Source organism: Salvelinus alpinus, chromosome 39 (genome assembly GCF_045679555.1).
Source record: "Salvelinus alpinus chromosome 39, SLU_Salpinus.1, whole genome shotgun sequence".
Classification (NCBI taxonomy): domain Eukaryota; kingdom Metazoa; phylum Chordata; class Actinopteri; order Salmoniformes; family Salmonidae; genus Salvelinus; species Salvelinus alpinus.
In genome coordinates, this window is record NC_092124.1 from 6,754,486 (window position 1) to 6,826,574 (window position 72,089).

At 41.9% G+C, this 72,089-nt stretch overlaps 4 protein-coding genes across 6 annotated transcripts in view; 2 read left to right on the forward strand and 2 right to left on the reverse strand.

The window, feature by feature from the left end:
- The first annotated feature begins 20,462 nt into the window (after positions 1-20,462).
- LOC139566633 (N-acylneuraminate cytidylyltransferase-like) lies at positions 20,463-38,572 on the forward strand. Its single transcript, XM_071387870.1, has 8 exons — positions 20,463-20,845; positions 21,784-21,926; positions 22,887-23,042; positions 27,507-27,637; positions 28,019-28,113; positions 29,467-29,638; positions 32,300-32,462; positions 33,754-38,572. The coding sequence occupies exons 1-8, from the start codon at positions 20,625-20,627 to the stop codon at positions 33,966-33,968; spliced, it is 1,296 nt and encodes a 431-aa protein (XP_071243971.1). The 5' UTR covers positions 20,463-20,624; the 3' UTR covers positions 33,969-38,572.
- A 4,058-nt stretch (positions 38,573-42,630) lies between these two features.
- On the reverse strand, positions 42,631-47,502 carry LOC139566634 (sialic acid synthase-like). The gene is made up of 6 exons (XM_071387871.1): positions 47,184-47,502; positions 46,114-46,329; positions 44,440-44,539; positions 44,085-44,239; positions 43,613-43,879; positions 42,631-43,263 (listed from the first exon to the last, which is right to left on the reverse strand). The coding sequence occupies exons 1-6, from the start codon at positions 47,313-47,315 to the stop codon at positions 43,054-43,056; spliced, it is 1,080 nt and encodes a 359-aa protein (XP_071243972.1). The 5' UTR covers positions 47,316-47,502; the 3' UTR covers positions 42,631-43,053.
- A 5,404-nt stretch (positions 47,503-52,906) lies between these two features.
- Positions 52,907-54,965, reverse strand: LOC139566689 (sialic acid synthase-like). The gene is made up of 5 exons (XM_071387940.1): positions 54,752-54,965; positions 54,070-54,285; positions 53,853-53,952; positions 53,519-53,673; positions 52,907-53,182 (listed from the first exon to the last, which is right to left on the reverse strand). Exons 1-5 carry the CDS (start codon positions 54,881-54,883, stop codon positions 52,907-52,909), a joined length of 879 nt encoding a protein of 292 aa, XP_071244041.1. The 5' UTR covers positions 54,884-54,965.
- A 13,200-nt stretch (positions 54,966-68,165) lies between these two features.
- The window catches only part of LOC139566649 (clathrin light chain A-like), a 9,900-nt gene continuing 5,976 nt past the window's right edge, over positions 68,166-72,089 (forward strand). For all 3 annotated transcript variants that reach the window (XM_071387900.1, XM_071387901.1, XM_071387903.1), the window contains exons 1-3: positions 68,166-68,474; positions 71,530-71,567; positions 71,858-71,975. In XM_071387900.1, the coding sequence (XP_071244001.1) occupies positions 68,282-68,474; positions 71,530-71,567; positions 71,858-71,975 (349 nt within the window). In that variant the 5' untranslated portion in view covers positions 68,166-68,281. The remainder of the gene's footprint in view (positions 68,475-71,529; positions 71,568-71,857; positions 71,976-72,089) is intronic.

A 72,089-nucleotide genomic window follows, 5' to 3' on the forward strand; every position in this document is an offset into this window, starting at 1 on the left:
AAAAAAAGAAAAAAAATGAGCTACTATATTGACAACTAAAATAATGGATTATCTTTGTTAAAAGATTTTCCATGTATTACTGTAACCCCCTTCACTTTTTGTTAATTTCTCTAAGCCAATTTCATCATTGTCAATTTGTTTTCTCGTGCATGCAATGTTTATGCATACAAACAGTTTGTAAACTGTAATGTAAACTCAAAAACATGATAATTCCATCTTATGTTTATACCAATATCGCTTCCACTGATTTAGGGTTTAATGTTATTGATATGTATAGAACATGTTTAAATTACAGATAGCTTAATGACTTTAGACATCCACGTTGCATTAATAAAGAAAGCACTTTCATATACTGGGTCATTTCTTGATCTTTTTTCAATGGATGTTATGCGTGTATAACATTTAATGTATGGATGAGTAGGAAGGTAAAACGGTCAATATACAGAACTATATGGACGGTGTGGAAGTCTATCATAATAATACAGAACAAACAATGAATGGCAATGCTTTTATATTTCTGTTACATACCATATATTTAAGTATGAATCATGTATATGAATCATAATCATGTATACTTGAATCATGTCAAATATTGTAAAAATCATATCAGTCATTCTGTATAAAATGTCATATGATAATAAATAAAAATTTGTTTGAAATGTAGGTGTAAATTGCTTTGTTTCAGAATCAAATCACCCAAAACGAACCTATCAAAACTATCCAATAAATGTCCTCTACAATATAATATATAATATACAAATATTCATTATTGAGTGCAATGGTGCATACATTATTGATTTGGTTACCCAAGAATTGGGTGGTACTTTCGAATCCAAGATGGCGTAGCAGTCGGACGTGTGTTGTCTTGTCTTGTCTTGTCCCGTGTAAATAGTCTTCGTATTTTTCGTATACATTTCGTATATATTTTAATTTCACTTTCCATCTAGGAACTGAATATACATTCCTACATTCCGCCTCACCCAATGTGGTACGGACCTGCTATTTTTTTATACTTTAGAACCGTAACCCCAATCAGAAGCTAGCCAGATAACTAGCTACTAGTTAGTAGTCAGTTAGCCACTGCTGCGGTCTTCACCCTCAACTCGGACACAGCCAGCTTCAATACCGGGCCAATACCTGCCAGTTTGCAAGCGCGATATCAACCCAGAGCATATAGGACTGCTTTTTCTCTACCACATCACCGGATTCCTGACGCAAGCTCTGGACAATTACACCGTATCATCACAGCTAGCTAGCTGCAACCGAGTGGCTACTACTGGCTAACACCTCTGTCCCGAAGCAAGCACCAGTTAGCCTTGAGCTAGCCTCGAGCTAGGCCCATCTGCCGGCTAGCCGAAGAGGTCTACCAGCGAATTCTTGGGCTACAATACCTCTTTTGCCAATTGGACTGGACCTTTTTTTGCCGACACAGAGCCCTGCCAATCCATCACAACTGGTCTAAATCAGCTACAAGCGAATTTAGCCATTTTTTTTTGCCGCTGCTAGTAGCTTTACCTTCTGCACAGACTCCAGCCCTGTTATTAGCCTGGATATTACTCACCAATTTACCAGCATCGGACTGTCTCTCGACAACAACGCCGGATTCCTGCCGTAATCCCTGAGCCACTACTTCTGATCCTCACAGCTAGCTTGCAGCTAGCGCAGCTAGCGCCACTGCCACGAAGCTAGCACCAGTTAGCAAACACAATTCTACAATTCACAACCTCTCTTTCGCCATCCGGCTTGGATTCTCTGTCGACACGACCACGTCTGAGCAGACCACCCCCCGGGCTACTAACTTTAAACGCCGCGTGCTAGCTTAGTGGAGGCCTCCCTGCTCCATCTACGGCTGCCCCCTGGACACTATGATCACTTGGCTACTTAGCTGATGCATGCTTGACTGTCCATTAATTCACGGTACTCCATTCTGTTTATTTGTGTTTTATCTGTTGGCTCTGTGCTTTAACTCAGGATCTGTGTGTAGTTAATCCGACCCTCTCTGCCTAGTCGTCGCCATTTTTACCTGTTGTTGCTGTGTTAGACTAGCACCCTGTTATTGCTGCTGTTATCTTACCTGTTGTTTTAGCTAGCTCTCCCAATCAAGACCTGCAATCACTTTATGCCTTATTGTATGTCTCTCTCAAATATCAATATGCCTTGCATACTGTTGTTCAGGCTAGTCATCATTATCATTGTTTTGGTTTGCAATGGACCCTGTAGTTCCACTCTCCGTACCTCTGATACCTCCTTTGTCCCACCCCCCACACATGCGGTGACCTCACCCATTGAGACCAGCATGTCCAGAGATACAACCTCTCTTATCATCACCCAGTGCCTGGGCTTACCTCCGCTGTACCCGCGCCCCACCATACCCCTGTCTGCACATTATGCCCAGAATCTGTTCTACCACGCCCATAAATCTGCTCCTTTTATTCTTTGTCCCCAACGCTCTAGGCGACCAGTTTTGATAGCCTTTAGCCGCACCCTCATCCTACTACTCCTCTGTTCCTCGGGTGATGTGGAGGTAAACCCAGGCCCTGCATGTCCCCAGACACCCTCATTTGTTGACTTCTGTGATCGAAAAAGCCTTGGCCTCATGCATGTCAACATCAGAAGCCTCCTCCCTAAGTTTGCCTTACTCACCGCTTTAGCACACTCTGCCAACCCTGATGTCCTTGCCGTGTCCGAATCCTGGCTTAGGAAGGCCACCAAAAATTCTGAGATTTCCATACCCAACTATAACACTTTCCGTCAAGATAGAACTGCCAAAGGGGGAGGAGTTGCAATCTACTGCAGAGATAGCCTGCAAAGTTCTGTCATACTTTCCAGGTCTATGCCCAAACAGTTCGAACTTCTAATTTTAAAAATTAATCTCTCCAGAAATAAGTCTCTCACTGTTGCCGCCTGCTACCGACCCCCCTCAGCTCCCAGCTGTGCCCTGGACACCATCTGTGAATTGATCGCTCCCCATCTAGCTTCAGAGTTTGTTCTGTTAGGTGACCTAAACTGGGATATGCTTAACACCCCGGCAGTCCTACAATCCAAGCTTGATGCCCTCAATCTCACACAAATCATCAAGGAACCCACCAGGTACAACCCTAAATCCGTAAACATGGGCACCCTAATAGACATTATCCTGACCAACCTGCCCTCCAAATACACCTCTGCTGTCTTCAATCAAGATCTCAGCGATCACTGCCTCATTGCCTGTATCCGCCACGGGTCCGCGGTCAAACGACCACCCCTCATCACTGTCAAACGCTCCCTAAAACACTTCTGCGAGCAGGCCTTTCTAATCGACCTGGCCCGGGTACCCTGGAAGGATATTGACCCCATCCCGTCAGTTGAGGATGCCTGGTCATTCTTTAAATGTTACTTCCTCACCATATTAGACAAGCATGCTCCGTTCAAAAAATGCAGAACCAAGAACAGATATAGCCCTTGGTTCACTCCAGACCTGACTGCCCTCGACCAGCACAAAAACATCCTGTGGCGAACTGCAATAGCATCGAAGAGCCCCCGCGATATGCAACTGTTCAGGGAAGTCAGGAACCAATACACGCAGTCAGTCAGGAAAGCAAAGGCCAGCTTTTTCAAGCAGAAATTTGCATCCTGTAGCTCTAACTCCAAAAAGTTCTGGGATACTGTAAAGTCCATGGAGAACAAGAGCACCTCCTCCCAGCTGCCCACTGCACTGAGGCTAGGTAACACGGTCACCACCGATAAATCCGTGATAATCGAAGACTTCAACAAGCATTTCTCAATGGCTGGCCATGCCTTCCTCCTGGCGACTCCAACCTTGGCCAACAGCCCCGCACCCCCCCCCCCCGCTGCTACTCGCCCAAGCCTCCCCAGCTTCTCCTTTACCCAAATCCAGATAGCAGATGTTCTGAAAGAGCTGGAAAACCTGGACCCATACAAATCAGCTGGGCTTGACAATCTGGACCCCCTATTTCTGAAACTGTCCGCCGCCATTGTCGCACCCCCTATTACCAGCCTGTTCAACCTCTCCTTCGTATCATCTGAGATCCCCAAGGATTGGAAAGCTGCCGCGGTCATCCCCCTCTTCAAAGGGGGAGACACCCTGGACCCAAACTGTTACAGACCTATATCCATCCTGCCCTGCCTATCTAAGGTCTTCGAAAGCCAAGTCAACAAACAGATCACTGACCATCTCGAATCCCACCGTACCTTCTCCGCTGTGCAATCCGGTTTCCGAGCCGGTCACGGGTGCACCTCAGCCACGCTCAAGGTACTAAACGATATCATAACCGCCATCGATAAAAGACATTACTGTGCAGCCGTCTTCATCGACCTGGCCAAGGCTTTCGACTCTGTCAATCACCATATTCTTATCGGCAGACTCAGTAGCCTCGGTTTTTCTAATGACTGCCTTGCCTGGTTCACCAACTACTTTGCAGACAGAGTTCAGTGTGTCAAATCGGAGGGCATGTTGTCCGGTCCTCTGGCAGTCTCTATGGGGGTACCACAGGGTTCAATTCTCGGGCCGACTCTTTTCTCTGTATACATCAATGATGTTGCTCTTGCTGCGGGCGATTCCCTGATCCACCTCTACGCAGACGACACCATTCTATATACTTCCGGCCCTTCCTTGGACACTGTGCTATCTAACCTCCAAACGAGCTTCAATGCCATACAACACTCCTTCCGTGGCCTCCAACTGCTCTTAAACGCTAGTAAAACCAAATGCATGCTTTTCAACCGTTCGCTGCCTGCACCCGCACGCCCGACTAGCATCACCACCCTGGACGGTTCCGACCTAGAATATGTGGACATCTATAAGTACCTAGGTGTCTGGCTAGACTGCAAACTCTCCTTCCAGACTCATATCAAACATCTCCAATCCAAAATCAAATCAAGAATCGGCTTTCTATTCCGCAACAAAGCCTCCTTCACTCACGCCGCCAAACTTACCCTAGTAAAACTGACTATCCTACCGATCCTCGACTTCGGCGATGTCATCTACAAAATAGCTTCCAATACTCTACTCAGCAAACTGGATGCAGTTTATCACAGTGCCATTCGTTTTGTTACTAAAGCACCTTATACGACCCACCACTGCGACCTGTATGCCCTAGTCGGCTGGCCCTCGCTACATGTTCGTCGTCAGACCCACTGGCTCCAGGTCATCTACAAGGCTATGCTAGGTAAAGTGCCGCCTTATCTCAGTTCACTGGTCACGATGGCTACACCCACCCGCAGCACGCGCTCCAGCAGGTGTATCTCACTGATCATCCCTAAAGCCAAAACCTCATTTGGACGCCTTTCCTTCCAGTTCTCTGCTGCCTGCGACTGGAACGAATTGCAAAAATCTCTGAAGTTGGAGACTTTTATCTCCCTCAACAACTTTAAAAATCTGCTATCCGAGCAGCTAACCGATCGCTGCAGCTGTACATAGTCCATCTGTAAACTACCCACCCAATTTACCTACCTCACCCCCCATACTGCTTTTATTTATTTACTTTTCTGCTCTTTTGCACACCAGTATCTCTTCTTGCACATGATCATCTGATGATTTATCACTCCAGTGTTAATCTGCTAAATTGTAATTATTCGATTTATTGCCTACCTCATGCCTTTTGCACACATTGTATATAGATTCTCTTTTTTTCTACCATGTTATTGACTTGTTTATTGTTTACTCCATGTGTAACTCTGTGTTGTCTGTTCACACTGCTATGCTTTATCTTGGCCAGGTCGCAGTTGCAAATGAGAACTTGTTCTCAACTAGCCTACCTGGTTAAATAAAGGTGAAAAAAAAAAAAAAAAAAAAAAAAGAATACAAATTTGATATGCACAAGTACATAAGCCAGTAGCTCCACCTAGTGGTTAAAAAGAAACACTGCAACCCGGGCCACATTCAGATGGAAAATATTGAAATAGAAATGGCATGAATAGTGCTGTTAGGATTCCTTTTTCTACTTGTCAGAGGCATCTTTGTTCTTCATAAAATATTTATATCTGAACGTTCCACAAAGTTTCTCCCTGCTGAACGCACCCCTGATTGTTGGTGGTAGTGGTGGTATTTGTAACATAATTTCGAAAGGGTTTTCTAATGATCAAATAACCTTTTAAAATTCTAAACTTGGATTAGCTAACAAAACGTGCCATTGGAACACAGGAGTGACGGTTGCTGATAATGGGCCTATGTAGATATTCCATAAAGAATCTGCCGTTTCCAGCTGCAATAGTCATTTACAACATTAACAATGTTTACACTGTATTTCTGATCAATTTGATGTTATTTAATGGACAAAAAAAAATGTTTTTCTTAAAAAACAAGGACATTTCTAAGTGACCCCAAACTTTTGAACGGTAGTGAATATAACACAGTGTTAACTGGATTCACTGACTTTTTTTTGCAGTCAGTTCCAGACAGGGGAAATTGTTGGCATCGCATGAGGCAACTTTGAAAAAGGGCACATCAAGCTCATCCAGGAACTCCACAGCCATCTAACAAGCGATGCAAAGCAGTTGGGATAGTCATGCATGTTTTGCTTGAAATCCAGAATATAAACACAGTCACAGCAGACGAATTCAGTCAAAATTTAAGAATGTCTCTTCATTCAGCTTCCATGACCTTGGCCATCTTGATCATTTTCTTTGTGATATCAATATCTCCCTGATGGTTCTGTCCAATTTCTGCAATAATGAAACAGGGGTTAGTGTAACGATCGTTGTTGGAAGGATGGTCGGACCAAGATGCAGCGTGGGGTAGGTTAATCATTTTTTATTTATGATAACCGGCACGAAACAAGAAAGCGTAACAAACGAAACGTACAGCTAAAAAGCAACAGTACAAAATCAAGATCCCACACACAACAGGTGGGAAAAGGCTGCCTAAATATGATCCCCAATCAGAGACAACGATAAACAGCTGCCTCTGATTGGGAACCACACCAGGCCAAACACATAGAAAAACAACAACCTAGAAAAAAGAACATAGACTGCCCACCCTAACTCACGCCCTGACCAAACTAAAATAGAGACACAAAAAAGGAACTAAGGTCAGGACGTGACAATATGCATGTGGTCATTTGGAGCTTTGAGGATGAAATGCTCAAAGCTTTTGTCTTATGATATTTATCTCAACATAATGCTAGAGTGTAAAATAATCATATTTAAGAAAAGTCAGGGACAGGTGGGTTCAATGTTTTTATTGAAATTAAATGATTGAAATGACAAAATGTGAAACTGATCAGATTGACTTGGCGGTTCTGGTGTTAAATCAGGAATAGGCTAATTCTACTTAAATTAATCCAGATGAATGGCTTTCTGAGATGTTTCTTAATTTCAGATTAATTAGTTCTAGACTAGGGAGTCCCCGACTAAGGTAAGTAAGGACTAAGCAGTTCATCTTTGAAGTCAAATTAGATTAATGAAGTGCACTTGGTGCTGACCAGAGGATGCATCAAAAACCAGGGATGGGATGCTAATGCTAATACGTAAGCATTGTGTGAAATTGGAGCAAGTCACCTAAACCAAACAGTGGATGGAGGTAAAAAAAAAAACATTCAAAGAATTTAGTGGGGGAAAAAATATGTTGAAGCGAATTGTGTCAAACCACCCAATTATCAAGAGCAAATGGCTGACTCATCAACAGAAAAATATTATTGGATACCATTTGTAGTCAAATTTGAAGTCAAAGTAAACAAAAGGACGCTACAACTTCAGGTCAAATACTATAGTTATTGTTGGTCCAGTTTTACAAATCAGTCACTTTGAAATGTTAGTTATCTTGTATAACACAACACAGTGGGGCCTAAATGTATTTGTGTGACAAATGTAACACAATACCATTTCTATATTGTCTTGTCTTTCTAAGGTCCTGTGGAAAAGCATAAGTCAACTTAAAGAAGACAAATGCTGTTGCTCGTAGCGAGCGTTTCAAGACTGGTGGCGGGCCCCCAGTAAGACCAGAGACAGGTGAGTTGGGGGACTTGCTGCCCTGGATCATTGATAGCCAGCAACCCCTGGAAGGTAGCCCCGATGATGACCATTTGGACAGTTCAGATGGAGGACCGTTCAATCCTCATTTGGTAGGACACATTCATTCAACATGTGCCATCCCCAGACTCCAGGGAATATGTCATGTTGTCAGTCATCTCTTGCACTTCCATAATAACAATTATGTAATGAACTCAACTAGTGAAGAAATAATCTTATCTAATGCAGTAATGTAATCATTATCTCGAGGCAGATGATCCCCATAGCTTGGAGGGGATAAGACAGGATGAAGGTCAGCTCACTACTTCTGCAAGAGGGAAGATTGTTTCACTAACCCGTAGCCGGAGGACAAAGACAAAGAGGCAGAGCACGCATGAGAAACTGGCCATGGAATTTCATGAGCACAAACTAGTGAATTTAAAAGAAGAGCCTGATATGAAGACGCAAATCCTTCATGTTGAGTTGGATATAAAGGAGGAGGAGAGAAACATGAAGCAGCAACAGTACCATTGTTCTTCTCAAACCAGCACCAGTTCGGGGTCCTGATATTTCCATTTGTGAATTAAAACCCTTTGTGTTACCAGTCCATGGCTATTGTTTGCTTCCTTGAGTCTATTCTGCACACAGTCGGTTCACTTACACCACACAAATCTCCTGTTTCACAATGGAAGGTTCCAGATGCCAAACACCTCAAGGTGATCAGTACTTCCCCTAAGAGAGTCAGATGAATGCCTTGGCGCTCAAGCAAACAAATTGTCAGCACCATTTTCTTTGTACATATGGAAACGGTCACAGAAATGGATTTAAACTAAATCATTCAGTGGGTTTCTCCTGTCTATAACTGCCCTTCTGTCTGGACTTGGTGGTTGCTCTTTTATCATCAATGAAATAGTCCAGTTAATCAATTTTCCTCCATTGCCAAGGTCAACCTGGGGGCCAACATCCATTCATCTGAAGTTAAACCTGCCTCTGGGCAAGTTTAATTTAATGCTTCATTTAGATCTAGATTAACTCTAATCGTCCTTCTGGAAATCAGACTTTTAAAATCTAGATTAGGGCAAGTCTGAGACTATTTTAAACCATGTCTGAGAAATGCAATTTCAGTTAGTCTAGTTTAAAAGTGCAATTTAGACTAAGACTAGGCTTAATCTGTGTCCACGAAACCGCCCCATTGGTATAACATTTATTATTGCAATGTGCTTTTATAGTATCTGATCGAAACAATGACTTGAAAGTGATTGGTTTACTTATTGGACATTAAAAAGTACAGAAGGTCATAAAAGTGTGCTCAACGCTCATGACAATGCAATAACAATGCGATAACAATGCAATAAGCAGTCATTGATTTCAAAACTGTTTGCTAAGAGATATAGGTTAGAAGGTGACAACAAGGGGTTAGAAACATTTAAGCCTAAAATGCCAGACAGTAATTCAGAAGTCATGGTCACCTCACTAAAGGGTAACAACAAGTAAGGATATGCCCACTCAATATCCATTCTCTGACAGCTATAAGCTTCACTCTGCCCTAAACCAAAAACACTTTTTTTTTGCCCTCAGCTGTACCTTAACCACCACAGATACAATTTTCTCCATCTTCCTCAAAGTGAGTCCAGAAATAATCTGAGTCAGCAAATGGTGTCAGCAAAGACAGCGAACAGACCTGACCTTAGTTACACAAACATCGCCCGGAGAGAGGGAGAGACGGAGAGTAGTGGATACCATGTGGCTCAGTTGGTAGAGCACGGTGCTTGCAATGCCAGGGATGTGGGTTCGGTTCCTATGAAGGATTAGTTTGAAAAAGTACCAAAATGTAGTCACTCCCTACAGTAAATTGGTCTGAATAAGAGTGTCTGCTAAATTACTAAAATGTAGTAAAGAGCATAGTGACAATCCTGCAAGGCTTTGACATCAGTTATTAAGGGATAAAAAATATAACATGAAATTCCTGTTCATTTGGTGAAAGCCTATGTTCTATCAATGGATAAAATAAATAGTTTCCCAATGAATTAACTTCTAAGTGGTCTGTATCTGGAAATTGATTCTCGTCACTGGAGATAGGGCATGATGGTAACCACAGTTTGGTGAGCTAGTCACTCCCGAAAAAACTGAAATATCACAAGTTCACAATTCAGACCATATACTCAATACTTTGTTGAAGCACCTTTGGCAGAGATTACAGCCTCGACACTTCTTGGAAACGACGCTACAAACTTGGCACACCTGAATTTGGGGAGTTTCTCCCATTCTTCTCTGCAGATCCTCTCAAGCTGTCCGGTTGGATGGTGAGCGTCTTTTCAGTTCTCTCCAGAGATGTTCGATCTGGTTCAAGTCTGGGCTCTGGCTGGGCCACTCAAGGACATTCAGAGACTTGTTCAAAGCCACGTTCAAAGCCACACACTGTCTTGGCTGTGTGCTTAGGGTCGTTGTCCTGTTGGAAAGTGAACCTTCGCCCCAGTCTGAGGTCCTGAGTGCTCCGGAGCAGGTTTTCATCAAGATCTCTCTGTACTTTGCTCTGTTCATCTTTCCCTCAATCCTGACTAGTCTCCCAGTTCCTGCCACTGAAAAACATCACCACAGCATGATGCTGCCACCATGCTTCACCTTAGGGATAGTGCCAGGTTTCTTCCAGACATGACGCTTGGCATTCAAGCCAAATAGTTCATTCTTGGTTTCATCAGACCAGAGAATATTGTTTCTCATGGTCTGGGAATCCTTTAGGTGCCTTTTGGCAAACTCCAAGCGGGCTGTCATGTGCCTTTTGCTGAGGATTGGCTTCCGTCTGGCCACCATCGGGTTCTTGGTCACCTCCCTGACCAAGGCCCTTCTCCCCCGATTGCTCAGTTTGGCCAGTGGCCAGCTCTAGGAAGAGTCTTGGTGGTTCCAAACCTCTTCCATTTAAGAATGATGGAGGCCACAGTGTTCTTGGGGACCTTCAAAGCTGCATCATTTTTTTTGGTACCCTTCCCTAGATCTGTGCATCGACACAATCCTGTCTCAGAGCACTACGGACAATTCCTTCGACCTCATGGCTTGGTTTTTACTCTGACATGCACTGTCAACTGTGGGACCTTATATAGACAGTTGTGTGTCTTTCCAAATCAGGTCTAGTCAATTGAATATACCACAGGGGGACTCAAGTTGTAGAACATCTCAAGGATGATCAATGGAAACAGGGTGCCCCTGAGCTCAATTTCGAGTCTCATAGCAAAGGGTCTGAATACTTATGTAAATAAGGTATTTCTGTTTTGTTTTTTTATAAATTAGCAAAAGAATCTATAAACCGGTTTTCGATTTGTCGTTATGGGGTATTGTGTTTCGATTGATGATTCCTTTTTTTAATATAATCCATTTCAGAATAAGGCTGTATCGTAACAAAATGTGGGAAAAGGGAAGGGGTCTGAGTACTGTATATACTTCCATTCATTTTTTAAACTGAAACTGGGGACCTTAAAACAAGTCTTGTGAGTCTTGTGGGCACCCTAGAGCAAACTGAAGAACACTAGTGTGTTCGTGAGTCTCAGCTTTCCAACTTTTTCAGCTTTCCCTTCGGACGCTACAGAAGTTTTCATGAGAAGACCGATTTTCGGGATGTCTCATGGTCTGACAAACTCTGCCACCTTTCACCGCAGATGCGGAAGGGCGATATCGGCGGATGCTGTGGATTGAGACGCAGGTCATGCAAAAATATATATCTCGAACTTCAGGGGCGCAACTTTGGTTTTAGGGGTGAGGGGGTCGTAATATTCTTCTTCTTTTTTTTCTTTTTTTATCCAGTCGGATAAACACTCCAAACAGCCTACCCGACCGCTCGGAGGCGTCCGCATGGTCCTAAAGCACACCATTGCCCCGTTTTGTATCACATTCCAATGATAAAACTTGGGGGTGCAAAAATGCAATTTAAGAAAGGTTAGGGTTAGGCATGTCCCCCTGTCCCCAGTGAAAGTTGTGCCCCTGTAATAAGAGGTAGAGTGACGTGTTTGACAGATGCAATTATGCTATACATAGATTTGTCGGTATAGCCCAATCCTCCAATGCTGTCACCATGCACTCCTTAAATAGCTCTGTGTCTGGGAAGTGCTTGGTGTGTTTGGTTAAAACCAGGGCTCAAATTGAAGGAGGTATGCCATACCCTTTGTTAAAGAAAATGGCAAAAAGGATAGGCTACCTATTGTTAGGTTTATATTTTTAAATAAATTAAAATGAAATATCCAGATAATATAAAGCGTTCTGTAACAATGCTTAAGATGCCATGTGCTAGAAAAACAAGCTTTAAAATACCCACAAAAGACACGACTCTGATGCATATGGGGATATATCGTGCGGCAGGTAGCCTAGGGGTTAGAGCGTTGGGCCAGTAACCGAAAGGTTGCTGGACCGAATCCCAGAGCTGACAAGGTAAAAATCTGTCATTCTGCCCCTGAACAAGGCAGTTAACCCACTTTTCCCCAGTAGGCTGTCATGTAAATAAGAATTTGTTCTTAACTGACTTGCCTAGTTAAATAAATATATTGATTCCTCACTATGACATTCTGAAGATGAGCCTTCAATATTGGGTGAGTCAAAAAATGTACTTTGCTAACCCTATTAACTGAGCTTTCACTTTCTGAAAAGATGTTTAAACCCAGCAGTGGTGACCCTTCATTCATTTTTTGGGGGGGTTGCTTATTTTGCATGTTATTTTGACATTAATAGGTGTCACATTTCAATTTGCAAACAATGTAAAACAAATAAAAAATTAATGTTGTGTTAATAAAGCTGCATACCAACTTGGTTTCTTTTTTGCTTTCTTGAGTAAGGCATCTCCAAAATGCAGGTGTTTCGGCCTAGCTCAGTGCTTCTGTGGTGGTGGGGCAGCCAGTGGAAAATACGGAGCGTAGGGGTTCGTAATGTTCTCTAGTTGCGCCATGATTGGCTCAGTGTTCTGTCACTCATTGGGAAACTACGTCACCGCCAAATCTAAGGGTAGAGCTAAAAAATTCAAGCCCCTTGGGTGCTGTTATACACGATAAAATGACGTCAAATCACGGTAGCTTTGATCATGTCAACGTCATACTTTCAAAACCTTAGCTAGCAAGATAGCAGTCATCATCATGAATCAAGTTGACAATCTACTGGCAAATGCTTTTTAATCCTTGTCATATGAAGATAAATAATTAAGATAAATTATAGATTAAACGTATCTGTGCTCATCAACCATTGGAAATAAACATTACACAACAAGTTGGAAATCGCAAATTTAACAATGAGTTATTTGGAAGGAATCAGTGGCCTGATATTCAGTGGAGTGGGTGTGTGGGCCCAAGTCTGGGTTTAAGGGTCTCTTTTCCAAGCTTAAAATGATAAACATTCAACGTTGGCCATGCTGTCAATCCAGCAGGACTTCTGCTGCGCTCAAAACAATTGGAAACTCAGAACTGGGAAATATGACTTCAGTGAGTTCAAGACAACTGGAAAATTAGCTCCGACTGGGAAAATAAGTTTTGAACAGTCGTTCAACACGGATTTGCAAGTCGGGAACTCGGGTCTCTTTCTAGAGCTCCGATATAAAAATCACTGACGTCATCATGATTTAATTTTTTTTTTCTTCGAGTTCCCAGTTGTCTTGAAAGCACCTTCTATGCCACCTTCCTGTTCAAGTGAGCACAGCACAACAAGGTGTCCAAAAATATCTTGTATGCTGCTGCATAAATTATGTAATATGCCAGGGAGATATGTATACTGTACAGTAGCTAAGAAAGTAAAACTAAGTACATGTTGTGTAGTAAGCTTTTAGTAGCCCATGTGCCTTATCCTAATAATTTGGTCCCTTTTCCCCTCATAATTGTGCCTACTGTTCTGACTTGGTGGTGCACATGTAGCCTGTAGTCTGTTTTAGAGAAATGTCATCATCAAATATTGTAAGAGCTTTCATTATCTGCTTATATGCCCCCTTTATTTATCCTACGGTTCTGACTTGGTGTACAGGGAGAATACTGTAAGAACGGCCCATGTTCTGAATTCTGTCACTCTACATTTCAAAAGTGCTGAACAAATAGTTATCTTGACTACGTCCGTCCTAGCTCGCTCATTAATATCTTAATCGAAATCATGGATTGCCTCTTATCTGTTAATCGTCCCCTTATGCCATAGTTTGTACATCTCAATTGTCAGTAGAAACCACATTTGTTTAAGCAAGTCAGCCATATCAGCTATGCTTTTTTAAAAGGCAATAAATGAGGCTGAAGGAACTGTTTCGCTGCCATACAAGGCTCCCCTGATAGCCAGATGTAGCAGTGGTAAGGTGTTGGGACTACTGTTGGGACAGCTTTATGTAGGTCCTAACAGTTTGTGGGCACTGTTTGTCACCATTATAGTGCAATTCATGTATTGTTTAGTGTTGTGTTGTGTAGTGACTTTGCTGGGCATGCACCCCAAACATTTTTGGGGAATTTGCCCCACCAGGATGTAAATGCTAAAATCGCCACTGGCACGGAGAACACCAGCACCCGGCACACCTGAAAGTAACAAGTGCTCTAAACAGCTGACTGACAAAAGCAAACAATAATAAATCTAATGCATTGGAATCAATGCTAATTTGATCAAGGACGCATGGCATAGAAATGGTGAAAATGAGGAAGTAGACCTACAAAGGAAAGTCTATGCATAAAGGAGCTCAGCTGAGGCCGAAATTCAGCACTACTGGATGGACAGTCACACCACAGAAATGAATGGTTAAACCATGAGAGAGAGGTGGGGGTCTTCGTTTCATTGGAAGATCTTCATATTTACTACTGTAAAACATATTTACCACTGTGTAACAGTATAACTTTAAACCATCCCCTCGCCCCGACACGGGCGCGAACCAGGGACCCTCTGCACACATCAACAACAGTCACCCACGAAGCGTCGTTACCCATCGCTCCACAAAAGCCGCGGCCCTTGCAGAGCAAGGAGCAACACTACTTCTAGGTTTCAGAGCAAGTGATGTAACTGATTGAAACGCTACTAGCGCGTACCCGCTAACTAGCTAGCCATTTCACATCCGTTACACTCACCCCCCTTTCAACCTCCTCCTTTTCCGCAGCAACCAGTGATCCGGGTCAACAGCATCAATGTAACAGTATAACTTCAAACCGTCCCCTCACCCCGACACGGGCGCGAACCAGGGACCCTCTGCACACATCAACAACGGTCACCCACGAAGCGTCGTTACCCATCGCTCCACAAAAGCCGCGGCCCTTGCAGAGCAAGGAGCAACACTACTTCTAGGTTTCAGAGCAAGTGATGTAACTGATTGAAACGCTACTAGCGCGTACCCGCTAACTAGCTAGCCATTTCACATCCGTTACAACTGCATTTTAAAGAAATACAAGAAGGGTTAAATTAGCATTATTTACATCTCATTCAGGGGAGCTTGTACCTGTACACTTACCATCACCATGAAGAAAAACAATGCACAATACAGTAATTTAGTATATTGAGACATCAAGTGGTTTGTGATGATATGATGTGGCTCGGGTTGGTAGAGCATGGCACTTGCAATAATAGTGTTGTGGGTTTGATTCCCACGTTGGACCAGTATAAAAATGTATGCACTCACTACTGTAAATTATAAGAGCGTCTACTGAGAAGGAAGGAATAGATAATTTCAGTTGTCACAGAAATACACTACATGACCAAAAGTATATGGACACCTGCTTGTCGAACATCTCATTCCAAAATCATGGGCATTAATATGCAGTTGGTCCCCCCTTTTCTGATATAACAGCCTCCACTCTTCTGGGTAGGCTTTCCACTAGATGTTGGAACATTGATGCGGGGACTTGCTTCCATTCAGCCACAAGAGCATTGGTGATGTTGGCCGATTAGGCCTGGCTCACAGTCAGCGTTCCAATTCATCCCAAAGGTGTTCAGTGGTGTTGAGGTCAGGGCTCTGTGCAGGCCAATCAAGTTCTTCCACACCAATCTCAACAAACTTTACCTGTAAGGGCCTCGCTTTGTGCACGGGAGCATTGTCATGCTGAAACCGGAAAGGGCCTTCCCCAAACTGTTGCCACAAAGTTGGAAGCACAGTCTAGAATGCAATTGTATGCTGTAGTGTTAAGATTTCCCTTCAATGGAACTAAAGGGCCTAGCCCGAACTATGAAAAATAGCCCCAGACCATTATTCCACCACCACCAAACTTTACAGTTGGCACTATGCATTGGGGAAGACATACCCCAAACCCAAATTTGTCCATCAGGACTGCCAGATGGTGAATTGTGATTCATCACTCCAAAGAATGCGTTTCCACTACTCCATAGTCTAACGGCGGCGAGCTTTACACCACTCTAGCCGACGCTTGGCATTGCGCATTGTGATCTTAGGCTTGTTTGTGGCTGTTCGGCAATGGAAACCCATTTCATGAAGCTCCTGACGAACAGTTATTGTGCTGAAGTTGATTCCAGAGGTAGTTTGGAAGTCGGTAGTGAGTGTTGCAACTGAGGACAGACGATTTTTACGTGCTACGAGCTTCAGCACTCGGCGGTCCCATTCTATCATTTAGCGGCAGAGCTGTTGTTGCTCCTAGATGTTTCCACTTCACAATAACAGCACTTACAGGGGCAGCTCTAGCAGGGCAGACATTTGACAAACTGACTAGTTGGAAAGGCGGCATCATCCGACTGTGCCACATTGAAAGTCACTGAGCTCTCCAGTAAGGCCATTCTACTGACAATGTTTGTCTATGGAGATTGCATGGCTGTGTGCTCGATTTTATACACCTGTCAGCAACGGGTGTGACTGAAATAACTTAATACACTAATTTGAAAGGGTGTCCACATACTTTTATATATATATAGTGTAAGTTGCATTTGCAAAAGTTTGGACACACCTACTCATTCAAGGGTTTTTCTTTATTTTTTACTATTTTCTACATTGTAGAATAATAGTGAAGACATCAAAACTATGAAATAACACATATGGAATCATGTAGTAACCAATTTTTTTCAACAAATCTAAATATATTTGAGATTTTTCAAAGTAACCACCCTTTGCGCCTTGATGACAGCTTTGCACACTCTTGGCATTCTCTCAACCAGATTCATGAGGTAGTCACCTGGAATGCATTTCAATGAATAGGTGTGCCTTGTTAAAAGTTCATTTGTGGAATTTCTTTCCTTCTTAATGCGTTTTAACCAATCAGTTGTGTTGTGACAATGCAGGGGGGTATACAGAAGATAGCCCTATTTGGTAAAAGACCAAGTCCATATTATGGCAAGAACAGCTCAAATAAGCAAAAAGAAATGACAGTCCATCATTACTTTAAGACATGAAGGTCAGTCAAATAGGAACATTTCAAGAACTTTGAAAGTTTCTTAATTTGCAGTCGCAAAAACCATCAAGCGCTGTGATGAAACTGGCTCTCATGAGGACCGCCACAGGAAAGGAAGACTCAGAGTTACCTCTGCTGCAGAAGATAAGTTCATTAGTTACCAGCCTCAGAAATTGCAGCCCAAATAAATGCTTCACAGAATTCAAGTAACAGACACATCTCAACATCAACTGTTCAGAGGAGACTGCGTGAATCAGGCCTTCATGGTCAAATTGCTGCAAAGAAACCAATACTAAAGGATACCATAAGAAGAGACTTGCTTGGGCCAAGAAACATGAGCAATGGACATTAGACCGGTGCAAATCTGTTCTTCGTTCTAATGAGCTCAAATTTGAGATTTTTGGTTCCAACAGCCGTGTCTTTGTGAGACGCGGATGATCTCTGCATGTGTGGTTCCCATCATGAAGCATGGGGGAGGAGGTGTGGGGGTGCTTTGCTGGTGACCCTGTCTGTGATTTATTTAGAATTCAAGACAGACTTAACCAGCATGGCTACCCACAGCATTCTGCAGCAATAACGCCATCCCATCTGGTTTGAGCTTAGTGGGTCTATCATTTGTTTTTCAACAGAACAATGATCCAACACACCTCAAGGATGTGTAAGGGCTATTTGAACAAGGAGGAGAGTGATGGAGTGCTGCATCAGAAGACCTGGCCTACACAATCACCCGACCACAACCCAATTGAGATGGTTTGGGATGAGTTGGACCGCAGAGTAAAGGAAAATCAGCCAGCAAGTGCTGAGCATATGTGGGAACTCCTTCAAGGCTGTTGGAAAATCATTCTAGGTGAAGCTGGTTGAGAGACTGGCAAGAGTGTGCGAAGCTGTCATCAAGGCAAAGGGTGGTTACTTTAAAGAATCTAAAATCTAAAATCTATTTAGATTTGTTTAACACTTTTTTGGTTACTACATGATTCCATATGTGTTATTTCATAGTTTTGATGTCTTCACTATTATTCTACAATGTAGAAAATAGCAGTGTCGGGTAGGTTACTTTCTCATTTTAATCCGTTACAGTTACAAGTTACCTGTCCAAAATTTAATCAGTAACGTAACTTTTGGTTTACTGATTACATTCCGTTACCTTTAGATGACTTTCCCCTTAAGAGGCATTAGAAGAAGACAAACATGTATGTTACCAATTGAACGACATCTATTGCAGGATAAATCATTGTTAAAGTTTACATAGCTGGCCATATATGGATGTTACATTTTACTTTATGGGTTGGTCATGTAGGCTTCTTCTAACCCATCGCTTTCTACTACATATAAAAATACGAGTAAATGATGTCTTTACTTTAAAAACCGAAGTTTATCAGAATTCCAGTCATTCCAACAAATGTTATAGCCCTTGGAAATATGGAAGTATAGATTAGCCAATTTGTTTTTCCTGAGCATGACCCCCAAAACTAAGGACTTATTAGCCAGCCCTATTCTGTTGTTTGATTTTGTTGTCATGGAGGACTGATTGGGTTCATTGATTCGAGTTGAAAAAAAAATTATACGCTCATGGAATGGCATGCTTTGCCAAGAGTGTGCAAAGCTGTCATCAAGGCAAAGGGTGGCTACTTTGAAGAATCTAAAATCTAAAATATATTTGTATTTGTTTAACACTTTTTTGGTTACTACATGATTCCTTATGTGTTATTTCATAGTTTTGAGGGCTCCTGTAAGACTCTGCATCTCAGTGCTAGAGGCGTCACTACAGACCCTGGTTCGATTCGAGACTGTATCACAAGGCCGTGATTGGGAGTCCCATACGGCGGTGCACAATTGGCCCAGCCTCGTTTGGGCTTGGCCGGGGTAGGCCGTCGTTGTAAATAAGAATTTGTTCTTAACTGACTTGCGTGTGCAAACTTTTGACTGGTAATGTATATATAATTTATAAATCCAAAAATAGATGTAGCAACTACAGATTTCCGCTTTAAGTCTATCAAAAGTGTGCAAGTTTTTTTTTGTCAGCATGAATTAAATTGAGCAATAAAAGCTCCACTTTTATTCCATAGGCTTGGATCCGCACTAAACAGCTTTTACAAGAGTGCATTTTTCTCTGGCTGTCCACTGGTTTCAAAAACAATGATTGATAGGCAGCTTAAACTTATAGAATTGAACCATTATTGGGTTCAAATACACATTTAGATTTGTGAACAGCCATCCTGTAACGACTCCTACCGAAGGTGGCTCCCCTTCCTGTTCGGGTGGCGCTCGGCGGTCGTCGTCACCGGCCTACTAGCTGCTACTGACTTTTCCTCCTCCTCCTTTTTTGTTTAGTGGTTACACCTGTTTGTGGTTAGGGTGATTAATGGGGCTTTATTGCTGGGTGTGCGGGATTGTTTTGTGTACAGGTTGTACATGCTTGTGTGTCACGGTTCGTGTACGTTGTCTCTTGGTATTTCGTGTTCTCGTTTATGTGGTGGAGCATTACACTTAGAGTGGCGTCGTGTTCACCTGTTTGTGGAATTAAATTAGAACGCTACTCTGAACTCTCTGTCTCCTGCGTCTGACTCCTTCCTCCACTACACCCCGGGCATTACACATCAACAACAACCACAATCCGTAAACGCAAATAGCTTAATGACCGTAAACGCAAATAGTTTAATGAGAGAGCAGCAGTGTGATTCACATCAATGCGCTATGTAGATATCAATAATATGTGATATCCGTATCGCCGTAGACTACACCACTACTGTCATCTATATTGGATTGTAGCCTACAAAAACCTATTCCTGCTATTTTCCCGCGATCCATCATATTTGGTGTGTCATCATAGTGGTCTCTGATTTTTGGTCAGACTCACTCAGGTGGAACAAATTTAAATGTGCGCCTTTTTTCAATGCTGATTTGAAAGTCATTGAGAAAACAGATGTGTCAAATATTTTTTTCCGCAAACCTTTCTGAATTTAAAACTAATCATCGAAGTAATCATCTAGTTTTTCAAAAGTATCGGTAATCTGATTACAATACTTTTGCTGGTAATGTAACAGATTACAGTTACCGTTTTTGGTAATCCCTTCCACGTAATCCGTTACTCCCCAACCCTGCAAAATAGTAAAATAAAGAAAAACCCTTGAATGAGTAGGCGTGTCCAAACTTTTGACTGGTACTGTATATCAAGCAAGTATTTTTATATTCCACAGAGTATTATCAGATGAACAGTTCTGTACAAATAATGATCAGACTCACGTTACAAATGCTGGTTAACAATCCAATACATTTAGTTTAAATTGTTTCACAAAAGTAGTGCGCTAGTCTTTTACTAGTCCTGTATTAGCAGACCAATATAGACTTCATCAACACAGGCAAATGGCTGCTGCAAGAAAACGTACGCTATCTGGATTTGAAGATGTGATAGACGGGAAAACAAAGATTTTCAAAGACAGCGGCGAGAAGATACACATTGCAGCTCTGATCCTAGCTAGGGGAGGCAGTAAGGGGATCCCCCTGAAGAATATAAAAGTTCTGGCCGGTGTCCCACTCATCGGATGGGTTCTGAGAGCTGCCGTGGATTCCAAACAGTTTGACAGGTGATTCAGTTCAATCTACAAATTACTTTCCAATGTAGCTACAGTATATGGATTTGCTCTGAGGCTGTTAATAATAATTAGCTGCACCAAATGCATGTGACATTCTTGTTTTGCGTGCACGGATAATATTGTTCATCCTAGTGATAAAGTCTATGTTGTCTATGATGATTGATGCGTCTAGTCATATCGGTACATTATTAATTGTTTGTGTGTGAATATAAACCCATGTCAAATTCGTATTGAAATAGTTTGTCAAGAGGATGTTTGAACATTTGTTGTCTCTGTCTTGGCTACGCAAGACTGGATTGCATTGATGTAGACTACTTGCAGTGGTGTACTTAAGTAAAAATAGTTTGCAGTACTACTTACGTCGTTTTTTGTGGTATCTGTACTTTACTTGACTATTTATATGTTTGAGTACTTTTACTGCACTACATTCCAAAGGAAAATAATTTACTTTTTACTCCATCAATTTTCTCTGACACCCAAAAGTACTCGTTACACGTTGAATGCTTACAAGGACATGCAAATGGTCCAATTCACACACTTATAAAGAGAGCATCCTTGGTCATCCCAACTGCCTCTGATCTGGCAGACTCACTAAACACAAATGCTTAATTTCTAAGTCATGTCTGTGTTGGAGTGTGCCCCTGTCTATCCATAACATTTAAAAAAAATGTTTTAAATCATGCCATCTGGTTTGCTTAATACAAGGAATTTGAAATTATTTATACTTTTGATACTTAAGTATATTTAAAACCAAATACTTCTTAGTCTTTTACTCAAGTGGTATTTTATTTGGTCACTTTTACTTGAGTCATTTTCTATAAAGGCATCTTTACTTTTACTCAAGGATGACAATTTGGGTACTTTTTCCACCACTGCCTACTTGTTGCAAAGCCTGAGGAATCAACTTCTTCAGTTCTTTCTCCCACCAGTGTGTGGGTATCAACTGATCATGATGACATTGAGAAGGTGGCCAAGGCATGGGGAGCTCAGGTTCACCGCAGGAGCCCAGAGGTGTCCAAAGACTCTTCCAGCTCTCTCGACACTATCCAGGAATTTGCCCGATTAAACCCAGGTAAGGGGTGAATCTCAATTGTAATTTCCTTGATTCCTCATGTCCTCACTCCTTGCCTCCTCGAAATGCATTAGAGGAGGAGATTTGAGTGGAGGAACTACCAAATTTTCTGCTCCAATGTGCTGTGAAAAGGAGACAAGGAGGGAAGTGTGAGGAATCAAGATAATACAATTGTGATTTACTCAATGGCATAGCAACAGGGAAGTATCAACGTTTGTTATGATTTATTGTGACAAAACCACACCCTCTTTGATGCTTCACTGTCTTTGTTAGGACTCGTAGGCAGCGCTTTGTTATAGATGCTAGCCATTAATGGAAAATATGCAGAAGAACATATTAGCTAGACTACGGCTCTGGGGAGATATGTATCAAGCATCTCAGAGCAAGAATACTGATCTAGGATCAGGCCCTCCCTGCCCATGTAGTCTTATGCATTGTGTTCTTTGAGGCAAAACTGATTGTAAATCTGTAGTCCTCCTCTGAGACACTTGATTACATACGACCTCCAGGGCCGTAGTGTCTGCTGCAGGTTTTCATTCCTGCCTTTTAATCAGAGCCTGAGAACCACTTGCTGGGAAACCAGATGTACTGTCTGACTCTTCACTCTCCAGCCAATCAGTGACCGTTCTTGTCTAGCTAGGTAGAAACAAAACCAGCACGACTGTCATCAATGAAAATGTGTTGTATTTTAGTTCAATTTCGAATCTAAACATAATCCCAATCCCAGTAAATTGTTGCATATCAAGTATAAACAGAGTTTCAGTTGATAGCTTATTGATAGTGTGAGAGTGACTATAGACAACCCATGAATAGGAGTTTATCCAAATAATGTGGGACTCACTCCGTAGCTACAATTGTCAACAGTGACCATATAGGTTTATTCATATCTCATATGATATGACTATCTGATGAAATAATGGATAAATCCAATATCTGCTGTGTTGTGTTGACTTCCTCCAGAGGTGAATGTGATCTGTCACATCCAGGCTACGTCTCCCTGCTTGCACCCCTTCCACCTGAAGGAGGCCCTGGAGTTGATCACCAATCAGGGCTTCACGTCTGTCTTCGCCGTGGCCCGACAACACCACTTCCGCTGGCAGGAGGTCAAGAAAGGAGGTATGGGATAGCCATGTGTTATGTTTAGGGCTTTCCGGGATAGACTTGTGCTATGTTTAGGGACTTCCAGGATAGCCTTGTGCTATGTTTCGGGACTTCCGGGATAGACTTGTGCTATGTTTAGGGACTTCCAGGATAGCCTTGTGTTATGTTTCGGGACTTCCGGGATAGACTTATGCTATGTTTAGGGACTTCCGGGATAGCCTTGTGCTATGTTTCGGGACTTCCAGGATAGCCTTGTGTTATGTTTAGGGCCTTATACGTAGGTATGTTTTCCCGGACACAGATTAACCCTAGTCCTGGATTTTAAAAAAGGTAAATGGAGACTCTCCATTAAATTCTTTGTAGTCTAAGATTAGGCGTAATCTGTGCCTGAGGAAAAACTGTCCCTTACTTAATAAATTGTGTCAGAAGTTTGCCCTGGCCACATCAACATAGCCAGGAAAAACTTGAGTGACCTAGATATGTTGTATTTGAAAATACCTACCCAATATAGCTTGTTGTAAGATGCTAATTCTCAATGATAATGAATTGTTTATATAGTGCCTTTCACAAGCACAATACATGCACAATACATCATCCCATCCACCACCAATCACTGTGTATCACAATAGAGAGATGAGGGGTGATTAGACAAGTATGTTTTTTTTCTCTGGACCAGGAAATTCTAATCAAATCAAATGTTATTGGTCACACACATATTTAGTTAGTAGACGTTAAACCTTTTAGGGCTAGGCGTCCCGCTAGCGGGACAACTTCCGGTGAAACTGGGGGGCGCGCAATTCAAATAAATAATTATAACAATTATGGATATTAAACTTCTTATGGCTGCAGGGGCAGTATTGAGTAGCTTGGATGAAAAGGTGCCCAGAGGTGCCCAGAGTAAACTGCCTGCTCCTCAGTCCCAGTTGCTAATATATGCATATTATTAGTCTATTTGGATAGAGAACACTCTGAAGTTTCTTAAACTGTTTGAATGATGTCTGTGAGTATAACAGAACTCATATGGCAGGAAGAAACCTGAGAAAAAATCCAACCAGGAAGTGGGAAATCTGAGGTTTGTAGGTTTTCAACTCATCGCCTATCGAATACACAGTGGGATATGGGTCATTTTGCACTTCCTAAGGTTTCCACTAGATGTCAACAGTCTTTAGAACCTTGTCTGATGCTTCTACTGTGAAGTGGGGCCGAATGAGAGGGGATTGAGTAAGGTCTACCATGACCTGAACGTGTGCTGACCATGCGCGTTCATGTGAGAGCGAGCTCTGTTCTATCGCATTTCTGAAGTCAAAGGAATTCTCCGGTTGGAACATTATTGAAGATTTATGTTAAAAACATCCTAAAGATTGATTCAATACATCGTTTGACATGTTTCTACTGACTGTTACGGAACTTTTTGACATTTCGTCTGCTTTTAGTGAACGCGCTTCGTGACTTTGGATTTGTTTACCAAACGTGCTAACAAAAGCAGCTATTTGGACATAAATGATGGACATTACCGAACAAATCAAACATTTATTGTGGAACTGGGATTCCTGGGAATGCATTCTGATGAAGATCATCAAAGGTAAGTGAATATTTATAATGTTATTTCTGACTTCTGTTGACTGCACAATATGGCGGGTACCTGTATGGCTTGATTGGGCTCTGAGCGCCGACCTCAGATTATTGCATGGTTTGCTTTTTCCGTAAAGCTTTTTTGAAATCTGACACAGCGGTTGCATTAAGGAGAAGTGGATCTAAAATTCCATGTATAACACTTGATCTTTGATCAATGTTTATAATGAGTATTTCTGTAAATTGATGTGGCTCTCTGCAAAATCATCGGATGTTTTTAGAACTACTGAACATAACGCGCCAAAGTATACTGAGATTTTTTTATATAAATATGAACTTTACCGAACAAAACATACATGTATTGTGTAACATGATGTCCTATGATTGTCATCTGATGAAGATCATCAGAGGTTAGTGATTAATTTTATCTCTATTTCTGCTTTTTGTGACTCCTCTCTTTGGCTGGAAAAATTGCTGTTTTTTTCTGTGATTTGGCGGTGACCTAACATAATCGTTTGTGGTGCTTTCGCTGTAAAGCCTTTTTGAAATCGGACACTGTGGTGGAATTAACAACAAGATTACCTTTAAAATGGTATAAGATACTTGTATGTTTTAGGAATTCTAATTATGAGAATTCTGTTGTTTGAATTTGGAGCCCTGCACTTTCACTGGCTGTTGTTATATCGATCCCATTAACGGGATTGCAGCCCTAAGAAGTTAAATATTTAGGTACATATAAGTGTCCTATATTGGTAGAAAGCTTCAATTATTGTTAATCTAACTGCACTGTCCAATTTACAGTAGCTATTACAGCGAAAACATGCCATGCGATTGTTTGAGGACGTCGCCCCAAATCAAAATATTTTTTCCACAGGCACAGGTTTCATAAATTCACAAATAGCGATTAAATATTCACTTACTTTTTGAAAATCTTCCTCTAATTTGTCATCCAAAGGGTCCCAGCTATAACATGTAGTGTCATTTTGTTAGATAAAATCCTTCTTTATATCCCAAAAAGTCAGATTAGTTGGCGCCATCGATTTGAGTAATCCACTCGTTCAACATGTAGAGAAAGGAATCCGAAAATCTACCCCTAAACTTTGTTTCAACAAGTCAAAATACGTTTATATTTTCTCCTCAGATACCCTAAAATGTAATCAAACTATAATATTTCTTACGGAAAGAAGTATGTTCAATAGGAAACTGATTTTAGCAGGTGCGTCCTGTCTTCATGGCATGCGCAAACACGAATTTCCAAGACTGTGTCCCTGTACTAAAACTGATATTTCTTAATCATTTTTTAAGTTACTAGCCTGAAACCTTGAACATAGATTGCTGACACCCTGTGGAAGCCATAGGAATGATGACCTAATATTGCCATTCTAAGGGTTAGGGATAGCGTTAGGGTTAGATTCTGGTTGTTTTTTGTTTTTCTCCTACCATATCTATTGTGTTATATTATCCTACATTATTTTAACATTTATACAAACTTCTAAGTGTTTTCTTTACAATGGTACCAGTTATATGCATATCCTGGCTTCAGGGCCTGAGCAACAGGCAGTTTACTTTGGGCACGTCATTCAGGCAGAAATTGCGAAAAAAAAGGGTCCTAGTCCCAAAATGCAGATGTAGCAAGCAAAATGCATGTGTTCCAAACTCCAAAAGTGAAGTAGTATCTAACAATTCACAACAATACACACAAATCTAAAAGTAAAAGAATGGAATTCAGAAATATATAAATATTAGGGCGAGCAATGGCTGAGTGGTATTCACTAAAATACAGTAGAGTACAGTATATACATATGAAATGAGTAAAACAGTATGTAAACATTATTAAAGTAACTAGTGTTCCATTTAAAGTGACCAGTGATTCCATGTCTATGTACATAGGGCAGCAGCCTCTAAGGTGCAGGGTTGAGTAACTGGGTGGTAGCCGGCTAGTGATGGCTATTTAACAGTCTGATGGCCTTGAGTTAAAAGCTGTTTTTCAGTCTCTCGGTCCCAACTTTGATGCACCTGTACTGACCTCGCCTTCTTGGATGATAGTGGGGTGAACAGGCAGTGGCTCGGGTGGTTGTTCTTCTTGATGATCTTTTTGGCCTTCCTGTGACATCGGGTGCTGTAGTGGTCCTGGAGGGCAGGCAGTGTGCCCCCGGTAATGCGTTGGGCAGACCGCACCACCCTCTGGAGAGCCCTGCGGTTGTGGGCAGTGCAGTTGCCTTACCAGGCTGTGATACAGCCCGACAGGATGCTCTCAATTATACATCTGTAAACGTTTGTGAGGGTCTTAAGGGCCAAGCCGAATTTCTTCAGCCTCCTGAGGTCGAAGAGGCGCTGTTGCGCCTTCTTCACCACACTGTCTGTGTTGGTGGACCATTTCAGATTGTCAGTGATGTGTACGCCGAGAAACTTGAAGCTTTTCACCTTCTCCACTGCTGTCCCGTCGATGTGAATAGGGGTGTGCTCTCTTTGTTGTCTCCTGAAGTCCACGATCAGCTTCTTCGTTTTGTTGACATTGAGTGAGAAGTTATTTTCCCGGCACCACTCCGCCAGGGCCCTCACCTCCTCCCTGTAGGCTGTCTCGTCATTGTTGGTAATCAGGCCTACTACTGTTGTGTCGTCTGCAAACGTGATGATTGAGTTAGAGGCGTGTATGGCCACGCAGTAATGGGTGAACAGGAGTAAAGGAGGGGGATAATTACGCACCCCTGTGGGGCCCCTGTGTTGAGGATCAGCGAAGTGGAGGTGTTGTTTCCTACCTTCACCACCTGGGGACGGCCAGTCAGGAAGTCCAGGACCCAGTTGCACAGGGCAGGATTCAGACCCAGGGCCTCGAGCTTAATGATAGTATTAACCCTAGTTAGAACCTATTGACTAATATTGATTATTTTGCTCTCTCCTCTTCAGGTAGTGTAGCCACCAAGCCACTGAACCTTGACCCGTCTAACAGGCCCCGGAGACAGGACTGGGATGGAGAGCTGTGTGAGAACGGATCTTTCTACATTCATACCAGAGCGACAATAGAGGAAGGCCTGCAGGTAACTGGCACTATACCCCATCGGGGCTCATACTCACAAAGTGTTTCAGGATAGGAGTGTTGGTCTAGGATCAGTTTTTCCTTTTCTATCATTATTAATAAGATTGTATGGGCAGGGAGGACCTGATTCTAGATCAGCACTCCTATCCTGAGACACTTTATGAACACTGGCCCTGATGTGTATGTCTGCTGCTGGAGGTGAACCCTATTTTCCTCAGGTGATCAATAATGTTTAGTCATTCAGTGGATGTGAGCTTGACCAGAGACAAAAGACACACTGAGAAATCGACTTACTGATCTATAATTCTAGATATTCTATTGTCAACTGCCGTTGTTTCAAATGATAATTGAAATCACCTTTCTCTTGCATTGTCTTTCTCAGGGGGGAAAGTGGGCTTACTATGAGATGCTGCCAGAGTACAGTGTGGATATTGATGTGGATATCGATTGGCCCGTGGCAGAACAGAGAGTACTGAGGTAGTCTGAAGTCACTGACTCAGAGCTTCACGTTCTCTCTCTCTCTCTCTCTCTCTCTCTCTCTCTCTCTCTCTCTCTCTCACTCTCTGTGTTTACTTGAACAAACTTAATCGGTGTCCCTTCCACGGGATGGTTGAGCTAACGTAGGCTAATGCGATTAACATAAGGTTGTAAGTAACAAGAAAATTTCCCAGGACATAGACATATCTGATATTGGCAGAAAGCTTAAATTCTTGTTAATCCAACTGCACTGTCCAATTTAATGTAGCTATTACAGTGAAATAATACCATGTTATTGTTTGAGGAGAGTGCACAATTTTGAACATGAAAAGTTATTAATAAACAAATTAGGCACATTTGGGCAGTCATGATACAACATTTTGAACAGAAACACAATGGTTCATTTGATCAGTTTAAATTTTTGCACATACACTGCTGCCATCTAATGGCCAAAACATAAATTGCACCTGGGCTGGAATAATACATTATGGCCTTTCTCTTGCATTTCAAGATTATGTTTTTTTTTACCAGATCTATTGTGTTATATTGTCCTACATTCCTTTAAAATGGTACCAAGAATATGCATATCCTTGTTTCAGGGCCTGAGCTACAGGCAGTTAGATTTGGGTATGTCATTTTAGGCGAAAATTGGAAAAAAAGAGTGGATCCTCAAGAGGCAACACAATACACATTGATGTAACACAGAGGAGTCGTTATACAAATGTATTTCCCTGTGTGTTCTGGTATGACAACTGCTTGGCATTCGACCGCAAGGCGCTACGAAGGGTAGTGCGTATGACCCAGTACATCACTAGGTCCGAGCTCCCTGCCATTAAGGACCTTTATACCAGTCGGGGTCAGAAGAAGGCCCTAAAAATTGTCAAAGACTCCAGCCCTAAATCATAGACTGTTCTCTCTGCTACCGCACTGCAAGCGGTACCGATGCACCAAGTCTGGAAACAACAGGACCCCCAAGCTGTAAGACTGCTAAATAGTTAGTTAAATAGTAAACCAATAGCTACTTGGAATATCTGCGATGACTGTTTTTGCCCTAATGTCTTTTGACTCATCACATACGCTGCTGTTACTGTTTATCTATCCCGTTGCCTAGTCACTTTATCCCTACCTATATGTACATATCTACCTCAACTACCTCGTATCCCTGCACAATGACTCGGTACTGGTACTCATTGTGTATGTATTACTTGAGTTAATTTGTACTTTTTTCTCTCTCTCTGCATTGTTGGGATTGGCCCGTAAGTAAGCGTTTCACCTTTAGTCTACACCAGTTGTTTTACGAAGCATGTGACAAATAAGATTTGATACAATTGTATTTGATCTGTTCCTCTCCAGGTTCGGTTACTTTGGCCTGGACAAGCCTGAGGTGGTGCGTCTGCTGCTGTGTAACATCTCAGGCTGTCTGACGGACGGCCGCGTCCTCATCTCTGTCTCTGGAGAGGAGATGATCTCTGTCAACACCAGAGATACCATGGGTATCCGCATGCTGCAGAGAGAGGGGGTGGAGGTACGTAGACTGTAGATATAGAACATATAGAACATACACCAGAGAGGGAAAAGAGATACAGTACAAAGATAAATGCGACGAATACTGATGATTGAAGATTGACGTAGATTCATTGGAATTTAAAAGATCACATATGGTAACAGCAAATAGTGACAGACAGGCTTTACTTTATTTTTTACAGTTGAAAGAGAATCCCAATCATGTGATTACTGCTTCCACAAATACATGTGTTGTCTATGTTGTAATAGGAATTTCCAGGTGAACAAAAAGGACAGCGTTGGTAAAGTCAATCAAAAATATATCGGTTTTATTACAAGTTGCAAAAGGGAGACACCATGCAGCCCAGAAGCAGAGAACATGTCTAACTGACCTCTTGGAGACGGGGCCTTTCTATCCTAATCAGACAGCACCAAATGTTCTGTAAACACCAGCCCGAGAGGCTTGTAGGAAGACAAAACAAAAAGGCAGCAACTGTCAGCTGCTACAGAATCACAGTGTTCACAGGTTGTCATCAATACAATGCAACAGTGAATAATCAGTGTGTCCTTGTACTTCCAGTCTGGCGTCAACTACTATCAACAGATAGGAGAATAATCCATAACATTCAGTATCAAGTCTAGTGACCATCAACCTGCACCTTGAGTATCACAAACACTGGAAATCATGTGTATTACAGGAACTCAAAATATGCTAAACATTGTGTTGATCACTCTAAACTAAAGATGAACTTTAGTCATCTTAAATTTCCCAATTACATATGAAGAAGAGGAGGCAATTCATTGTTTTGATAGTGAAGTTACAGGTCATCCATACTCAACAGGGGCGGCAGGTAGCCTAGTGGTTAACCGAAAGGTTGCTGGATCGAATCCCCGAGCTGACAAGGTACAAATGTGGTGTTCTGTCCCTGAACAAGGCAGTTAACCCACTGTTCCGCGGTCATCATTGTAAATTAGAATTTGTTCTTAACTGACTTGCCTAGTTAAATACAAAAATAGACGGACTGTGATCTGGACCCAGAACGGGGTCAGTACGGATTGCGGGTTCTGACCGAGTTTTTAAAATAATAATTATATGAATATAAATACAATTTGGGGGGAGGGGGACATTCTGTTAGGATTTGACTCATGGTATGATCTGAACACACATAAGACATGGAAAATGTGTAGAATTGCGGGAAAAGAGTTTCAAAACTGCACATATTTCTCTCTGCCAACAAGAGGGGTGCGAACAGTTTGGGGTTGCGAGGTAGAGGTTTGTTAATATGCTGATAAATGACAATATCCATCCGAACCTTTGCCATCTAGGAAATTTCTGTGACCGGACCTTCTGAAATAGTATTAGAATATAATTACTTTATTTTTCCAGAAGACACTTTAGTTGTGGCAAGTCAGATAAGATAAAGATATATAGTAAACATAAAAAACGGCAACATTCACACGACAGATACAAATTCTTACAAGGTATATATACACTTAGTGTACAAAACATTAAGAATACCTGCTCTTTCCATGACAAACTCACCGGGTGAAATATGATCCCTTATTGATGTCACTTGTTAAATGCACTTCATTCAGTGTAGATGAAGGGGAGGAGACAGGTTAAAGAAGGATTTTTAAGCCTTGAGACAATTGAGACATGGATTGTGTGTGTGTGTGCCATTCAGTGGGTGAATGGGCAAGACAAAAGATTGAAGTGGCTTTGAACGGGGTAGTCAGGCACACCGGTTTATGTCAAGAACTGCAACGCTGCTAGGTTTTTCACTCTCAACAGTTTCCTGTGTGTATCAAGAATTGTCCACCACCCAAAGGACATCCAGCCAACTTGACACAACTGTGGGAGTCAACATGGGCCAGCATCCCTGTGGAACGCATTCGACACCTTATAGGGTCCATGCCCAATGAATTGATATTAGCAACTCAATATTAGGAAGTCTGTTCTTAACGTTTTGTGCACTGTGTATATATTAGATAAATATAAGTCACAAACATCTGATTTCATTTAAAAGCCATGCTATAAAAAAAATAAACCTCTGTTAGATACCTGAATCCAGCACAATAGCCAAGTTACTGTCTGCCCCTGGTACATCTAGATAAGCCACAGCTCATCACTGAAACCACCACCCATTAAACACACACAGGCTACTATTTACTCCAGCTGTCATGTGTATCACGTTTCAGGAGAAGACCCAGATGCAGATAGTGTCGAAGTAACAAAAGTGTATTACTAGAACAGGGGGCAGGCAAAACGCAGTCTTGGGTCAGGCAGAGGTCAATAATAAAACAATTCAGTTTTACAGCAAATTTCCTTCAATTCTACACATTTTGCAATAGGGTGGAGGTAAATGTTTGCTGTTTTTTAATGATAACTGATGATCCATCGGCCCACCTCGGTCGGTAGTTCGTCCATGCTTAACACAAGTTTAGAAAGCTGGCTGCTAGACTAACTTAACAATCTTTTTTTATTTACTGACTTGGGCTAATTGAGTGGCTGCTGAGGCACAACCAAATTTTGAAATTGTACCTTGTGTATTCTATTATTCTAACTCTGAACAGGAAGTTGAGACCCCAAATGAGTCCCCCCCCCCCCCCAAAAAAAGCACAAATCAGAGCTTGCATAGAGAACTTAGACAATAAATCAAGTGTTTTATGCTGTCTCCTCCAGGTGATCCTGATCTCGTCCAGTGAGGACCTGACCAAGGCCTTGGCTGACAAGCTGTCTCAGAGAACAGGCTGCGAGGTCAGACAGCTGGGCAAGGACATCCAGGGTGAGGCCAAAGCCACGATGGACGACAGGGATCTGGACTGGAAGGAAGTCGCCTATATGGGTAAACTCACTATTCTTTTCTCTTAACTGACTACTACTACTTACTACTCACTACTAATAATAATATTACTACTACATTTACTTGTTTAGTGATCATTTGTAAAGTGGCTCTCTATTTGCCTTCTGCATGTAAGTTAGGCTACCACTGCAGAAAACTACTGGTATTGTTCTGAGTTCATGTCACTGTCAGTCAATTAATATTTATGGGCAATGTGAGGAGGGTGATGTCAGCTGTCAAGTCCTGGAGAAATTGAGATTCAATTTAAAATGAATCAATTTCTATACTGAACAGAAATATGAACGCAACATGTAAAGTGTTGGTCCCATGACACATGAGCTGAAATAAAAGATCCCAGATATTTTCCATACGTACAAAATGTTTATTTCTCTAAAATGTTTTTTGTTTTGTTTACATCCCTGTTAGTGAGCATTTCTCCTTTGCCAATATAGTCCATCCACCTGACATGTGTGGCATATCAAGAACCTGATTTAAACAGCATGATCGTTACACAGGTGCACCTTGTCCTGGGGATAATAAAAGGCCACTCTATGTGCCGTTTTGTAACAAGTTTTCTCAAGTTGAGGGAGCGTGCAATTGGCATGCTGACTGCAGGAATGTCCACCAGAGCTGTTGCCAGAGAATTGAATGTTAATTTCTCTACCATAAGCCGCCTCATCTAGCACATCCAACCGTCCTCACAACTGCAGACCACGTGTAACCACGCCAGCCCAAGACCTCCACATCCAGCTTCTTCACCTTCGGGATCATCTAAGAACAGCCTCCCGGACAGCTGATGAAACTGTGGGTTTGCACAACCAAATAATTTTTGCACAAACTGTCAGGAACCGTCTCATGGAAGCTTATCTGCTTGCTCGTCGTCCTCCCCAGGGTCTTTACCTGACTGCGGTTTGGCGTCGTAACCGACTTCAGTGGGCAAATGCTCACCTTCAATGTCCACTGGAACGCTGGAGAAGCGTGCCCTTCACGGACGAATCTCTGTCTTTATTTCAATTGACTGATTGCCTTATATGAACTGTAGCCTCAATTGCTGCATGTTGCGTTTATTTTTTGTTCAGTGTATGATTTCAGCAATTCATTTTTAAGATAAACCCAAAATTGTAAACTATTCATTAAAAAAAATATATTTCTATGATTTCCTTAAATCATGTGTTTTAGCAAAAAAAAATCATGTGTTTTTGCAACATACTAATCATCCTATGAATACTTCCAGAACCACCTTATGGACACTTTAATAGATAAACAAACTCAACTCATTCCATCCCTCCTACAGGTAACGATGCACCAGATGTTGACTGTCTGAACCTGGCTGGGCTGAGTGCAGTACCCCGGGATGCCCCAGTGGTAGCAATCAATGCTGCTAAATACTCCTGCCACAATGTTGCAGGCCTCGGGGCTGTGAGGGAGTTTTCTGAACACATCCTGCTGCTCAAGAAGAAGGCCAAGTCTCAGATGGAACAGGACCGCATCCACAGACATGCATTCTAAACTCTAGAATGTATTCTAAACTCTAGAATCTGCTCTAAAGTCACAGACATGCATTCTAAACTCTAGAATGTGCTCTAACTCTAATCTGGCTCAGATATGTTCTAAACAAAGAGTTGCATTCTTGAAGCCTGAGTGCCAGTCTGTTTTTGCTCGCTTGCCAGCTCCTTGTCACTCCAAACATATTTGGCATTACAATTCCAAAAAGAGTTAACTAGAGAGCAGAAACAGACTGGCACTCAGGCTATTTTATTCTAGACTATCAGACAAACCCAAACTCATGCCTGTGCTAAAGATTAGGCTAAATGACCTTGAAGCTTATTGACAATTCTCAATACTTTCTCTGGAGTATTTACTCACTTTCAGGCACTTAGCTCAGGCTGAGGTGTTTTTTTACAGGTTGTCAGATCGAGGTAGTTTTGGTTTTACAACTCCAAACCATATAAACTTGAATGCTTATTGGATTTAATCATATTTGTGTAGGAGGATGTGGCAAAAGTGAATAACACCTTATAAACTCAGCAAAAAAAAGGAACGTCCTCTCACTGTCAACTGCGTTTATTTTCAGCAAACTTAACATGTGTAAATATTTGTATGAACATAACAAGATTCAACAACGGAGACAAACTGAACATGTTCCACAGACATGTGACTAACAGAAATTGAATAATGTGTCCCTGTACAAACACTCAGTATCAGGGGTGGCCACCAGCTGCATTAAGTACTGCAGTGCATCTCCTCCTCATGGACTGCACCAGATTTGCCAGTTCTTGTTGTGAGATGTTACCCCACTCTTCCACCAAGGCACCTGCAAGTTCCTGGACATTTCTGGGGGTAATGGCCCTAGCCCTCACCCTCCGATCCAACAGGTCCCAGATGTGCTCAATGGGATTGGGATCAGGGCTCTTCGCTGGCCATGGCAGAACACTGACATTCCTGTCTTGCAGGAAATCATGCACAGAAGAGCAGTATGGCTGGTGGCATTGTCATGCTGGAGGGTCATGTCAGGATGAGCCTGCAGTAAGGGTACCACATGAGGGAGGAGGATGTCTTCCCTGTAACGCACAGCATTGAGATTGCCTGCAATGACAACAAGCTCAGTCCGATGATGCTGTGACACACCGCCCCAGACCATGACGGACCCTCCACCTCGATCCCGCTCCAGAGTACAGGCCTCGGTGTAACGCTCATTCCTTTGACGAAAAACGCGAATCCGACCATCACCCCTGGTGAGACAAAACCGCGACTCTTCAGTGAAGAGCACTTTTTGCCAGTCCTGTCTGGTCCAACGACGGTGGGTTTGTGTCCATAGGCGATGTTGTTGCCGGTGATGTCTGGTGAGGACCTGCCATACAACAGGTCTACAAGCCCTCAATCCAGCCCCTCTCAGCCTATTGCAGACAGTCTGAGCACTGATGGAGGGATTGTGGGTTCCTGGTGTAACTCAGGCAGTTGTTGTTGCCATCCTGTACCTGTCCCGCAGGTGTGATGTTCGGATGTACCGATCCTGTGGAAGTGTTATTACAAGTGGTCTGCCACTGCGAGGATGATCAGCTGTCCGTCCTGTCTCCCTGTAGCGCTGTCTTAGGCGTCTCACAGTACGGACATTGCAATTTATTGCCCTGGCCACATCTGCAGTCCTCGTGCCTCCTTGCAGCATGCCTAAGGCACCCTTTACAATGAAGATATGTGAAGTCATTTGGATTGTTACGAATTATCTTTGAAAGACAGGGTCCTGAAAAAGGGACATTTCTTTTTTTGCTGAGTTTATCAAGCGTCAAGTTTATCAATCGTCAAGCTAACAGAAACCCATTCTCCTCCAGTGCCACCATATTCCAGAACTGCAACCTACCTGGAGTGTCCAGAAGTACAAGGTGCTCAGCGACATGGCCAAGGTCAAGAAGGCTGTAACACGACCACCACTGAATAAGATTCACAAGTTGAAGCGTCAAGATTGGGCAAAGGAATACCTGAAGACAGATTTTATGGACAGATGAAATTAGTGACTGTTGATGGACCAGATGGATGGGCACGTGGCTGGATCAGTAATGGACACAGGGCACCACTTCGAGTCAGGCACCAGCAAGGTGGAGGGGTACTGGTATGGGCTGTTATCATTAAGGATGAGGTAGTTGGACCTTTTTGGGTTGAAGATGGACTGAAACTCAACTCCCAAACCTACTGCCGGTTTCTGGAAGATTCTTTCTTCAAGCAGTGGTACAGGAAGAAGTCCTCAGCATTCAAGAAGCCCGTGATCTTTATGCAGGACAATGCTCCATCACCTGCATCCAAGTACCCCACTGCTTGCCTAGCCAGCAAGGGCCTCAAAGATGCCCGAATAATGACCTGGCCCCCTTCCTCACCGGACTTAAATCCGATTGAGAACTTGTGGGCCCTTCTCAAATGTGAGATTTACAGTGAGGGAAAACAATACCTCTTTGAACAGCATTTGGGAGGCTGTGGTTGCTGCTTCAGTGAAAGTTGACCGTGAACAGATCAAGAAACTGACAGACTCCATGGATGGAACGCTCATGACAGTTATTGAAAAGGAGGCTGGCTATATTGGTCACAGAATATTTTTGAAAGGCCAAAAATTGTATTTGTCATTTTGTGTTACTTATGTTACACTTACTCTAAAAACAGAGAATAAACAAGTTGGGAGAAATTATTTTTGTAATTTAGTTGCCTAATAATTCTGCACACATATATTCCCCTGAGAAAGACAACTCACTTTTCCTTTGTTAAACATTCAGGTTTCAGGTTCAATAACATTTGATTGACTGCGAGCATTGTGTTTGTTCAACAATAAAATGAATCCTGAGGAAAACAATTTGTCTAATAATTGTGCACGCAATATACACTGCTCAAAAAAAAAAAGGGAACACTTAAACAACACAATGTAACTCCAAGTCAATCACACTTCTGTGAAATCAAACTGTCCACTTAGGAAGCAACACTGATTGACAATAAATTTCACATGCAAATGGAATAGACAACAGGTGGAAATTATAGGCAATTAGCAAGACACCCCCAATAAAGGAGTGGTTCTGCAGGTGGTGACCACAGACCACTTCTCAGTTCCTATGCTTCCTGGCTGACGTTTTGGTCACTTTTGAATGCTGGCGGTGCTTTCACTCTAGTGGTAGCATGAGACGGAGTCTACAACCCACACAAGTGGCTCAGGTAGTGCAGCTCATCCAGGATGGCACATCAATGCGAGCTGTGGCAAGAAGGTTTGCTGTGTCTGTCAGCGTAGTGTCCAGAGCATGGAGGCGCTACCAGGAGACAGGCCAGTACATCAGGAGACGTGGAGGAGGCCGTAGGAGGGCAACAACCCAGCAGCAGGACCGCTACCTCCGCCTTTGTGCAAGGAGGAGCACTGCCAGAGCCCTGCAAAATGACCTCCAGCAGGCCACAAATGTGCATGTGTCTGCTCAAACGGTCAGAAACAGACTCCATGAGGGTGGTATGAGGGCCCGACGTCCACAGGTGGGGGTTGTGCTTACAGCCCAACACCGTGCAGGACGTTTGGCATTTGCCAGAGAACACCAAGATTGGCAAATTCGCCACTGGCGCTCTGTGCTCTTCACAGAGGAAAGCAGGTTCACACTGAGCACATGTGACAGACGTGACAGAGTCTGGAGACGCCGTGGAGAACCTTCTGCTGCCTGCAACATCCTCCAGCATGACCGGTTTGGCGGTGGGTCAGTCATGGTGTGGGGTGGCATTTCTTTGGGGGGCCGCACAGCCCTCCATGTGCTCGCCAGAGGTAGCCTGACTGCCATTAGGTACCGAGATGAGATCCTCAGACCCCTTGTGAGACCATATGCTGGTGCGGTTGGCCCTGGGTTCCTCCTAATGCAAGACAATGCTAGACCTCATGTGTCAGCAGTTCCTGCAAGAGGAAGGCATTGATGCTATGGACTGGCCCACCCGTTCCCCAGACCTGAATCCAATTGAGCACATCTGGGACATCATGTCTCGCTCCATCCACCAACGCCACGTTGCACCACAGACTGTCCAGGAGTTGGCGGATGCTTTAGTCCAGGTCTGGGAGGAGATCCCTCAGGAGACCATCCGCCACCTCATCAGGAGCATGCCCAGGCGTTGTAGGGAGGTCATACTGGCACGTGGAGGCCACACACACTACTGAGCCTCATTTTGACTTGTTTTAAGGACATTACATCAAAGTTGAATCAGCCTGTAGTGTGGTTTTCCACTTTAATTTTGAGTGTGACTCCAAATCCAGACCTCCATGGGTTGATAAATTTGATTTCCATTGATAATTTGTGTGATTTTGTTGTCAGCACATTCAACTATGTAAAGAAAAAAGTATTTAATAAGAATATTTCATTCATTCAGATCTAGGATGTGTTATTTTAGTGTTCCCTTAATTTTTTTGAGCAGTGTATATATGACATTCATTTGTAGGCGATTTTGATTGTTTTTCTCACCACTTTTTAATTTTGTCTTCATGTTTTTTTTTTATGTAGTAGGACATTGATTTGAGATTCTTGTTGGCTTGGTTGTTTACTTCCATACTGTATTTTGCTTGCAATTTGTTTGTGAAATGCTGTATGATGTACTCATAAATGAAAACAAAATAATTGTCATGTGGCATGGCATCATATGCATACATTTTTATAAAGCTGCACCATTTTCTCTCCACCCCATTGCAAAATGTATAGAATTGCAGGAAATGTACATTCTCTCTCACCCGTCAAGAGGGGGGACTACTAAAATGTTTTGCCACGAGGTGGGGGGCCACCAACAAAATCTCATTTAGGACCCCCAAAAGGCTAGAGCCGGCCCCGCATGGATTAGTGAGTGGTAAACCAGAGACTGGTACACAGATTATATTGAGATTTTAGGTCAGTGGCCTACAAACAATACACCATAATGTCAAAGTGTAATTATGTTTTAAGAAATATTTACAAATTCATTACAAACGAAAAGCTAGAGTGTTTTGGGTGGGCAATTAACATTATGTGCTAAATACAAAGCGCTATGTTCAGCCAAATCCAAAACACTGAGTACCACTCTTCATATTTCCAAGCATGATGGTGACTGCATCATGTTATGGGTATGCTCGTCATCGGCATGGACTAGGGAGTTTTTGGGGGGATAAAATGAAAACAGAATATAGCTAAGCACAGGCAAAATCCTAGAGGAAAACCTGGTTCTCTACTTTCCGGGAGACAAATTCAACTTTCAGCAGAAGAATAACCTAAAACACAAGGCCAAATATACACTGGAGTTGATTACCAAGATGACATTGAATGTTCCTGAGTAGCCTAGTTAAAGCTAACTTAAATTATCTAGAAAATCTATGGCAAGACATGAAAATGGCTATCTAGCAATGATCAACAATCAAGTTGAGAGCATGAACATTTAAAAAAAAGATTAAAGTACAAATATTGTACAATTCAGATCTGCAAAGCTCTTAAGAGACTTACTTAGAAAGATTCACAGAATCTTCACAAAATACAACATTCACAAAATACAACATGTATTATTGACTCAGGGGGCTGAATACTTATGCAATCAAGATAGTGTTTTCATAAAACACTATTTTACAAAAAAATGTCCACTTTAACATAACTGATTATTTTATGTAATTCGTTGACAAAAAATGACAATCAATTTTAATCACACCTTGTAACACAACAAAATGTGGAAAAAGTCAAGCGGTGTGAATATTTTCTGAAGGCAGTATATATTGTATTACATCCTCCAGGGCCTCACCCGTCTCTCCTTCAAGTCTAACTCCTGGCCTCTCTCTCTGTTTCTGTCTTTCTAAGCAGACTTCACTTACACACCATATAGTCTACTCTAGACAGTGCATGTGATTCCTCTGTTTCTCCGTCTTCCCTTCCAGCCAGCCGTTCCCTTGGCTCATCTACGGCCTAGTCAATGACTTCAAGGCAGCGCAGGTGAGCAGCAACAGCCTGTTCTGCGCCATCGTGCTCCTCTTCATGTTGCTCTTCGTCATCATCTCCATCACCTGCAAGATGAGCAAGGTGCTGGGAGGCCTCATGTTTTTACTGTAAATCTTCTTCCTGGTAACCAGCATCATGCTGGAAGACAAGATTATCACGTGTCCCTTCTCCATCTGAAGGCCCCTCTTCAACCCCAACCTCCTGGAAACACAAACACACCTCTCTCACACACACATACAGTAAACACAATAATTTGATCCTCCCATTGTCAATGGGGGCTGCCATTGGGAGGAGCAGTAGAAAACTAGCCTGACTTGATTGATTTCAAATGCCCGAGCACAACCTGCAGATTATAAATCGTGAACTTTGAGCAGGGAAGACAGACCTGTCGATGAGTGATTCACGATGCTACTGCCCAATGGGATGGGTTTCTCTACACGTCACATGACCATATCCAAGAGCTTCCATTGGTTTAAATCCGTTGACTGACAGACCTGTAGGTTCAGTCCAACCCCAGTTGTAACTAACCTGATTCAGTTAATCAGCCAACTAATTATTAGAATCAGCTGTGCTTGACTATAGTTGGAGCGAAAACCTACAGGACTTTAGCTCACTTGGAAAAGGTTTGGAGAATCCTGACTATAGTAGTATAATTACATCACAACAATTAAGTAATTTTCTTATAAAACTTTATAACATGCCCAATTTTGCCCTACTTGTACCATAGTGATTTGTTATATCACATCCTAGTGAGCATAACTGGTTAAAAATGTATTTTCTAACAGTTTTGCTGCATTAACGTCTTTTGAACCAGTTTTGCTCACTGGGATATACAGTGCCTTCGGAAAGTATTCAGACCCCTTGACTTTTTCCACTGTTAGGTTACAGCCTTATTCTAAAATTGATTGAGGGAGAAAAAGAAAAAAAACACACACCTCATAATGACAAAGCAAAAACAGGTTTTTAGAAATTTGAATATTTAGTCAAAATAAAACATTTACATAAGTATTCAGAGCCTTTACTCAGTACTTTGTTGCAACACCTTTGGCAGCTATTACAGCCTTGAGTCTTCTTGGGCATGACGTGTCAAGCTTGGCAAACCTGTATTTGGGGAGTTTCTCCCATTCTGCTCTGCAGAGCCTCTCAATCTCTGTCAGGTTGCTGCACTGCTATTTCCAGGTCCCTCCAGAGATGTTCAATCGTGTTCAGTCCAGGCTCTGGCTGGGCCACTCAAGGACATTGAGACTTGTTCCGAAGCCACTCCTGCATTGTCTTGGCTGTGTGCTTAGGGTTGTTGTCCCCAGTCTGGAGGTCCTGAGCGCTCTGGAGCAGGTTATCAAGTTTCTCTGTACTTTGCTCCGTTCATCTTTCCCTCGGTCCCGACTAGACTCCCAGTCCCTGCCGCTGAAAAACATCCCCACAGCATAATGCTGCCACTACCATACTTCACCGTAGGGGTGGTGCCAGGTTTTCATTGGACGTGGCACTTGGCATTCAGGCCAAATAGTTCAATCTTGGTTTCATCAGACCAGAGAATCTGGTTTCTCATGGTCGGCATGTCTTTACGTGCCTGTTGGCAAACTCATAGCGGGCTGTCATGTGCCTTTAACTGAGGAGTGGCTTCTGTCTGGCCACTCTACCACAAAGGCCTGATTGGTGGAGTGCTGCAGAGATGGTTGTCCTTCTGGAAGGATCTCCCATCTCCACAGAGGAACTCTGGAGCTCTGTCAGAGTGACCATCAGGTTCTTGGTCATCTCCCTGACCAAGACCCTTCTCCCCCGATTGCGCAGTTTGGCCGGGCGGCCAGCTGTAGGAAGAGTCTTGGTGGTTCTAAACTTCTTCCCTTTAGGAATGAGGCTACTGTGTTCTTGGGGACCTTCAATGCTACATAATTGTTTTTGTTCTCTTCCCCAGATCTGTGCCTCGACATAATCCTGTCTCGGAACTCTACAGACAATTCCTTCGACCTCATGGCTTGGTTTTTGCTCTGACATGCACTGTCAACTGTGGGACCTTATATAGACAGTTGTGTGCCTTTCCAAATCATGTAAAATCAATTGAATTTACCACAGGTGGACTCCAATTAAGTTGTAGAAACATCAAGAACGATCAATGGAAACGGGATGCACCTGAGCTCAATTTCGAGTCTCATAGCAAAGGGTCTGAATACATATGTAAATAAAGATATGTTTTTAATTAAAACATTTGCAAAGATTTATAAAAACCTGTTTTTGCTTTGTCATTATTGGGTATTGTATGTAGATTTCTGAGGACACTTAGATGACAGATAACATCTTAACTTTAGACAGCCACATTAAAGTAAAACACTTTCATATCTAGAGTATAATTTCTTGATCTTTAGTTTTCAAATGGATTCCAGGTAAATCTGGTTGAGAGAATGCCAAGAGTGTGCAAAGCTGTCAAGGCAAAGGGTAGCTACTTTACAGAATCTCAAATATATTTTGATTTGTTTAACACGTTTTGTTAGTACATTATTCCATATGTGTTATTTCATAGTTGATGTCTTCACTATTATTCTACAATGTAGAAAACAGTAAAAATAAAGAAAAACCCTAGAATGAGTAGGAGTGTCAAACTTGACTGGTACTGTACATACGGTATGTTTTCATTTTTGACACTGATTTGTACCAGAATTTTATCACAAAATAATATAATTGCAATCAAGGAGTGTGATTTCGGATGAAAAAGGTAAAGATGACAATCATTAGTGTTTGGCATTTTGTATTTGACATTTTTGTAGTGCAATCAATTGTGCAATTTAACAAAAATGGCCATTTCATTTATACATGAACAGTTAAACATTCAATTAGAACGCAATCATTTCAGTCACTACTGAACATTGTTTGTATTTTCTCTTAACTAGGCACTTTTAGTCAAGTCTGATTCATTGAATGTTTGTTTCCATCTAGTAAAAAAAACAACAACATGAAACCAGAAAAATAAAACATGTCCCGTCAACTGAAACTTCTAGGCCTCTAAATAATATCTGTATTATCGATGTTCCCACAACCACCTTTTCACTTTTCACAGCCTGTAAAAGTGCATTGTGTTGTTTGCTATTGTGGTTAAGGTATTACAATGGTTACAGTAGGCTATTGCCAGGGTGTTACAAGGGTGATTACTCAACTCAGCACTTGATCTTCTTGCCATAGCTTTCGACCACGTCTGGGGTGATACTCTCGTCCTCCTCCACGTCCTCTGTGACGGACTTGCCCACCAGCTGGAAGATGTTCTCGGGGGGAACGCCCTTCGGCTCGCCCACCTTCACCCCCAGCATGTCCATACTCAGCACCGTGCCTTTGGGGATCGCCACCTTGGCCACCACTGATTTCCCCAGCTGGAAGAGAACACAATCAATATATTAAAAGAAGATCTGACATCCTTTCCTGTTTGAAGCAACATTATTGGGCCCAGTACTTGGGTAAATCAACAAACCCTAAAAATCAAAGATCACATAGCCTATAGGGTACAGAGTTTTTCCAGGTCAGGTGACAAGATTAGGGGGAAAAACTCCTGGCCCTAACACACACCCACCTCTGAATTGGAATAAATGCTTAAATAATGTTTGTTAAAAAAATGCCCCCCTTGTCAGATTGCCATTAATCATTGCAGTTGGCCGTCAGGCTATGTGGTCAGAATAACGTCATCTGTTGGAACACAATGAAAAGTGCCCATCCAGGAAGTACCTTATCGTGGCATGGCTTCTCACAGGGCAGCATCTGCTTGATGCTCGTCCCCAGAGACCTCTCCACCAATCGGATGGCTTTCACCAGCTCTGTCAGCTCAGAGGGCTCCAGAGAAGCTTCGTGGTCACTTCCCTTCCAGCTCTTGTCCAGGGTCACGTGACGCTCAATGACCTTTGCCCCCAGCGCCACTGCTGCCACGGAGATGTGGACCCCAGACTCGTGCCCGGAATATCCGATGGGAATATCAGGGAATTCCTTCTGGTATTCCTATGAACAAGATTATGGGTCATTTTCCTGCCTCTAAACATGTATTCTCTCTGGATTTAGCATTAACCACAGACTAACACTAACGGTCCATTGACTTATAACAGAAATAAGATGCACCATGTGTTTAGGGGTGACAAGGTTGACAGCCAACTTTCTGATCTTGCCTGAAACAATTCCTTCGTTCAAACCAATGAAAAACTCTTACTGCGATGACACGCAGGTTGACATCTTCAGCCTCCAATGGGTAGGCACTGGTGCACTGCAGGATGCAGAAGTTCTGATTGTGTTTCTTGACTGTCTGGTAGACCCGTCTCATTGTCTCCATCGACTGCATCCCACTGGATATCACCATGGGGCGACCTAGCATTAAACCAGAGATTTGAGATTAATTTCACCAACAGCAAAAAACGCTTCGCTTTATCCTTGATATTCAACATTTTTTACTACACTTTCAGGGGTATAAAGTAGACCAAATAATCAAAATACCTCAGAAGCTAAAATGTTAATTTAGCAGCCTAAGACAACAAATATCTATCATACTGTAAAGTTTAATCACTGACCTTTTTTTGCAGTCTTTTCCAGATAGGGAAAGTTGTTGGTGTCCCCTGAACCAACTTTGAAGAAGGGCACATCAAGCTCGTGTAGGAACTCCACAGCCATCTAACAAGAGATATACAACAAATAATTAATACAGTTTTTATATGCATTATACAGGCATATTCAATATAGTACCACAGTAGGAGTCATAATAGCCCCCAATAAACCTAGCAGTCAAACAGGGAAATGGTTCCAATTGTTTTTCCCCCATTCATTTTTCCCATAGGGCATTTCAGTAACACTTAAAATAAAAGGCTGTGTTTCATGTAGGATTACCCTGGTGTGCTGTTTTGATAACCGTGTAAATCTCTCTAGGAGAAGGTGACGTAACAATATACTAGCCTGTATTTACCCCACAAAAATGAAATGCTAATTAGCTGCTAATGTGGCTATCATAAAAAACGACAAATACCATGAACTGGATGACATGAGTCGAGGCAAAGGTAAGAATCTCTGGATAAATGTACTAATGTTAGCTAAATGTACTAATTAATAAATTGGCTACACTTCTTTAAAATGTACAATCCTGTGAACTGTCTTGTGCAAGTTTTAAATGGACAATATCTGTCAGCAAAGGTGTCAGTTAGAGATGAAGTTCAGGAGTGCAGGGATTTGTAGTTTTGCATGTCTACTTTGATGCTAATTAGCATTTTCGAATCTGAGCGTAAATAGTAGAGGTCGACCGATTAATCGGAAAGGCTTGTATTTCTGTGTGTTATGTTATAATTAAGTCTATGATTTGATAGAGCAGTCTGACTGAGCGATGGTAGGCACCAGCAGGCTCGTAAGCATTCATTCAACAGCACTTTCGTGCGTTTTGTCAGCCGCTCTTCACAATGCTTCAAGCATTGCTCTGTTTATGACTTCAAGCCGATCAACTCCCGACCCAAGACTCATGTTAAAAGGAACCACCAGCTTTCATATGTTCTCATGTTCTGAGCAAGGAACTTAAACCTTAGCTTTCTTACATGGCACATATTGCACTTTTACTTTCTTCTCCAACACTTTGATTTTGCATTATTTAAACCAAAATGAACATGTTCCATTCTATTTGAGGCTAAATTTATTTTATTGATGTATTATATTAAGTTAAAATAAGTGTTCATTCAGTATTGTTGTAAATGTCATTACAAATAAATTAAATAATAATAAATTAAATAAAATAATTATTATATATATATATATATTTTTTTTAAAATCGGCATCGGCTTTTTTGGGTCCTCCAATAATTGGTATCGGCGTTGAAAAATCATAAATCGGTCGATCTCTAGTAAATAGAGCTGAATATATTAATAAAAGTCACCCTGTCAGATTGAGATCTACCTGGTTATCAAAACATCACTTGAAAATTTCATCTGAGCTCCTAGAGTGTGCGGCTCGCCTTAATTTTCAAGTTTTCTACTCCGCTAAACCAGCACCTCGCCTAAATAGGTGTGCGTTTCTTTTTCTTCTAGACTATCAAAACATCACACCTGGGTAAGGATACAGGAAACACAGCCCTTATTTACGGCGTTTCTAAAATTCCCAATGGGAAAAAATTTGAACCATTTCCCTATTTGACTGCTAGATTTAATGGGTATTATGACACCTTCACTATGGGGCTCTACGGGCCTATTCCACATCACCATCATTCTTACCTCATCCATTCCTGAAGCAGTAAAGAAAATTCCAACCTCCTTTGCATAATTCTGAAGCTCTACGTATTGTATATGACTGAACTCAAGGTGGCGCTTGTGCTCTCCGTACGTCTTTCCCCAGGATTGTTTGGAGGTGTAGGGACGCTCCAGAGCACGCTTGTTGAACTTGTGCTCAAGTTCACTCTTCTGAAACTTGGCGCAGTCTGCCCCACAGTCCTGTGAATTGATTTTCAATATGAGTAGGGTCACATAGTTGTAAAATGTGTTACCAATGAGGATGAGGGAACCTTGTTTCAAATCTTCTCTCATTGATTGAGACAGGTGGGTCCACACCCCAAAGTGCCACATGTCATGATGACACTTCACCTGTCTCGAACAATGAGAGAAGATTTGAAATAGACAAGATGGCGACAAAGACATTGTTGGATTACTCATGGAGCACAACATTAATACATTTAAAAACGCATCACCTGCAACTGGACACTGACATTTTAGAAGATAAATGTTTGGCTGAATCAAAAACAAAGATAGTATCGCCAATTTAAGGTTGGTCGAAATGTCACTGTGCTACACCAAACAGTACCTAACCTGTAACTAAGGCAAGAAAGCCATTTCACTGTACTTGTGCACGTGAAATTAAAAAGCTTAAACTTAACTTGAATGGATACCAAAAATCTTTGGTTAAATCACATTATCACGTAAATCTGTAACTAACACACCCACTGCCTTTTCATAAAACAGTCAAATGGTGTGATAATTTTGTGTATATGAGGTTGGGTATCTGTTATGCCACATCTCTGGCTCTGGTAGGAATTCCGTATCCACCATTATCAGTCCTTACTAAGTTGACCAATAGATGCCCATGGTCTCAACGTCACGATTTTAAATACAGCCCCAGCAAGCAACAGAGCAGTTAGCAGCAGAGCTACTGTCATTTTACAGTTCTGTGGGCACTGGAATCTACTTCAAAGTAAAGTAGCTGCTAGTTTACTAGCAAGTAAGCCAGTACCATGGTCCCCAATACAGCAGCTGAGTTAAGATAACTGATTAAAGCATGCTACTAACATTACCTTAGCCATCTTGATCATTTTCTTGGCAATTTCGATATCTCCCTGGTGGTTCTGTCCAATTTCTGCAATAATGAAACAGGGGTTAGAACCCCCAATCATCCTGCCAGGACAAAGCTCGAATTTCAGAGGCATTTTGGAAATGTGATAAATGCGGTTTCCTAAAATGTTTGTAGCGATAAGATGTTCGCTTGCTCTGAGCCAGTAGTACAGAGACAGTCAGGTGTGGGTTCTCGCGGAAAAGTTCGAGCTAATTTACACGTTGCACATCCGGAATCCACGTGGTTTCCTCTCCACTCATGTTTCAAAATAAAGGTTCTCCATTCACTCACAGGTAATTGGTTTTGTAATTTAATATAAAACATTTATTTGTTTTTGGATTTTTATTTGAAATTAAGTTTAGTTTAGTTCGTTTTCAGACTTGATGTACTAGTTTTTATTCAGTTTCGCTTATGTATTATTTCGTTTCAGTTTTAATTTTAGGGACAGAAAGTAGCTTATTGGTGGAATACTGGGAGCCATTTATGTTTACTAGGCCTATAGTATAGATTTTGGGGATGTCACTTCGTGCCAATGGGGGGGCATTAAAACGTAAAGTGATGGGCCAGGTCATATGTTTGGCTAGCTCAATCTTGATGTGACTTTGATTTAAAAGAATAATAGCCTAGACTGGTGCAATAAATATGGTGAAAGGAAACTCTCTTGCCCATGTTTACACCAATCCAAAGCTTTTTTAAACTTTAGTAGTACATGTTAAAAGAATCAAGTAGCCTACCTTTACCTTTATCTGAGTGAAAGACAGAGAAGGAGGGGGGGGACAAATGAAGTCAAGGCACATGCTATGTTTATGTAATATTGTAGAGTTTTGAAACTGAAAAACCCATTTTTGGATGACAGCCAGGTGTATTTTGTTACACCAAAATTAACATCTGTTTTCGAGGAATGAGGATCAATAGTCCGCCACACAAACCTTTTTAAATTGTCCACAATGAACGCTTGTGACGCAGTGTAAATATTATGTAACTAATAACATTTTCAGCCAGAGTTATTAAGGTTAAACGTATGATTCACTAACACCTTCAAATAAGGTTAATAAAAAACAGCTGCAACAAAAGCAAAAACAACAGCAAAAAAATCCATGTTATGTTTATGTCATATTTTTGTTAAACAGAAATGAACATCAGTTTTTTTTATGATGCAGGTCAACAATCCACCACACAAATGTTTTTAAATTGCCAACAATGAACACTTATTATGTAGTGTTAAATACTCCTGGCTCCTCGCATAGTCTTTAGACTTGACAGGCTCGATGAATAAATTAACCAGTGCTTCTTTTCTCTTTTTAAACTAATTTGAATGAGGTTGCCAAGTTTCTGCTCTCTGCTACTGGTTGCCGTTGACGTGGAGCTACTAATAGCTGGAGGCTGTCTCAACTTGTTTATCTTGATTTTATTTGATCTCTGTTCCACACTGGCTGCCATCTTCTGACACTACAATACATTTCCTTTTGTCCTTTCCAGTAATGTACTCTAAATAATCTCCTACGGGGTTTTGCCTTTCTCCACTGATAGCCAGTGATGCACAAAAACATCGCCATCTACTGGAAGCATTTTAACCGCCGGAAGCTTGAAAACCAATGACGTGTATATACCCTGGATTGCTATTGGTACTCCGTTGTAGGAGCAGTCCTCCATAGGAATGAATGTAATTCTACAGTATTTAAATTAAATATTTCAAGGAAAAAAATACATGTATTTAAGTATGTTTTGTTGTTGTAGTGGGCACAGTAAAAGTAGTACTCTCTCTAAAAAAAAAAGACTAAGAAATGTTTAATATATTTTTTATGTTTAGCTCACATAATCTAATTTCAAAGTATGCTTTAAGGTGTGTGTAATATAATACACATGTCAAAAACTAATGTAGACATTAATAAATGCATTTCTATAGCTTCCAAAATATTTTTACTAATGAGGAGTGGCCATGTTCTGTTATAATCTCCACCCGGCACAGCCAGAATAGGACTGGCCACCCCTCATAGCCTGGTTCCTCTCTAGGTTTCTTCCTAGGTTTTGGCCTTTCTAGGGAGTTTTTCCTAGCCACCGTGCTTCTACACCTGCATTGCTTGCTGTTTGGGGTTTTAGGCTGGGTTTCTGTACAGCACTTTGAGATATCAGCTGATGTAAGAAGGGCTATATAAATACATTTGATTTGATGAGTGCCAAGATGGCTATGCGGTGGCTTCAATACAGCGCCCCCTGTCAGTAATTCAGGGTTTATACACATCAGTGTCGAAAACCCCAGTAGTAAAAAAAAAAAAAAAGGGCTTAAATTGTAGTTTCAGTATAGTTTTTCAAATGTTTTTCTTAATTATTTAATTTCAGGTTACTAAATAGTTTTTCCAATTTTATTTTTGACTTTAGTTTAAGTTGTTACACTTACATGTTATTCAATCATTTCCCCCACATCTCTCGCGTGCTTGAACGTGCCTCTGCGTAGCCAAGAGCTACAATAGAACTTGGTTCTATTTGAGATGCACCGTGTGTTGACTGTCGCCTCATTGGATATCAGGAAAAAGATACAAACACACGTTGATGTTTGAAATACACGAGGAGAGATTCATTAAAGATAATTAACTAGGTTTCTCTTTTCATCTGTGGATTTATCGTTGGAGTAGAGAAACACACGATTTTGTACGACTCCGGGTCAAAATTATGCATATTTTCCTGTTTTTAGCTGGTTCTTGTACGTCAGGTAAAATAGCATCTCAATATTAATCTCCCAGGACAAACTAACTAGCAACAGCTAGCTACCTAAATGTCCATGATTGTTTCGACCTGTTCTGAGCCAATTGCAATATTCCTAAGTCCTTTTTTGTGGCACCTGACCACACGACTGAACAGTAGTCAAAGTGCAACAAAACTAGGGCCTGTAGGACCTGCCTTGTTGATAGTGTTGTTAAAAAGGCAGAGCATCATTTATTATAGACATACTTCTCCCCATCTTAGCTACTACTGCATCAATATGTTTTGACCATGACAGTTTACAATCTAGGGTTACTCCAAGCAGTTTAGTCATCTCAACCTGCTCAATTTCCACATTATTTATTACAATATTTAGTTGAGCTTTAGGATTCAGTGAGTGTTTTGTTCCAAATTTAATGCTTTAAGTTTTAGAAATATTTAGGGCTAACTTATTCCTTGCCACCCACTCTGAAACTAACTGCAGCTCTTTGTTGAGTGTTGCAGTCATTTCAGTCACTGTAGTAGCTGACGTGTATAGTGTTGAGTCATCCGCATACATAGACACTGGCTTTACTCAGTCAGTGACTCTAAGCACACAGAAATTGAGCTCAGGTGCATCCTGTTTCCATTGATCGTCCTTGAGATGTTGCTGCAACTTGATTGGAGTCCACCTGTGGTAAACTAAATTGATTCAACATGATTTGGAAAGGCACATACCTGTCAGTAAAAGGCACATGACATCCCGCCTGGAGTTTGCCAAAAGGCACCTAAAGGACTCTCAGACTATGAGAAACAAGATTCTCTGGTCTGATGAAACCAAGATTGAACTATTTCGCTTGAATGCCAAGCGTCACATCTGGAGGAAATCAAGCACCGCTCATCACCTGGCCAATACCATACCTACTGTGAAGCATGGTGGTGGCAGCATCATGTTGTGGGGATGTTTTTCAGAAGCAGGAACTGGGAGACTAGTCAGGATCGAGGGAAAGATGAACTGAGCAAAGTACAAGGATCGAGAGATCCTTGATGAAAACCTTCTCCAGAGCGCTCAGGACCTCAGACCGGGGCGAAGTTCACCTTCCCACAAGACAACAACCCTAAGCACACAGCCAAGACAACGCAGGAGTGGCTTCGAGCAAGTCTCTGAATGTCCTTGAGTGGCCCAGCCACAGCCCGGACTTGAACCTGATCGAACATCTCTGGAGAGACCTGAAAATAGCTGTCTAGCTGTCCCCATCCAACCTGACAGAGCTTGAGAGGATTTGCAGAGACAAATGGGTGAAATACCCCAAATACAGGTGTGCCAAGCATGTAGTGTCATACCCAAGAAGACTTGAGACTGTAATCGCTCCCACACTCTTGGCATTATCTCAACCAGTTTCACCTGGAATGTTTTTCCAACATTCTTGAAGGAATTCTCACATATGCTGAGCACTTGTTGGTTGCTTTTCCTTCACTCTGCTGTACAACTCATCCCAAACCATCTCAATTGAACTGAGGTTGGGTGATAGTGGAGGCCAGGTCTTCTGATGCAGCACTCTATCACTCTCCTTATTGGTCAAATAGCCCTTACACAGCCTGGAGGTGTGTTGGGTCATTGTCCTGTTGAAAAACAAATGATAGTCCCACTAAGCGTAAACCGGATGGGATGGTGTATGGCTGCAGAATGCTGTGGTAGCCATGCTGGTTAAGTGGGCCTTGAATTCTATATAAATCAGACAGTGTCACCAGCAAAGCACTTTTACACCTCCTTCTCCATGCTTCACGGTGGGAACCACACATGAGGAGATCATCTGTTCACCTACTCTGCGTCTCACAAAGACCAAAAATATATATATATATATTTATATACCAAAAATATACAATTTGGACTCATCAGACCAAAGGACAGATTTTCACCGGTCTAATGTCCAATGCTCGTGTTTCTTAGCCCAAGCAAGTCTCTTCTTATTATTGGTGTCCTTTACTAGTGGTTTCTTTGCAGCAATTAGACCATAAAGGCCTGATTCATGCAGTCTTCTCTGAACAGTTGATGTTGAGATGTGTCTGTTACTTGAACTTTGTGAAGCGTTCATTTGGGCTGCAATCTGAAGTGCAGTTAACTCTAATGAACTTATCCTCTGCAGCAGAGTTAACTCTGGGTCTTCCTTTCCTGTGGCGGTCCTCATGAGAGCCAGATTCATCATAGCGCTTGATGGTTTTTGTGACTGCACTTGAATAAACTTTTTTTCCGGATTGACTGACCTTCATGTCTTAAAGTAATGATGCTTATTTGAGCTGTTCTTGCCATAATAAGGACTTGGTCTTTTACCAAATATGGCTATCTTCTGTATACCGCCCCTACCTTGTCACAACACAACTGATTGGCTCAAATGCATTATGAAGGAAAGAAATTCCACAAATTAACCTTTAACAAGGCACACCTGTTAATTGAAATGCATTCCAGGTGACCAAACTCATGAAGCTGGTTGAGAGAATGTCAAGAGTGTGCAGAGCTGTCATCAAGGCAAGGATGGCTACGTTGAAGAATCTCAAATATAAATATGTTTTGATTTGTTTAACACTTTTTTGGTTACTACATGATTCCATATGTGTTATTTTATAGTTTTGTTGAAAATAGTAAAAATAAATTAAAACCCTTGAATGAGTAGGTGTGTCCAAACTTTTGACTGGTACTGTATGTAAATGTGTTATTTCAGTTTTACATTTGTTATTAATTAGCAAAAATGTCTAAAACCCTTTTTTTGTCTTTGTCATTATGGGGTATTGTGTGTAGATTGATGAGAGAGAAAAAACCAATTTAATACATTTTAGAATAAGGCTGTAATGTAACGTAACGTAATGTGGAAAAGGGAAGGGGTCTGAATACTTTCTGAATGCACTGTATGTCAAAATATACTAAATAAATATTTTCCCTTTGCCATTCATAGTAATAACAGTCTCCAAAAATGATGTCATATTTATTTTCATTTAAACCTCCCGAGGCTAACTCACCTTGTCATGGCAGGCTTTCTCACAGGGTAGCATCTGTTTGACGCCCGTGCCTTGGGCCCGCTCCACCAGGCGGATGGCTCTGACCAGCTCTGTCAGCTCAGAAGGCTCCAGTGACGCCTCGTGGTCGTTGCCCTTCCAGCTCTTGTCCAGGGTCACGTGACGCTCCACGACTTTTGCCCCCATTGCCACTGCTGCCACGGTGATGCTGATTCCCCTCTCATGGCCAGAATATCCGATGGGAATATCAGGGAATTCCTTCTGGTATTCCTACAGTATCAGGAAAAGGAAGAGTAAAATTCCATTGGTCAATTCATTTCCTTCAGTGGTGGCCTGAACAGAAATATGTCAAATTCTTGTTTTCTCTCTCTCTCTCTCTCTCTCTCTCTCTCTCTCTCTCTCTCTCTCTCTCTCTCTCTCTCTCTCTCTCTCTCTCTCTCTCTCTCTCTCTCTCTCTCTCTCTCTCTCTCTCTCTCTTTCTTTTCCATCGCTGTGCACTTGACTCAACCTATGTTTCCTTATGATGTTACTCTGGGGTGACAACAGATAACTTGCTGTTCCTGCCTGACAACCCTTTCCTTGTAATAAACCAATGGGAAGTCTTACTGCTATGACACGTAGGTTGACATCCTCAGGGTCCAATGGGTAGGCACTGGTGCACTGTAGGATGGTGAAGTTCTGATTGTGTTCCTTGACCGTCTGATAGACTCGTCTCATTGTCGCCATTGACTGCATCCCACTGGATATCACCATAGGCCGTCCTGAGGTTAAACAAAGTTGTAATTTCAACAGTAACTAACTTTACTGATATGCCGCATATTACACATGTTGACACTGCACATTCAGAGAACATAAAATTGGTAACATTTAACTTCTACCACAGTAACAGGTGGCAAAGATGTAGTACATATATAACACAGTGTTAACTTAAATCACTGACCTTTTTTTGCAGTCAGTTCCAGACAGGGGAAATTGTTGGCATCGCATGAGGCAACTTTGAAGAAGGGCACATCAAGCTCATCCAGGAACTCCACAGCCATGTAACAAGCGACGCAAAGCAGTTGGGATAGTCATGCATGTTTTGCTTGAAATCCGGAATATAAACACAGTCACAGCAGACGAATTCAATAGACATTTATCATGGAATAACCTCTTACCTTGTCCATTCCAGAAGCGGTGAAGAAGATTCCAACCTCCTTTGCATATATCTGGAGCTCTCTATAGTGTTCATGACTGAACTCCAGATGACGTTTGTGCTCTCCGTACGTCTTTCCCCAGGATTGTTTGGAGGTGTAGGGACTCTCCAGAGTACGCTTGTTGAACTTGTGCTCAAGTTCACTCTTCTGAAACTTGGCGCAGTCTGCCCCACAGTCCTGTGAATTGATGCCAACATGAGTAATAGCATCAAACACACACACACACACACACATACTGTGCAAATCCATGTACAGCAGCAGTACACTATCAGGATCATAGCAGAAAATACCTTTCCCCTCAGTCATGCCATTTCTACATTAGCTTTTGATTTGAGGTTATTAAGGGACGATTTACATGGGAGGGATGCAGGATGACTAAGTTGCCCCACACTCATACATGTATATGTGTGCCTTTCTATCCGATTCTCCCAGAGAATCTTGTCACCCAATCTATTGTATTAAACTGAAGCTTAAGCCACACTAAAGGGCAGTTAGGCTAACACAGATTAAGCCTAGTCCTGGACAAAAAAAAAGACTTTCACTGAAGACCATATTCTGTATTCAGCATGCTTTTTGTCCATAACTGTGTCCAGGAAACCAGTCCTTACAGTCTTACAATGTCTCTTCATTTAGCTTCCATTACCTTGGCCATCTTGATCATTTTCTTTGCGATTTCGATATCTCCTTGGTGGTTCTGTCCAATTTCTGCAATAATGAAACAGGGGTTAGAACCCCCAATCATCCTGCCAGGACCAAGTTCGAATTTCAGAGGCATTTTCAAAATAAACGTGAGAAATTAAGTTGGTAAATGATTAAAAGTCTATGGCAAATAACATTTTAAGGATGAGATTGTCAGAGGCAATCTTGCACAGTGGAAAATGGAAGAAATTGCTTATCGTCTGCCCTTTTATCCAAATCCTTAAAGTCAGCCCATCCAATGATATGCCAGTATCCTGACCAGTTATGCAAAAAGTGACAGGTAGGGCCTATTGTTTTTTTTAGCCTGGGTGCCAGTCTGTTTCTTTTCACCTTATGGAACTGTTCTCACGTTATTGTCATTTGACAAGAGCTCAAACAAATCTGGAACCAGGCAACAAAAAACCCACAAATGAGATGTAAATAAGGATATTTGCAAATATATTCAATAAGGAAATGGGTACAGTGATACCGAGTTTTCTCTAACGCACAGTTTAGACAATTAGTGAAGGAGATAGTCTTGTACGTAGGCTGTTGTCTTTTTTTTACTGGAAGAAAGACCCACGTTGTACGCAGCTTTTAAAAAACATGATTTACGTTGAGTGTAAAATACTGTTTTATATTACTGCTTCATATCTTTACCTTTTCATAGCATTATATCCTCTTTGATTGTTTTTATACATCCGTAAGAGATTGAAAGTAGTGCTAGGTTTAAGCTCTTTGTGTATGACAAGTTTAGTGGACTGCAGTGGACTGTAGGAATGTGTAGTCCCAATAACTCAAGGCCTCTACTGACTGATTAGAAGTCCTGTGATATGCACAGAGAAATCCTGGGTGGTGGAAAAGTACTGAAGTACATATTTGTGGAAGGGAGGGGGTGAGAGCTGAGGGTGTACGTGGACACGGCACTGTATTGAATGTATGTATTCAGCTGGACATCTTTGTTGAGTACACGTTTGAAACGTCACTTTGAGTTTGGGCTCTTTTGTATGATAAATATATTTATGGTATATTGAGATACTGGTCTTCTTATCGATTGGCATTGTCGCCAGGATATCACGGTTAAGGAACAGAGAGTTTTCCGTAGAGAGTGAAGTTTCAAAAGTTTAAACAAATCGTAGATATGGCCATTTAGGAAACATCCTGTGTGTGTGTGTGTGTGTGTGTGTGTGTGTGTGTGTGTGTGTGTGTGTGTGTGTGTGTGTGTGTGTGTGTGTGTGTGTGTGTGTGCGTGCGTGCGTGCGTGCGTGCGTGCGTGCGTGCGTGCGTGCGTGCGTGCGTGCGTGCGTGCGTGACAGGTGGATAGTGCAACCGTTACTAAATCCGAGGGGATAGAGATAGTATTTAGGACTTAACAGCGTATGGTTCTGGGGTGGAGATTCCCACAGGAGAAGAATATATTGTACATGTACAAAATATTCCAAAATAAATGAATGAATCCAGAAATTTAGACTGGAAAATTAACACAATTAGTGAATTACGATTGGTGCCGAAAGGATACATTGTAAAAACATCACAATATAACCCACAACTTGGAATTAAAGTCGTTTTTTAGAAGGAGTCACTGCTTATTGGGAATAAACTTGGGTTCCAATATAGGAATATGATGGGAATGAGAGCCATTGTCAGTTCATTGAACCTATACAGGAGAGGGAGAGGCAAGGACTGAGAGCTTTGTGGTGATATGGCTCTTCATGCCTCCCAATCCACTGACTGGTGGGCACAAACAGTGAAGCAAACAGAAGAGAAGTTTAAAAGTGTGTATAAAGGTTATCACAGTAAGTTTCCAGAGACAAGAAAGGACGTCTCAGGGGATGTGTTAAAGGAAGTGATCATGGTATGTTATCACTGAGCTATAATATGAACTACAGACAGCCTCAAAGATGTCTGAAAACCGATTTGTGGGGGCTGACATCTTGCTAGTTCCTGTTTCAGTAGCTCATTAGTATATGACCACTGGCACTAGAGCCCAGCCAAGACGTGCATTCCAGGGCAAGCCAGAGCAGGCCGAAGATATTGATTAGTGGTGGAGGGGAAATCTGCAGGCATGAAGAACCACCACACAACCCTGACACAACCACTGAAAACGGGACTAAGAGTTCAGTGCTCCAGCTTGCTCTATATGTGCACCTCAGGAGACAGTTGGATGATATTTTCTGTTTAAGACAACAAAATAACAACTTGTTTCAAACTTATTGAATGTCCTTGAGTGGCTCAGCCAGAGCATAGACTTGAACCCGATCAAACATCTCTGGGGAGACCTGAATATAGCTGTGCAGCGACACTCCGCACCGAACCTGACAGAGCTTGAGAGGATCTGCAGAGAAGAATGGTGGAAACTCCGCAAACACAGGTGTGCCAAGCTTGTAGCGTCATGAAGACTTGAGGCTGTTATTGCTTACACAGGTGCTTCAACAAAGTACTGAGTAAAGGGTCTGTATAGTTACGTAAATGTAATATTTCATTTTTTAATTTTTTAATACATTTGCAAAAATGTCATTATGGGGGTATTGTGTGTAGATTGATGAGGGAAAAAACTATTTAATAAATGTTAGAACAAGGCTGTAATGGTACAAAATGTGGGAAAAGTCAAGGGGTCTGAATACTTTCCGAATGCACTGTGTGTGTGTGTGTGTGTGTGTGTGTGTGTGTGTGTGTGTGTGTGTGTGTGTGTGTGTGTGTGTGTGTGTGTGTGTGTGTGTGTGTGTGTGTGTGTGTGTGTGTGTGTGTGTGTGTGTGTGTGTGTGTGTGTGATATATATATATATATTTTGTTATACAAGGCGACTGTACTGATTGATATAATTATTTTTTCCCCCCTCATCAATCTACACACAATGCCACATAATGACAAAGCAAAAACTGTCACAACGCTCACAACAACATTATGTGTGGCCACGGACATTATGAGTGACGTCAAACCACTAATAGGAGCGATGTCTGATGTACCGTTTTCTGTGACTACATGGATCTCTTCAAACTTTCTTTTCAAGATGAGTACAACATGAGGCACTTTACGTACTGCTATACAAAACAATCAACAATTGCTTAATCAGAGTAAGAACGGTTCAAATAATATTTATTTATTTAAAAAGGAATATTTTAACTGAGAACAACTATGTAAGAAATTATTCAATCAAATAAATTAAATGAAGAAGAAAAAAAATCATACAGCCATGGTCTATGATGTTCTTCTCCCTTTATAATAGCTATTTAAGGCTGTGATGGATGGCGTTTAAAAATATCTAATTACCCAAAGGGGTGAAATGAACTCCGTCACGCAGAAATAGGCGGGGCTATTATGTTTCATGTGAGGATGGCTAACCCAGTGCCTTTCCAAAAGCTGAACAAATTTGATAAGCGCATTGTTTACACATTTCCTTGCTCTGTCTATTTTGGAAGGCCTGCCAGCACTCCACAGGGACCTTGAGGTGACGTAGGAGAAAGGAAGCACCAGTAAGGGGCCTGCAGGCATCCTTCATCTCTTTTACAGCCTTGGCTGAACGCAATGTGCAACATCCTAAATTGTCCGAAAATCTGAAAATGGTGATAGAAAATGGTGTTTCATAAAGAACGTATGCATATTTTCCCCATTTCCACCCCCCCCCCCCCGCCTTCTCGCCATTGAAGCTAGTTAAGAAAGAAAATTATGCCTTTGCAGCCTGAATGGAGGATGCTTTATGTACAAGTGTATTGCCGGGAATGCACATCAAGCCTAGACGATAGTGCAGATCGGCTGCCTAGGCTAGGTTTAATTGAGCTTCTCTGACAAAATGCAATAAGCTCGATTGGAAAAGAGAGGGAGGTACATAGGCCTAGTACCGAATATTGAAATTTTTCGACTGATTAAGATTTGGAATATTTAGGACAGATTATGATTTAGTATAGTGAAAACTAACTAAATGTTTATTTTTCTCTTCCAGGAGAGGATGGAATGTCCACTACCAAGTATTCTGATGAGTCTAACAATTATTCTTTATCTGTCCCTTTGAAATGATTCTGAGGCCTTATGCGTTGTGACAGCAGTTATTGAAATTCTGCAAGTATAAAGGTACCCAAATCCGGCAGTTAACGGAGCTCCCAAATTAAGAAAGGCCTGGCCATTTGTTTCTTTTGCTTCTACTTTTTCCCCCCATGCACACACCTGCATACACAACCCACCCATCTATACTTGTGAATATTTGTTAGTGGTGTTAATACCATGTCTGATTTATTATGTGTGGTCTTTTTATTTGGTTTTTAGTATGTTCTTCACAGGTGTGAAAGGATACACCTTAAAGGACACGCAAAACAAAGTTTTCTGAAGTATCTGGAGTCTGAATTTTGGCTGCACACATGTAAGTTCTCCTGATGAGAAATGTACTGAACAACTATACAAACCTGGCACAGAGAATGTTTCAAACAAGGAGTCTGAAGTACAGGGAAAGAACAGACTCACAAGGGTTGGGCGTATCCAGATTTTCATACCGTTTCTGTACCATACCATATAAGATATTATCCGAAATGCACACAAGGGGCACAATTTCAAAAAAACGGAATAATTTTTTTTTTAAATGTAGACGCAAAACTATTTAGGCAACAGGGATTTGGATCCAGGAGGGGATTGAATGTTTCTGCTCTAACCAAAAAGCTTGATCTTGACATCTAGCCACTTAGCTTGCAATTTAGCAAACCAAATGCATTGCTGGATCCCTGAGCTGAAGAAAATGTATTTGACACATTTATATTTCTTATAGTTATAAGCAGTGGGGTAGCACGCTCCCCCGCAGCACCTCGGGGGTTTATTTTTCAATTATATTGAAAATCATACCTTCGGTATTTCGAAATACCCCGGTATACGGTATAAACGGTATATTGCCCAACACTAGTGTTGACCTCTTTTCTGACTTTCTGGCCTGATCACCCAAAAAAATCGGAGACATTGGGTGAAATTGTTATATAATATGTAAATGAGATAATTATGAAGAAGTGTATTGCTGTTGTTGTTTTGTTTATTTTGTTTTTGTCTTTGCTCCAATACAAACTCACCAGATTTGGTCTGCTGTATCATCGATATTTCTTGCCAAGGGTTAGCCCTCCAACTCCCTGGCCCTGTAACTTTGTTGTGAGATCGCCAAATATGACAGGAAATATAAGTCAACTTGTAAAATGGTTTCAAAAGTGTTTTGGTATTATTGTCAATATTTATTTTAGACATTTTCTATTAAGAATTTTGGAAAATGTTATAATTAGTCATACAATGAATAGTCTCTTGAATTCCTGAATCAGAAATGCCGTAAACTGTTGTTCTGGTCTGTCTTCTCTTGGGGTTATGGTGATAGTGACCCCGAATGGTATCTAGATGTATGGAAGGGATCATTTGACCGAGATCAGTGCGAACCCCACCCCCTCTAACCAGCTAAAGTAATGGCGTCCACTACAGCCCTGTCCACTACAGCCCACCACTTCTATATGAGACCTGAATCCAAGCCAGCAACATATGCAGCATTCAGTCGAAGCTATCGACTGCCTTTTCTCTCAGGAGTGCTGCATGAGTTGTCCCGAGATCGAGTGCGTGGGGTGAGCATGGAGGGATCACTTCTAAAGGCAGAATGGACATTAAAGGATGTTTGCGGCAGCTCAAGTGAGAGATCGTCTAGTTTGGAAAATCCGACTATCCCTTAGATATTGACATCGGGACCCACTCTGACAGGCATGAGATACATCAAATCAAATCAAATTGTATTTGTCACATGCGCCGAATACAACAGGTGTAGTAGACCTTACAGTGAAATGCTTACTTACAAGCCCTTAACCAACAATGCAGTTTTAAGAAAAATACCCCAAAAAATAAGAAATAAAGTAACATAATTAAAGAGCAGCAGTAAAATAATAATAGCGAGGCTATATACAGGGGGTACCGGTACAGTGTCAATGTGCAGGGGCACCGGTTAGTCGAGGTAATTGAGGTAATATATACATGTGGGTAGAGTTATTAAAGTGACTTATGCATAGATAATAACAGAGAGTAGCAGCAGCGTAAAATAGGGGGGGGGGGGGCAATGCAAGTAGTCTGGGTAGACATTTGATTAGATGTTCAGTAGTCTTATGGCTTGGGGGTAGAAGCTGTCTAGAAGCCTCTTGGACCTAGACTTGGTGCTCCGGTACCGCTTGCCGTGCAGTAGCAGAGAGAACAGTCTATGACTAGGGTAGCTGGAGTCTCTGACAATTTTTAGGGCCTTCCTCTGACACCGCCTGGTATAGAGGTCCTGGATGGCAGGAAGCTTGGCCCCAGTGATGTACTGGGCCGTACGCACTACCCTCTGTAGTGCCTTGCGGACGGAGGCCGAGCAGTTGTCATACCAGTCAGTGATGCAACCAGTCAGGATGCTCTCGATGGTGCAGCTGTTGTGTCACGGTTCTCTAAAGTAGAACCCAGAAGCAGACCAGGACAAGGAGAGTAAGACGAAGGTGAGTATTTATTTACAAGTTTAAATGTAGTGATAGAAAAATCCAAGTAGCGGAGCGGGCAGCGGAGGTGAGTTGATGGAATTGAGTAAGCAGATCCAAGGAAGTGACTGAAGTCACCGACGACCAGGTAGGGATGGGATGAGTGTTCCGGGTGAATGACTGTAGACAGAAAAAACGGAGGTAAGTTCAAGGCAAGCAAGACGTACAAAACAACAAAACAAACTCTATCAAACTGGAGGCTGATACGCTGGCACAACATACTGTTCATGGCTAACGATCCGGCAGGGAATGGATGTCAGGTCAGCGCTTATGAAGTGGAGGGGTGATGATCAGGACCAGGTGTGCAGATAGCTGATGGGATACAGGTGCGGGTACTCAGAGATCCTCCAACTAGCTACGTCGCCCGGCAACCAGACAGGGTGCGTTCCAGGACACCGGAAAAAACACTCCAGGACAGAACACAGGCAAAAACAGACTCAGGAAGCGGGATTCGTGACATGTTGAACCTTTTGAGGATCTGATGACCCATGCCAAATCTTTTCAGTCTCCTGACGGGGAATAACTTGTGGCTCTCAACCTGCTCCACTACAGCCCCGTCGATGAGAAAGGGGGCGTGCTCGGTCCTCCTTTTCCTGTAGTCTTGATCACGTTGAGGGAGAGGTTATTGTCCTGGCAACACACGGCCAGGTCTCTGACCTCCTCCCTATATGCTGTCTCGTCCTTGTTGGTGATCAGGCCTACCAATGTTGTGTCATCGGCAAACTTAATGATGGTATTGGAGTCGTACCTGGCCGTGCAGTCATGAGTGAACAGGGAGTATAGGAGGACACTGAGCACGCACCCCTGAGGGCCCCCCGTGTTAAGGATCAGCGTGGTGAATGTGTTGTTACCTACCCTTACCACCTGGGGGCGGCCTGTCAGGAAGTCCAGGATCCAGTTGCAGAAGGAGGTGTTTAATCCCAGGGTCCTTAGCTTAGTGATGAGCTTTGAGGGCACTATGGTGTTGAACGCTAAGCTGTAAATGAATAGCATTCTCACATAGGTGTTCCTTTTGTCCAGGTGTGAAAGGGCAGTGTGGAGTGCAATAGAGATTGCATCATCTGTGGATCTGTTGGGGCGGTATGCGAATTGGAGTGGATCTAGGGTTTCTGGGATAATGGTGTTGATGTGAGCCATGACCAGCCTTTCAAAGCACTTCATGGCTACAGACGTGAGTGCTACGGGTCAGTAGTAATTTAGGCAGGTTACCTTAGTGTTCTTGGGCACAGGGACTATGGTGCTCTGCTCGAAACATGTTGGTATTACAGACTCAGACAGGGAGAGGTTGAAAATGTCAGTGAAGACACTTGCCAGTTGGTCAGCGCATGCTCAGAGTACATGTCCTGGTAATCCATCTGGCCCTCCGGACTTGTGAATGTCGACTTGTTTGAAGGTCTTACTCACATCGGCCGCCGAGAGCGTGATGACACAGTCATCTCGAACATCGGGTGCTCTCATGTATGTTTCAGTGTTACTTCCCTCGAAGCGAGCATGGAAGTAATTTAGCTCGTCTGGTAGGCTTGTGTCACTGGGCAGCTCTCGGCTGTGCTTCCCTTTGTACATGTGAGGCCATTGTGAGAATAAACTGTAAAGCTATCTGAAGAAGAAAATTAAGAGATGCCAGAAGAATGAATGCTGGGAGGGGGGGTCAACCTTGGCCATAATTGATTGGGTATTGCCCTCCCCTCCGAAAATTGGGGTCTTCACACTGGGAATGTATAATAACCTAGACTTTAAAACACAAGAAGATACCGAGGTCTGTACTGACAAAAGTTAATGCTAGAAATGTAAGATTAATAAAGTTTATGTTGACGTTAGTAGGATACTGTATATGCCCAGTTTATTATGTCCACCACCCCATTCACAAAAATGGATCGCTCCTACAAACTGTTAGTAACGTGGCCGTGGCATGCTATATAAAGCAGGCAGACAGGCATCGAGGCATTCAGTTACGGTTCGATTGAACGTAAGTATGGGCAAAAAAAGTGTGGGCGAAAACAGCTTATTGATGAGAGAGGTTGAAGGAGAAAGGCAAGAATCGTGCAAGCTAACAGGCGGGTCACAAACAGACAAATAACAGCCCAGTATGACAGTGTTGTGCAGAACGGCATCTCGGGAACGCCCAACTCATCGATCCTTGTCATGGATAGGCTATTGCAGCAGACAAACACACCAGGTTTCACTCCTATCAGCTAAAAACAAGAAGGAGCTGTTCCACGGGGCACGCGATCTCCAAAACTGGACAATTGAGGAGTGGAAAAACATTTCCTGGTCCGACGAATCCCAGTTCCTGTTGTGTTATGCTGATGGCAGTGTCAGAATTTGGCGTAAGCAGAATGAGCCCGTGGACTCATCCTGCCTGGTGTCAACGGTACAGGCTGGTGGCGGTGGTGTAATGGTGTGGGGAATGTTTTCCTGGCACACGTTAGGTCCCTTGATACCAGTTGAGCAACGATGGAACGCCAAAGCGTCTCTGAACATTGTTGCTGACCAAACCCAATATCTTTTGGATGAGATGCAGCAAGTGCATGATGCCATCGCATCAGCATGGACCAACATCCCTGTGGAATGTTTATGGCACCTTGAAGAATCCATGCCGAAGAATTTAGGCTGTTCCGGGGGCAAAGGGGGGGTCCGACCCAATACTAAACAGGTGTACCTAATAAACTGGCCACTGAGTGTGTACATATATTTCTCCCTTTCTGGAAATGTATGTTCTGCCAGTGTCTGTTTGGGCTAAATTGAGGGTCGAATTATAGACTGAACGTGAATCACCCTTTCATGGGGTTTCGGGGTGTCACAAAGTGCATGAGTCACTGTCCTAGTAGTATGTGTGGCAGTGACAGCTGCTAAATTAATAACTGGGTCTATTTGGCTATGTCCATAGTTTTATTCCGTCATCAATGGCTTCGCTGTTGAATACTTTGACGGAAGTGGGGAAGCAGGGACACGGCCCAGTAGACTGGAAAATAGTGTCAAGAAGAGTTTGAGAAGTTAAAACAAGCGCTGTGCTAATTCCTCGTTCTGGGAATACCAGATAGGGAGTTTGAGATGTTTGTGCATGAAGATAAGGGGCTGTCATTCTAAATTTGGGTTGTATCATTTATCAGTAGTTCCAATTTGGATTCGTACAGGCGAGAAGGAGAGACACAGAGCGCTGTCCCTGAACTGTGAAGAAAGCACAAAGGGAAGGGCGTGTGCGCTACTCACACACAGCAGCGCATGATGAGTGTGAGAGAAACCTGTCTCTAGTCTATTTGACTATTCCTTGAATTCCCTTATGGATGAAAATGATTTCCTTGTGAATTTATCAAGGGTTACAATTATAATTTGGCTTGGGTGATTCATTATATTTGTTATTCTGATTCATTTTTGATTTTATTCTGCTGAGGTAATATTGAGTTACACTGCCAAGGGGGAGACGTAGGTGGTGTTATCATATAATATGGGGTCATCCTGCAAATGGTTTCTGAAACAAATTCAATCTTTGTACAAATTAATCTAGCTTCTCGACCTTAGAAGAAAACCCTCCCTAATTTAGACTCACTAAGTTAGGGAGGGTTTCCTCCCAAGGTTGAGATAGAAGGCCCTACTGTAGACTCCAGCCGCTAACAAGCTACTCTGTATCAGTGATTATACCAACAACACTGATGTAATGGTTAAGCTAGTCACCTAGAAGCTTAGACAAACATTGTCTACTGGTTTATTGAAACTCTACAATCGAGCTGTTGTGATATGTTGAATTTGATTACTGTAACCAATTATTGCAATTTCATACTCTGTTGACTACATAAGGGGAGGGTTTTACTGACGAAGGAAAAACCCTTGAACGATTAGCCACAGGCCCTATATACAGGAAGCCAGTTCACCAGAGGAATAGTTGTCTGTGTTAGTGGTCGCTCATCTGCTGCGGAGTGTTATTAGGAAATATGTGACTCAGAGTTTCGTTGAAATGACATGAAAAAAACGTTGATTCAACCAGTGTGTGCCCAGTGGCATAGAACGAAGTGAGGAGGACATGGCGTGGGAACACATTCCGTAGACCTGGGGGAAGACTGAGTGGAAGCTTGGGGAGGTGGATAGATCCTTTATTTTTGTCAATCTCAGCTGAAAAGCAGCCCACAAGCATAGAGCCAGGTCAGTCAAGAGGTGGGAAGCGCCGGGTTTCTTACTTCGCACTTCAAGTATATCCACATATTAGTATGTGAATCTATTGTAATGCGTTTCTATGTTTTTCTCTCTATCAAGTGTCTGTTTGTACACTCTTGGGTCTCCAGCAGAAGGAGGGGAAAAAAGGTCAAAAGTGCCAGTTGGAATGTTAGTGCTTATTGTATAAAATGTTTCAACAATAGGGAATATAGTTTAAAAGGGGAGACTGATAGAATGTAAATGACTGTTTTACAGCATTATCATTTTAGTATGAAAATATTGTTTTTATATATCCGTAGAGATTGAAAGTAGTGCTAGGTTTAAGTTCTTTAGGGTGAAACAAGTTTAGTGGACTGCAGTGGACTGTAGGAATGCGCACTCCCAATAACTCAAGGCCTCTCCTGACTGATTAGAAGTCCTGTGACATGCACAGAGAAATCCTGGGTGATGGAAAAGTACTGAAGTACATATTTGTGGAAGGGAGGGGGTGGGAGCTGAGGGTGTAAGTGGGCACGTCACTGTATTGAATGTATGTATTCAGCTGGACATCTTTGTTGAGTACACGTTTGAAACGTCCCTTTGAGTTTGGGCTCTTATGATATATAAGCTTATGATATATTGAGATATTGGCGTGTTTTAAGGCGTGTTTTTCATGTCAAGCAAGAAGGAAACTCCATTGGAATGTGCATATCAGTTAACCATCTACTACATTCAAAAGAGTCAGATATCTCTGGAAATTAGTCACAAGCAATGGACCTCAGTTGAGTTCCGGAATTTTGTGGCCAAGTTAGGTTTTTGTGGGTGAACCACAAGGAATGCAAATAAGGATATTTACAAAGGAAATAGGAAGGCTACAGTGAGACAATTAATTATTTCATTAAATGTATAATGTGTCAATTAATTAAATGACAGGTCAGGGCAGGCAGAGGTCAGTAATCCAGAGTGGTGTGACAAGGTACAGAACAGCAGGCAAACAGAGAACACAGGTATAAGCACACTGGGGTTAATGGGGAAGATGGGCGACACCTGGAGGGGGGTGGGGACAAGCACAAAGACAGGTGAAACAGATCAGGGTGTGACAAAAAATGCTCATTCATGTTGGTTAATTTAGGATTCAAAGATAATCTTTGAAAATATATAGTTTAGCTTAGTCCACGCAAAACATAAATTACATGACAGAGTACAGAGCAGTTATAGACAAGAAAAACACAAGAAAATATTAGATTAAATTAAAAATAAGAGTCAGATTGTCAAGACAACAAAAATACTTCTTACACACTATTAATATATAGGTATTCATAGTATTATACACAGTACATTTCAATTAGATATTTTAAAAGAAAAGAGGCCCTGTGACACTGTTTAATTTGTTTCTGTTTATTAAAACTTTTTGCCTGAGTAATCTCTGGTCCAAGATTAAATGGTTCTATACATAACTAGGCGACAGATTACATTTTTGGTTTGGGTACAGTAGGCCTAAAGAAACCCACAGTGGTGTGTCTGGTGGGGTATATACAGTGCCATGCAACTTATTATGCGACTTTTTACACCTGAATTTAGGCTTGCCATAACAAAGGGGTATTGACATTTCAGCTTTTCATTTTTTATTAATTTGTCAACATGTAGAAAAATATAATTACACTTTGACATTATGGGGTACTGTGTGTAGGCCATGACAAAAAAATCTCAAAATGGGAAAAAGGTTAAGGGGTATGAATACTTTCTGAATGCACTGTATGTCTGTTTGACTTTGTAGTATTACCCAACTAGAAGTGGGTTATTTCTATGGGTTTCTTCTCAGTAGCTGCTTCATAGACTGGTCCCAGATCTGCCAACTCCATTGCTGTCTTTGTCAAGCCAAAAATCGTTGGCATGAAAATGAGTGACAGAGTTGGCATAATAGTACAAACAGACTGTCACTCAGGCTAGAAATGATACCTGATGGTGTCTAACTCCTTCATTTTTAATAATTAAAAAAAGTAACCTTTATTTAACTAGGCAAGTCAGTTAAGAACAAAGTCTTATTTACAATGACGGCCAACGCTGGGCCAATTGTGCACCGCCCTATGTGACTCCCAATCACAGCCAGATGTGATGCAGCCTGGATTTGAACCAGGGACTGCAGTGATACCTCTTCCACTGATATGCTTACACTGCTGCGCCACTCTGGATCACTGGATCTAACTAAGAAATGCATTTTGAATGTAATACAGTATAGGCCTAGAGTAGCCCATCACTGCCATAATAGGCACCAATTATCATAGACCACTTGAGTGAAAAGAGAAGTCTATCAAATTGGTTATAGATATCTGATACATCCCATAACCCATTGATTATATCTATTAAATTAACCTCAGGAGAGTTGAATATTATGACCACAGGCTAGCAAAGATTTTTGACAGTATAAATCACGTGTCATCTCCCCATTTGCCCTTTTAAGAGATTTAAAATATGATTGTTTTTCTTTGAACCAATCTTTGCTTTACACGTTTTTATAGTGCAGACAATATTATGCACACTTGCTGTACCCTGCATATAGATTATATTCATGAAATTACTAATATTCTAATTCCTAATTCTTTGACACCCCTGAGATTCAAGATTGCCTAACCCAAGACACGCTAGATCATGGGACCCTTACGTATCAGGTGCAATCATATTCCTTGTGTGGTTGGTGCACAGCACAGTCAATAAAAATTCCTCGTTTCTGACTGGCCCTGCCAGAGTTTACGCTTTTTCATTGTCTCCTCCCTTATCTCTCGAGCTGATCCACTGATCTACTTCCCCATTAGATACTGTAACGTTATCAATAGCTAGCCACCACCATCAAATAGCTAGATATGGACGATTTTGACATGCTCAGCGCACCACAGGCTGCGGCCGGCAATGGGACGGACGAAGACCCCGCTGCCGCATTCTTGGCCCAGCAAGAAAGCGAGATCGCGGGGATTGAGAACGACGAAGGATTCAGCATCCTGGACAGCGGAGAGGTTCCAACGTCGCTAGACAATAATCTGACAGGCGACGCAAACGGTAACTGTGTTCTAAAAACTCTTCATTTAGCAAGTTACAGTGGCTAGCTCGTTCGTATTATTTGGCGGAGTCAAAGCCGAGCAAATTGGCTATAACTGACTAACTATGGGCTAGCCAGCTACTGTATACACAGTTAGCTAGCCATCTTAATTAGCTAGCTAGTCAGCAAACGAGCTACTTTAGCAAGCTACATTGACTGTCTGCAGGAGATTTCAATTAAAGAGATTACGAGAAAAACAAGTAACGTCAATTTAGCTGGCTGGATCCGATATTTCAGACCATCTATTTAAAATGTTCTGGAAATTAGCTCGTAATGCGCAAGGTGACGCTAGTTTCCCAATTTGTAAGCTCGCTAACGGCGCTAGTTAGTATCTACATTACATGTGTATATGCTAGTTAATAACGTAACTTTACTTATTGATATCTTGATGTTTGTGAAGTGTCGTGAATAAACTAACAGAAAATATCGTGTCTTTGAATGACCGGCTAGCTAGTTATTGCGTCTATATCCTGGCTAGCTGTCATTGGATTGATCCCACTGCACCAACAACATTACTGGCCACTTAATTACTGCAATTTGTTATATGGCCCAATGACCATTGGACTTTAATACAAAACTGTCGCCTTCAGGAAGTTAGATAATTGACTGATTAGTTAGCTACATTGGCCAAAAGCAAGTTCATGTTATGCAACTCTTTAGGGAGGGGATGTACAGTTGAAGTCGGAAGTTTACATACACTTAGGTTGGAGTCATTAAAACTCGTTTTTCAACCACTCCACAAATTTCTTGTTAATTAACAAACTATAGTTTTGGCAAGTTGGTTAGGTCATCTACTTTGTGCATGACACAAGTAATTTTTCCAACAATTGTTTACAGACAGATTATTTCACTTATAATTCACTGTATAACAATTCCAGAGGGTCAGAAGTTTACATACACTAAGTTGACTGTGCCTTTAAACAGCTTGGAAAATTCATTGAAAATTATGTCATGGCTTTAGAAGCTTCTGATAGGCTAATTGACATAATTTGAGTCAGTTGGAGGTGTACCTGTGGATGTATTTCAAGGCCTACCTTCAAACTCGGTGTCTCTTTGCTTGACATCATGGGAAAATCAAAAGAAATCAGCCAAGACCTCAGAAAAAAAATTGTAGACTTCCACAAGTCTGGTTCATCATTGGGAGCAATTTCCAAATGCCTGAAGGTATTCATCTGTACAAACAATAGTACGCAAATATAAACACCATGGGATCACGCAGCCATCATACCGCTCAGGAAGGAGACGAGTTCTGTCTCCTAGAGATGAACATACTTTGGTGCGAAAAGTGCAGATCAATCCCAGAACAACAGCAAAGAACCTAGTGAAGATGCTGGAGGAAACGGGTACAAAAGTATCTATATCCACAGTAAAACGAGTCCTATATTGACATAACCTGAAAGGCCGCTCAGCAAGGAAGAAGCCACTGTTCCAAAACCGCCATAAAAAAGACAGACTACGGTTTGCAACTGCACATGGGGACAAAGATCGTACTTTTTTGAGAAATGTTCTCTAGTCTGATGAAACAAAAATGGAACCGTTTGGCCATAATGACCATCGTTATGTTTGGAGGAAAAAGGGGGAGGGCTTGCAACTCGAAGAACACCATCCCAACCGTGAAGCACGGGGGTGGCAGCATCATGTTGTGGGGGTGCTTTGCTGCAGGAGGGACTGGTGCACTTCACAAAATAGTGGAAAATTATGTGGATATATTGAAGCAACATCTCAAGACATCAGTCAGGAAGTTAAAGCTTTGTCACAAATGGGTCTTACAAATGGACAATGACCCCAAACATACTTCCAAAGTTGTGGCAAAATGGCTTAGGGACAACAAAGTCAAGGTATTGGAGTGGCCATCACAAAGCCCTGACCTCAATCTTATAGAAAATTTGTGGGCAGAACTGAAAAGTGTGTGCGAGCAAGGAGGCCTACAACCCTGACTCAGTTACACTAGCTCTGTTAGGAGGAATGGGCCAAAAGTCACAACTTATTGTGGGAAGCTTGTGGAAGGCTACCCAAAACATTTGATTCAAGTTAAACAATTTATAGGCAATGCTACCAAATACTAATTGAGTGTATGTAAACTTCTGGCCCACTGGGAATGTGATGAAAGAAATAAAAGCTGAAATAAATAATTCCCTCTACTATTATTCGGACATTTCACCTTCTTAAAATAAAGTGGTGATCCTAACTGACCTAAGACAGGGCATTTTTACTAGGATTAAATGTCAGGAATTGTGAAGAACTGAGTTTTTAAATGTATTTGGCTAAGGTGTATGTAAACTTCTGACTTCAACTGTAGCTAGCTAGCTAGTTCCAATGAATGAATCGTTCATCGTAAAGATATTGCCTAACCAAGCATTTATGTACTGGTGCACTAGACTAGAACAGGTGGGTATAATTGGTGGAACGTTCCAACAGGAATCTGTTCCTAAAACGTTGTAATGTACAAGGTTACCAACAAACAACGCATACAAAGTATTATGATCAATTCACCTAGCTAACCAGCTGCCGAATAGGCATCAACTCACCACGTAGCTTATTCTTAATGTTTGTCCATAGGCTACCAGATTGAGGACAAACATTTTTCGGAATAAACGTGGTGAGTGAATTTTATGAATTAGCCCACTCCTTGGTATCTCATTCTGCCATTCTCTATACAACTTTGTATGTGTTTGTTGGCAACCTTGTTATTTACGAAGTTTTTGGAACAGATTCCTGTTGGAACATTCCACAAACTATACCCACCCGACAAGAACAAACCTACGTGTAGTATTTTGCAAGCTTACAACGACAAATCCATAATCAGAATTTGATCATTGTGAAAGCTTGCTGATTTGTGATGAGCCTATAGTCGTGTTGGTTTTGAAAGCAAATGCAACCACCCTATCCGTCTTAGAATAAGACGCGTAGTGAAGTCTGATACACACCCACTCTGTAATGTAAATTGATGATGTAGGCCATTTCATTGTCTTTGATATTGCTTTGTTCATGATGAATGGTTAATTTTATTTGCAGATGCAGTGGATGGTGCTGTCAATGGAGACTTTAATGAGGTAATATCTTATGTTTTCCATTTTGTCTTACAGCAGAGATTGTGATTATATCGACTCAAGGAAAACATTAGAATACTTAGCCATGCATGTTTTGTTTTAACATAGCCAAATGAATACTAAATGCCATGGTTGTGTCATATTATTGACCATGGTTGTGTTCAGTAGGCACAAAACGGAAGAAAATGCTCTGGAACAGAGTGAGAAGGGGGGAGTTGCTATCTACTTGTCCAATGAGACGTTTTAACGTTGCTACAGTGTGCCCTGTTGAACACCACCCATGTGTTTGTTAGGAGAGCAACGGCCCGTCTGATGCATACTCCGCCATCTCCAGTGCCGACCGGCTGCAGGCTGAGCCAGAGAGCCTGCGTAAATGGAGGGAGGAGCAGAGGGAGAGGCTGGAGGTCCTAGGTAAGGAGAGGCCCCTGGTATATCCTGGCTAGAGGGCCATAGCAGCGTAACAATAGAATAGAAGGAACCGATGTGACTATTTACAGTTGAATCCAAAGTGCTGAGCGCCCAATT

Coding starts and splice junctions, on each gene's coding strand:
- LOC139566633 (XM_071387870.1), top strand. CDS start 20,625: ATGGCTGCTGCAAGAAAACGTACGCTATCTGGATTTGAAGATGTGATA. Junction 23,043..27,506: donor GCAGGAGGTCAAGAAAGGAG/GTATGGGATAGC, acceptor TCTCCTCTTCAG/GTAGTGTAGCCACCAAGCCA. Junction 29,639..32,299: donor TGCAGAGAGAGGGGGTGGAG/GTACGTAGACTG, acceptor TGTCTCCTCCAG/GTGATCCTGATCTCGTCCAG.
- LOC139566634 (XM_071387871.1), bottom strand. CDS start 47,315: ATGCCTCTGAAATTCGAGCTTTGTCCTGGCAGGATGATTGGGGGTTCT. Junction 46,330..47,183: donor AAATGATCAAGATGGCTAAG/GTAATGTTAGTA, acceptor ATCAATTCACAG/GACTGTGGGGCAGACTGCGC. Junction 44,540..46,113: donor CTGCTTCAGGAATGGATGAG/GTAAGAATGATG, acceptor ATCTCTTGTTAG/ATGGCTGTGGAGTTCCTACA.
- LOC139566689 (XM_071387940.1), bottom strand. CDS start 54,883: ATGCCTCTGAAATTCGAACTTGGTCCTGGCAGGATGATTGGGGGTTCT. Junction 53,674..53,852: donor GGAACTGACTGCAAAAAAAG/GTCAGTGATTTA, acceptor GTTTAACCTCAG/GACGGCCTATGGTGATATCC. Junction 53,183..53,518: donor TCAACCTACGTGTCATAGCA/GTAAGACTTCCC, acceptor CTGATACTGTAG/GAATACCAGAAGGAATTCCC.